Below are 72089 nucleotides of genomic sequence, written 5' to 3'. Positions count from 1 at the left end.
ATAACAAGCGGGCATGCTATACGGCGCGAAGCCTACGAGTCGTAAGTTGTTTATCTCATAATCTGTGAACTCTCAACGCGCCTGTGCTAAATCCTTTTTTAATGTAGTAACGGTGAGCTGAGGGAATAGCGGGAACTTAAAAGTGTTAGAATCTTGTTCACAGTTTGAAGGAAATAATGTCACATACAAATAATATAAATAATAATATTAATATTAATATTAATATTAATATTAATATAAATAATAGTAAAATAAGTAACAATAAATATTAGCATAATATTACTATGTTTGTTATAACGCGTTGCGTAACACGTTGCTGCACATGTCGAAAAGCGCGTTGAGGCGTTAAACTAAATCTTTGATTTTAGATCAAGGAAATGTAATGAGGACAATATGAAGGACTTATCCGATGGAAAAAATGACGGAGGTAGAGAGGAAGATAAAAAAAATGCGGAGTTTTTGAGACATTCCACGTTCATATGTCGGCTTAGATTCATTTTCGTGAAAAATTAGATTACAAGATTCAATACTATTTATTAAATTGCTCATCATTGTAATTTGTGCTGTATTTCAAGATCGACAAAAGTGCGAGAGGAAAGCAGATATAAATAAGGACAACACGTTTGGCGTTGTTATAAATACATTTATTTATAACAAATGCTCAAAATAACCACCGTTATTCTCCAGACAAATAGCCACTCGGCGCATAAAATTTTCGCGTACTTTTGATAACATTGCAGGTGTTATCGTAGCGCTTGTTCGTCGGATACTATCGATAAGTTCTTCTCTAGTACGCGGTAATGTTAAATATATTTGATCTTTGAGGTAACCCCACAAAAAATAATCCATCGGAGTCATATCCGGAGAACGCGGAGGCCATTCAAACAAAGGACTTCGAATGCCTATCCATCGATTGGGGAAAATGCGATTCAAATGAGTCCGCGTCAAATATGATGTATGAGCCGGGTGACCATCCTGTTGAAATATTATATGTCGACGGATATCTAGCGGGACATCTTCTAGCAACCCGGGTAGATGATCTTGTAAAAATGCGGAATAACTTTCCGCATTAATAGTCTCGCAAAAATGTGGGCCGATGACATACTCATCAACGATGCCCATCCATACATTAACGGCGAACCGTCCCTGCACATGCACCTCTTTGCGGCAGTGTGGATTTTCTACGGCGTAATGATGCTCGTTGTGACGATTCACTTTACCGTCGCTATGGAAGGTGCATTCGTCCGTCCATAAAATTTGTTTTAAGAAAGCATCATTGTCGATATTATCTATATCAATCTGCAAATAAATCATTATTACATTGCATTACATTACATTAGCTAAATTCTTTCCTTTCATTCTGACATAATTTCGATGCACTTTGCTCACCTGCTCAGATATCCAGTTACAGAAGGCCTCTCTACGAAGGAAATCTTCACGACGTAACAATTGAGTTGTGTGACGTTTGTAAGATTGCATTCTCACATTTTTCTTTATAATACGATGTACCGTCGTGTGATTCATTTGCAGTTCTCTTGCAATAGCCCTTGTGCTTGTATGCGGATTATCAAGCACTGCCATCCTGACTGCATTAATTGTTTCGTCATTTCTACGACGCACATTGATTTTTAGATTTGGTGCATGATATTCAGTGATCCATATCTGCGCATCCGTTGCTCTAATTGTCTGAAAATGCTATTGTGTGGATGGCGCCTTTCCGGAAAACGCGCTGCATAGAGTGCTGCAGCTTGCCTTTCATTGCGTTCACATTGCGCGTAAATGAACACCATGTCAGTAAGTTCGATGTTCCCGTATCGAGCCATAACACTTCTTTTTCTGCTTTCCTCTTTAACGTGATTATCGGACACAGGAGAAATTGTCTGTATCACTATGACAACGTAGCTATATCACAACACGTAAAATAATTGAAAATCTGTACGCGCTTTCCTTGAATTATTTAAGGAGCATACTTGTAGGTTAAACATATTAAATGTTAAATTAATAATATTTTAAATATTTGCTCCGGCGATTATTGCTCCTGTGTCCGATAATCACGTTAAAGAGGAAAGCAGAAAAAGAAGTGTTATGGCTCGATACGGGAACGTCGAACTTACTGACATGGTATTCATTTACGCGCAATGTGAACGCAATGAAAGGCAAGCTGCAGCACTCTATGCAGCGCGTTTTCCGGAAAGGCGCCATCCACACAATAGCATTTTCAGACAATTAGAGCAACGGATGCGCAGATATGGATCACTGAATATCATGCACCAAATCTAAAAATCAATGTGCGTCGTAGAAATGACGAAACAATTAATGCAGTCAGGATGGCAGTGCTTGATAATCCGCATACAAGCACAAGGGCTATTGCAAGAGAACTGCAAATGAATCACACGACGGTACATCGTATTATAAAGAAAAATGTGAGAATGCAATCTTACAAACGTCACACAACTCAATTGTTACGTCGTGAAGATTTCCTTCGTAGAGAGGCCTTCTGTAACTGGATATCTGAGCAGGTGAGCAAAGTGCATCGAAATTATGTCAGAATGAAAGGAAAGAATTTAGCTAATGTAATGTAATGCAATGTAATAATGATTTATTTGCAGATTGATATAGATAATATCGACAATGATGCTTTCTTAAAACAAATTTTATGGACGGACGAATGCACCTTCCATAGCGACGGTAAAGTGAATCGTCACAACGAGCATCATTACGCCGTAGAAAATCCACACTGCCGCAAAGAGGTGCATGTGCAGGGACGGTTCGCCGTTAATGTATGGATGGGCATCGTTGATGAGTATGTCATCGGCCCACATTTTTGCGAGACTATTAATGCGGAAAGTTATTCCGCATTTTTACAAGATCATCTACCCGGGTTGCTAGAAGATGTCCCGCTAGATATCCGTCGACATATAATATTTCAACAGGATGGTCACCCGGCTCATACATCATATTTGACGCGGACTCATTTGAATCGCATTTTCCCCAATCGATGGATAGGCATTCGAAGTCCTTTGTTTGAATGGCCTCCGCGTTCTCCGGATATGACTCCGATGGATTATTTTTTGTGGGGTTACCTCAAAGATCAAATATATTTAACATTACCGCGTACTAGAGAAGAACTTATCGATCGTATCCGACGAACAAGCGCTACGATAACACCTGCAATGTTATCAAAAGTACGCGAAAATTTTATGCGCCGAGTGGCTATTTGTCTGGAGAATAACGGTGGTTATTTTGAGCATTTGTTATAAATAAATGTATTTATAACAACGCCAAACGTGTTGTCCTTATTTATATCTGCTTTCCTCTCGCACTTTTGTCGATCTTGAAATACAGCACAAATTACAATGATGAGCAATTTAATAAATAGTATTGAATCTTGTAATCTAATTTTTCACGAAAATGAATCTAAGCCGACATATGAACGTGGAATGTCTCAAAAACTCCGCATTTTTTTTATCTTCCTCTCTACCTCCGTCATTTTTTCCATCGGATAAGTCCTTCATATTGTCCTCATTACATTTCCTTGATCTAAAATCAAAGATTTAGTTTAACGCCTCAACGCGCTTTTCGACATGTGCAGCAACGTGTTACGCAACGCGTTATAACAAACATAGTAATATTATGCTAATATTTATTGTTACTTATTTTACTATTATTTATATTAATATTAATATTAATATTTATATTTATATTAATACTTATATTAATATAAATAATAATATTAATATTAATATTAATATTATTATTTATATTATTTGTATGTGACATTATTTCCTTCAAACTGTGAACAAGATTCTAACACTTTTAAGTTCCCGCTATTCCCTCAGCTCACCGTTACTACATTAAAAAAGGATTTAGCACAGGCGCGTTGAGAGTTCACAGATTATGAGATAAACAACTTACGACTCGTAGGCTTCGCGCCGTATAGCACGCCCGCTTGTTATGTTTTATCCGCGCACGCATTCATCGATAATATCGGCACGCGTATTTCTCGACCGATCGACCGACTCCGACGGGATAGGCAATCCGTCATACTGCCGTGTATTCAAGCGCAACACCCTGTACAAGCTGTTTATGTATTATTCTTTAAAAGAGAGGAAATTATAATTTTCAATTTGTCACGGACGACTTCCGCGCGATTTGCCGTCGGATAGTCGGAGTCGGGATCAGAGTTCGGTGGGCGGTCGAAATAAACGAGAGCGTGTGTAAATGAGAAAAGAAAAAGAATGAGAGTTTATTGAGTGTTACACTGTGTGTTTGTGTCGCGTGGATATAATAGGCGAGTGCGAACTACTCGTCAATTCGTTCGCCAGCAATCGGATTCGGTTCGCGAGATGTGCAGCTTTAAGTCTCGTTTCGATATATCTCGCCACGCGTTCGCACGCTATGATACTTGTATACCGCGCGTGTTTACAATTCACCGCGGTCAATGACCGTTTGACGTAGCGCGTGTCTAGTTTTTGCGGCGCGTCTGGGCGATCGGTCTAGCCCGGGGTTTTTGCACGGATCGTATCGTCTTGTTCGCGGAAATGTATTTACAATTCCCGGTTTTAGATGGAATGTTCCCGGGAACGCGGTGCCGACGAGAACACTCGTCCGAGGTAGTTCTCCTCTCTACCTCGAGTTAGATGCACCGGCGTTAGGCGGTCGGATGTTAGACCGATATCGAGATCTCTCGATCGAACCGGAGTGCACTCTGATTCGGTTTCTTTCGGTCGGAAGAATGCTCGGATGGAAAGAGCCTGTAACAAGAATCGAGAGTGCTCGATGGAGGAAGAGTTCGCTCTACCTCCGTATCTTGAAAGTTGGCTAATTCTTTTAGGAGCGGTCTAGGTTTTCGGATCTTTTCACTTGCGTGATCGGATTGGAAAAAGGTACTTAACTCGCCGAATGCGGCCTTTTTATACCGGCTAAATACCCGCGTCGGCGCGCGGCGGTATTACCCCTTCCGGACGGGTTTCGGAAAAACGGTACGGTCGGGCCCGTTCGGAGGGGTTCGGGAAGTGCGCCGAACGCGGGTTTTCCCCGGTCGGCGGTTCGGGCCGCATCGGCGACGCTCGGTCGTTTTCGGCTAATTTAGCCTAACGGCTTAAAGCCGTTTATGCGGTACGTTTTAAACATTTAAAAAAATGTGGGCGCACCACGCCCCTGCCTCTGCTCGGCGGGTGTTCTGCCGGGCGGCATCTTCCGGCGGATCGCATGCCGGGAACAAAGTAACGTGCAGGGGGTGCATCGTTACAAATTCAATGTAAATAATTAATCCTTTCACTAAATAGGTAAAGAATAATTGTTTATATTGAATCGAAAATTATTTGTAATTTCCTCTTTTTTAAAAAAAAATACATAAATAGCTTTTACGAATTCTACATCCATTTAAAACAACAATAACGATTGTATGTTTTAAATACTGTCGTACTGTCATGTTATTTGATAATTACATTAGTAGACATTAATAATTACGCAAATTACACATGTAATTTAAATAATAGAATATGATAGGAGTTTTAACATTACATTACTTTAACATAGCAATATGGACAGTTGCACTAGGAATTATGTTACAATAAAACAATTACCTAAAATAACAGAAAAAATGGTATTTCAAGCACTTTATGATTAATATTGACAAATATCTTTACGTAATTGTGAAAGGTGAGAAAGTTCAAAAAATTATAAATGTTTTTCTATTACAAAGAAATTTATTATATCATATTAGAATAATCACAAAACAAAACACTTATGTACGTGTTTATATAATAATACAGCATAACAAACTATGAACACTTAAAAGTACAAAGGAAAATAACTTTTATCCTCAATAAAATGCTTAATACAAGCTTTATACGTAACAAAAAATTTCGTAAAATATCATAAAAAAAATACTTATATATACATACTTATATAATAAGGGTTTTGAAAATCGTTAAACTATAAACAGTTTTAACTCACTGGAATATATCTTTTCCCCTCAATAAAATGTTTATTACAAGTTTTATACGTTTCAAGTTTTGACTGAGGCATAAATACCCAAGACTGTGTGTCTTCTATCTCATATGCGTAAAAATGAAAATTAAACTCAACTGTTTTTAGTTCCTTACATATAAAGAAAGTTTCATGTAAATCATTTTTTATAATATATTGAATATTGCCAAATTTGCTATTAGTTTTATCTATTACAATAACCATGTTCGGTTTATAAAGAGTTCCATTAACTTTTATCCAAGATACACATTTATAACTATCAAAAGAAACAAACGGTAGTATACACTTAAAATTATTGAAAAAGTCGATATCCATCAAATTGTCATGTAAAATAACACCCCACTTTAAACGATTTTCAAAACCCTTATTTGAGATAAATCTACAATTAAATTGTAGTTGATGTTTCATAGCTAATGAATATGCAGGATTTTTCTAGATGTAATAGCATTTGCAGTCTGTTTAAGTTCTTTATGTTTTGCTTCAAATCGTATGGACGACATATATTTGAGAGGATCTATCTGTTGCATAACTCGTGGGTAATGAAGCAAAAGATGATGCTTCGGTTTTAATACATCATCAAATAAATTTATATGTAATTTATGCTGTTCACTTGTGCTTTAGCTTTTTCAATAAGCTACAATTTTCATCGGTTACTTCTTCTGCCATTATAATAGACATCATTTTTCTAAGAAGTATGTATAATTTCCAAGTTTTATTTTTTTTGGTATAAGATCGCCAATTATCAAACCTAAATATTGCCAAAGACATGCCATTTCAGCTGCAGAATAAATAATATATTTATTTTTCAAAGCATTTGTGTTAATTGAAGGCGGTATGTTTGTAGAATGATATCCCCGTAATCAAAAGAGTAAATTCTATTATTTAATCTTTCAAGAGAAAATAATTTGTCCTTATTTATTAACCTATTTAACAATTGACCTAAATCGTAGCGACAAATTCCCTCATATAAATCATGCATGACATCGACACAGAGATTTTTTGTGATGTGAAAATTGGTTATCGAATGGAAAGTACATTCCTCGGTAATACCATGATTTCTATCATTGACATCTATTGCATAATTTTTAACATTTCGAAGTAACTCAACATCTTCAAGAATCTGTTTTTGACGAGTTAATGTATCTACAAAGCATATTCTACAGGAATAATTAGAATTGAAACTTGTATTTAATCCGAAAATAGCATGAAGCCCTAAATTATCTCCAAGAATATTCATCAGTGCAAAATTTACCTTTTTTTCCGAGTTTCCGATATTTATTGTTATACCGTTAATCTGAAGTTTATTAATCTCGTTAATGAGAGGTGCAAAAATCTGCTTATTACCAACTTGTACGTAATCAGTAACGTTATGTAGTTATATCAAAAAAATATTTTCAAGCATACTCGCGTATTGATCTTCGATATCACCGATAGTGCAATATACTACTCCAAGCTTATGTAAACCTCGATGAGTACCTAAAGGATTATTTATTTCCAATTCATCGTAATAAAGAATCAAAGGTAATAAATCGTTGTTATGCTGTTGTTTAATAGAATGTCATATTTCATTTTGCAATATACTTGTTGTTATTTTGTTCTGTTCACTTTTTATAATGTTTGACATTATTTTGTTATATACATCTGGCAACTCTAAAAAGGTCTTTAACATTTTTTCAAGAGGTACAAGGCATATTTTTCGATTTTTTACGAGCATTTGTTTAGCAGCATTCATAGGTTTAGAATCAATAAATGCGCCGATGCATATTTCTTGCGGTACTATTAAAGAATTTAATGATTTAAAATAAAGCATTGTTTGATATTCTGAGGAATGATCTGCAAATGCATTACTTAAAATATCAAACATAGTACTTAAATCTTCATTAGGATTCTGCTAAATTGACTTGTATTTTTCCTCTATAATTTTTATGCAATTAAGAAAATTTTTTATTGATTCTATTATTTCCTGACAAAGTTTACGCGGTAATGATGGTCGAGAGTATAAATTTGCAATAAATAAAGATGAAATTTGTGCGATCTTTTCTGTAAATTCTACAACAGTTATGTCTTTAAAATTGTTATCGCTATTACTAATAGCACAAGAAGTAGAAGGCATTGATTGTGAGGGTAAATTACTAAATGTGATCTCTTCCATAAAACTTTTATCAACATCTAAAACATTATTGTCATTGCAAAATGTCTTATTATTGGTTTTAATATTGTCTTTAATATTAGTTTCTAAATGAGTTTTGGATAAATGTTTAAGAAAACTATAAATATCACTAAAAGTGCGACAACACAACATTTTTGTTGACAATTCTGTTGACACTTTTGTTGACAATTCTTGTCGACATCGAAAAAATGAATGCAGTTTTGTAGAATGTTTCAATTTACAGTGTGCTTTCAAATATCTAATAGAGCCATACGATTCAAAGCATAATGGGCAAGAATACATTATAAAAAATTTTTGTGTTATTAATTATTAATAGAATTTTAATTTTAATATAATTCTATTTAAATTAATATTATTAATTTAAATAGAATGTAAAAGAATTAAATTTTAGAATAAACTATATTTTTATAAACTTAAAATGTTTTCTTTATACTTAATATCGCAGAAATGAAATAAATTTTATAAATTATTAAATGTCAAATAAAAGGAACTATGTGTTTCTAAATATCAAATAAAAGGAACTATATATGAGATCACGGTTATATCAATAATAATATTTGTAACTTTTGTAATATTTTAAACTGTATCATAAATTTTAAGAAATATTTTTTAACGTACTTATTATTTCTAAAATATGTGACGGTGTTTTATCGTATTTTGTTGTAAAGTTATATAACTCACGTTGGATCAATACCCATATATGATGAGCTGCTGAGCGGATATTCGATATTCAGCACATGAAACAAGTGTCAGCACATTTTGAAGCAAGTGTCGATTGCTCTAAACGCAGATGTTACGTTGTATAAGACCTTGTCCACAGATATAAAAAACGATGATATTTCAGCCAAAGTAGGTCCTACGACAATAATATATGGTTGAAGTGTCAAATTCATTTGGTACATCGCATCAATTCGTTTTTGTCGAATATCACTTACATCTCCAACAGTCTGAAAAAAATCATGATTATAAAGTACATGCATTATTTTTTGAAAAAATTAAATAAAACTTTAAATCATACCTTGACGTGTATAACAAGACTTTCTTCAGATTTAATCATTGAAGGTTTCCAATGACCATTCTTTGTTGTCCTCTTGGAGGAATCATGTATGACAGTGCACACAATTGCGCAATAGCTTTAGATTCTGTTTCCGAAAACGTTATACAAATGATACTTTCAAGTTTATAACTGCATAAAACTTATTATACAATAATATACAAATAACATACCATCGCTTTGATCACTTCCTATTATTTCTAATAGTTCATTTACTCGAGGAATTCTCTTCTTCTCAAGAGGACAAATTTTTAAAACGTTTTGGAAAAATTGAGGCCACTGACTAATAGCGTCTTCTGTCGAACTTAATTCGAAATGTTCAAAATCCTGGATTATTAATAACCAGCCCATTGGATGAGTTAAAATCGGCCATTTTTCTAATATTTCGGATAGCGAAGTATTCCGATTGTTTAGATTGTCTTGCAAACGAATAATAGCAGTAGCCTTCCAGTGGCTTTCAACCATTTCCTACGGTTCTCGATTAATTTCCAACCATTTGACGCTTGTCGACAACACTTCACTTGTAACTAAAAATAGAATTATAGATCATATTATATAATTAAGAAAATATTTAAAATCTATTGAAATACTTACCATCATTAGATGCTTCACTTTCTTGATCAGTAGAACTTGTAATATCAGAAATATTTGCCAGTATACGTTTATTTTGTCGCAATTTATTTCGATATTTGTCTACAAGTTTACCGCGTACAGAAATCGATTTTTTATTTCGAGAGTCCTTTTTAGATATTGGTGCAACATAATATAAATTTATGTCCTCCGATGGGAATACTTCTATTATTCCTCGAGCAAGATGCATAAAATGTTTATTGACCGGGCTATTATAAAAAAAAATTATTTAACTAAAGTATATTTTATACTTATACTAAAAAGTAAAACATTTAACTTACCCTTTAACAGTATTTAATAAATGTGAGATTAATAATTCTATAAGAATATGTCTGGAATGCTTCGACAGTGTCTTGGTTTGTAAATAACTTCGTAATATCAAGCAACCTTGTTCATTTTCTTTTAATATTTCACGGACAGTAGGCCGTTGAAGTCTTCTATACATCTGTGTTCCAACAAAACATTTTTGTTTTTTCAAAGGTGACTCAATGTTTTCTTTTGATTCGCAAGAACTATCGCTCGTTGTATCGGTATCGTGGTCTTGTTCCTGTGCAATGTATTATTTATAAAATTATTTACAAAATTAAAAAATCTTGTAATAATAAGAAAAAAATATAATTACATCATTTGAATTTCGAAAATGTTCCTTCCATTTCGTTATAAAGCGCATCCTTAAACCAATCGTTGGAATCAATTCTTTTATTAAATCGTGTGTTAGATTTTGCAATAAAGTGAAATCAATTGCTTGTGTTGTTTATACCAAAAAATAATTAATTGTCAAAAACATTTGTTTAATTAAAATAAAAATGTAATATATAAAAATAGTTCATATATAATACATAGGGTGTTGGAAAAAAGGCTTCAAGAAAAAAGGCTTATTAGGTAAATAATATTTATAATACTAACAATCAGTATTATACATAAATAATGTACAAGAATTACATCAGAGAATTCAAGATGCAGTTGAAGTGATTCGAAGAAAAAGAATTTTTGAAAGTTTGCAATTCAGTAATACGAAGAAATTAAGCGTGTGTATAGAAATGAATGTAGAACATAAAACACGTTTTACAAATATCAAATTAATAACAAAATAATAATATAATAAATTATTCATTTATTCACCGTGCGTGATCAAATATCTATCCAGTTAGTTTTGAATAACCTTTTTTTAACACTGCATATAATCAGGGTTGGGTAGTATACAGTTAAAAAGTTATAAGTTAAATAATCAAGTTAAAAAGTTAATAACTTTTCACTTAACTCAGTTAATTTTAAATGAGATAATTTTTAATTTTAATTAATTATTTTTAAAACATAAACTTTAACTTAACTTTTTCCTAAGTGAAAAATTTATATATGTAAAAAAGTTTTTAAAGAAATACATTTTTATATAAAAACAATGTTTTCTTGTTATTTTATATAAATTTAACCCTCGCTTGACACTCTGGGGTCCCACGGACCCCAAAGAAACATAGTAAAACAGAGTTTTTTCTATCGTTTACTTTTTTTAACGCGTATTTTTCGCTAATTATTTTATTGATCAATTAATGTAAATATTATCGATGAATAAACATATATTTTGCAATAAATAGTACATACTGTGAAAGAAATATAAGAATAATAAATATACGTAAATTTGCAAGAAGAAACGCGAAAAATAAATGTTACTATTATTGCATGCGCGCTGAAAACAGAAAACTTGACGTCACCTTGTGGCGCGAATTCTCTCGTCCAGTTGATCCACCGTAAGTTTCAAGAGACTCATAAGACCTTCCGTTAATGCATCCCGCGTCGGATTTTCGCAAAAGTCATCTATCTTGTCGTCGATAGATGTATTGTCACTCGCTGTGTCCACGTCCATGTTATAGCTGTAGTGAAGTAGACACTACCGTGTCTCTTGATATATATATATATATATATATATATATATATATATATATAATCTGAAATAATAATATAGATACAATCTAATCTAAATATATAAATGTTATATGTATATTATTAATTATTTTATATAATTACCTGAAGTGACACACTTAACCTTTTACAACATATTTATAAGCACCGTTAACGCCACAGAGCGCTACTAATGCTGCGTCGCGTGAATCACTGCTAGCGCATTCTTGTGGCAGACGTTGGAAACGTATTTCTGTATTTTCTTTGTTACGTTAAGAGGAGTTGATGACGACCATGACGACGTTTCTTAATCGAAATTTTCACATTTCAGACTTTGCATCATGATATCTCCGTTTACAGAGCACGTAGCGCAAAAATAAAACACTTTTATTATTTAATTTAAACCCAAGCTATCGATTAATTCTACTAAGAACTCGATCCGTTGAGCGGTTATATGAGAAATAAAAATATCGAGTTATACTCTCAATCCGACTCGCGTAATAATACACGGAGTGCATTTTTTGCTTACGCTGGGACTTAGCAAAGACACTACCGTGTCTCTTGATTATCATAATGTTCAGAAAACGTACGATGAATTTAAAATAAAATAAAGTAAAATCCATTGATTTTTTTAATAGTTATAAGCAAGAAACTAATTGGGGTCCCTTGTACCCCAGTGTGGCAAGTACGTATACAAAAAATAAGTGTGGCAAGCGAGGGTTAATTTACAAATAAAATATTAAATTTATTTGATAATTTATATTATAATTGTTTTGAGTAATCCAACTTCAAAAAATTACGACATTTTAATTCAATAAATAATGCTTTCCAATATTAACTTTTAACTTAACTTTAGTTAATTTAATATCAACGTAACTTTTAACTAAGTTAGTTTTTGTTTATGTTACTTTTAACGTAACTAAAATAACTATAAGCCATTAACTTTAATTTAATTTAGTTTAAAAATATATTACCCAACCCTGTATATAACACATAATATTTCATAAAATATAAACGATTATATATATATATATATATATATATATATATATAAAAGTGTTAGGGCATGTTCGGCCCCCGGCTCGCGCACATTACTGGGCCTGGATAGCGGGCGCTGGCGTCGCGCCGGGAGGGAGCTAGTAAATGGCGGGCGACTATCGCGGACACACGCGTTTACAGAGTGTAGTAGAATAAAACATTTTCAGAGAACTCGGGTCGATTACGTTTCACCTCATCACCCCGACCTCCCGGAACCCGTTCCTAACAATTGGCGCTGCGTTTCCGAATCTCTTTCCGAAATTAGTGCGTCGCGTACAAATCGTGAGACACCGCCCCGCAATTATGTCGGCAGAAATACAAGCTTTCACAGAAGCAATTAACAGCCTCCTAAAGCTACAACTGCATAAAGAGCAATCAAAGGAGGCTAACGTAAGCACGACACCCAGCATTTCTACATCAAACCATTCGGATTTGTATAACCAACTAAGTTCCCGCCTAGAAAAATACTGCTTCGGCACCGGCGACGAAACGCGACCATTCGCGAAATGGCTACAACGACACGAATATACAGTAGTAATAGAAGCAGCGAACCTTCCCACGGAAATGCAAACTCGCCTGATCCTCGACAAGCTTGGACAACTTGAATTCGACAGGCTCGTAGATCACGTCGCACCGGACGACCCTACGAAGAAATCGCAGAAGGAGATTATCGAGATCTTGAAAAACCTCTTTCAAGACAAAATTTCTATTACTCGCCGCCGGATCGAAATCCTAAACCACAGGTACGACAATTCTATTCCGATTAGAGAACACATCGATCGAATTAACCACCTCGCGTCGGATTTCGACCGGACAAATCTCTCCGACGATAATCTCAAAGTTCTCTTGCTCCTACAATCTTTCTATTTTTCCCAAGAAAACGATGATCTGAAGAAGATAGTCCTACGCGCAGTGGAAAAAAACCAAAGCGCCACACTGAAAAAGATTACGGCAGAACTCGAGGCCTATCAAAATATATCCGCTAACCTAAAAACGTTAGAAAATCCGTCCGATTCCTCAACTTCAACAATTATGGCGGTACATACGAAATAAAGAAAAACACGAAACACCCTCCTAATAAATGCAATGGGTGTGGCGGCATACATTACGCTCAAATTGTACTTTCAGAGACGCAGTCTGCTACAAATGTTCAAAGAAGGGCCATATTGCAAAAGTTTACCGCTCTGTCGATAAGGAAGTCAGTTTTTCGGCTGGTAAGGCCGATAATGTAAAATGTGACAATCTAAAAGCGCAATCGATAAACTCGATTAATAAACATCGTCGCATTTACATCCCCACATCAATACTAGATAAAACAGTACATTTACAATACGACAGCGGTTAAGATGTAACTACCATTGGAGAAGACACTTGGATACGTTTAGGTTCTCCAAACCTCAACTCAAAAATGACAGTGGAACATGCAGGCGGCAGCACTCTTAAAACCATAGGAAGGTTTAAGTTCTCAATCGTGGCGGCCGGTCGTAGAGGAGAAATCTACATCGACGTCGTCTCGCGCAACAACCTTAACCTTTTCGGCCTTAACGCCATTGACAGTCCTAACCTCTGGAATATGTCATTGAACGATTGTCGAAAATTAGATTCCTCGCCTGACCTACAGTGCGCCGCACTAAAGAATGTTAACTCCTTACCAACCAAGATGCAATTGTCGGACCATCACAAAAATATCAACAAATTCCCGAAATTATTCACGCCCGGCTTGGGTTCGCACAAACATTTCCAAGCGAAATTCAAACTGGTCAAAAACGCCTATCCAGTACAGAATTTATGTCGTCCAATCCCGTGTGCCATGGAAAAACTACTGAAAGACGAACTCTCACGCCTAGAAGCTCAGGATATCATCGAACGAGTATCTTCGTCAGACTGGAGCTCCCCTATCGTCAAGTCAAAAAGCGCGACGGGAAAATTCGTTTGTGTGCGGACTATTCAACCGGTGTAAACCAGTCTTTAAGAAGCGATACATATCCTTTACCTAATGTAAACGACACTATATCAAAATTCAATAATAATAGTTTCTTTAGTATCCTCGACCTTAGCGAAGTTTTCATGCAAATCGAGATCGCAGAGGATCATCGAGACATCACTACAATTACCACCCCCAAGGGTCTTTTCAGGGTTAAACGTCTCCCATTCGGCATCAAAACGGCACCAGCCACCTTTCAACAAGCCATGGACCGTACGCTTTCCGTCCTAAAAGGAGTCCACTACATCGATGATGTAATCGTCATGGGCGCAACTCGCTCTGAACACGACACTCGTCTCTTTCTAACTCTACAATGATTGGAAGACGAAGGCTGGAAACTAAAGTCCGAGAAATGCCAATTCGCGTTCCAAGAAATCAAGTATCTAGGCCTCATTGTGAACAAAAACGGCATCGCCGCAGACCCAGAATCTACACGGGCAATCGCTTCTACGCCAAGACCGTCATGCGTTTCAGAGGTACAATCACTGCTCGGGAAGGTAAACCACTACGGAAAATTTATTCCACACCTGCATCAAATCAAACAACCTCTCGAAGATCTCACAAGGAAAAACAGACCTTGGAGTTGGGAACCTCAACACGATGCAGCTATACATCAGATTAAAGAGATCATGCTCAGTCCTCTCTTGCTAGAACACTTTGACCCCAAGAAGACACTAGTTGTAACAGTCGACGCTTGCTCCACTGGTATTGGGGGGTGTCCTCTTGCAACGAGATACAAACGGCAATGAGCGTGCTGTTTATCATATGTCGCAGAGCCTCACGGACGCGCAACGTAACTATTCTCAACTAGAAAAGGAAGCATTAGCCCTGGTGACGGCAGTCGAGCGCCTACATAAATTTCTTTGGGGAAGAAAATTCATCCTACAAACAGACCATAAACCCCTAGTATCGTTATTACAAACCGAGAATACAAAAGATCTTAAACCTTCGGCAGCAGCTCGCCTAAAAGATGGGCCATCCGATTCATAGGATATGATTTCCAAATAGAGTATATACGCACTCAAGACTTCGGCCAAGCAGATGCTTTATCACGACTAATCGAAAAGTTGCGCCAAGACAATCTCGAAGAAATTCAGGTAGCATGCGTCCGGACCGTAGAATCAGAACTACAACAAATCAAGAATTACTTTATTGACCAATTTGGGAAAGATCTTCGTTCAAAGCTAAAATCAGCAACCTTCGCTGACTCGGATCTGCCGGAAGTTACGGAAGCCATTAAAAACAACTGGACCTCTTCCCCCACTTCAGCTACCGTGGAGCATTTCAAGAAACGCCGAGACAATCTCTCCATCGTAGACCACATCCTACTCTTAGGCGACCGAGTAGTAATTCCGCGCGAATTGCAACCTAAGGTACTGTCATCACTCCATCTAGGCCACCCAGGTATCCGAAGAATGAAGCAACTAGCACGTGAGTTTATTTACTGGCCAAAAATCTCAGAAGATATTGAGAACCTAGTCTGACACTGTGATGCTTGCGCATTATCACGCAAACTACCTGTTAAAGTGCCGATCAGTCCGTGGCCAATCGCCACTAGGCCACTGGAACGTCTACATTTAGACTTCGCTGGACCAATTGATGGTCAATACCTACTTATATTTGTCGACGCATACTCAAAATTTATTGACGTAGCTATCACTCCCTCTATCTCGGCTAACCGTACGATAGAATTATGCCGTGAAACATTCTCAAGATACGGCCCGCCAGAAATACTGGTCAGCGATCATGGCACACAATTCACAGCAAGCTCTTTTTCCAGATTCTGTAAAGATTTACACATCACTTACCTTCTTTCTACCGTAAACCACCCTCAATCTAACGGCCAAGCGGAGAGAATGGTAGTGTCTACCTTGAAATGGCTCTCTTGATTGTGTCAATCAAGAGAGCCATTTCCAAAAATCCTCTCAACTGGAAGAAAAAATTACAAGATTTCCTCTACAGTTACCGGTATACTCCTTGCTCTTCGGCCCCAGAGGGTAGATCGCCAACAGAACTATTTTTCGGTAGACGCATCATTACCCCATTCTCCAAGCTATCGCCGAAATCGGAAACTATACATACGGCCTCGCCAACCAAAATCAAAGAAAGCTCACAGAAGATGCAAACATATTTCGACCAACACCATGGTACTCGCCAACGAAGCCTCAGACTAGGAGATAGAGTCGTCGTTGCCCTTAATAACGACAAACGCGAGCAAGGTGACATCACGGGCATTCTATCAAAATCCCGTTATCTAATCTGTCTCGACGACGATAGAACCTTCGAACGCCATATTAACCACATTTGGAAGGGAGGTAGTACTAATACAGTCCAGAGCACATCCTCAGAGAACGACTGGATGCTTTACGATTCGGCAAATCCGGACCCGAACCCCACAATCGACAACCAGCCAGAGGAGCAACCGCCTCAACCAAGTGAGGACATCACGAACCAAGATGGAGATAGCCCTCCAACCATCGAAGAAACTCCGGCTAGACCTTCCCGCGCGAGGATTCAGCCCCGAAGACTTGTATTGAACCCGAAGACTAAGTCATACACCGAAGAGAGACTAGTCTCATGGAGAGGGAGATGTTAGGGAACCCCCGGCTCGCGCACATTACTGGGCCTGGATAGCGGGCGCTGGCGTCGCGCCGGGAGGGAGCCAGTAAATGGCCGGCGACTATCGCGGCCACACGCGTTTACAGAGTGTAGTAAAATAAAACATTTTCAGAGAACTCGGGTCGATTACGTCTCACCTCATCGCCCCGACCTCCCGGAACTCGTTCCTAACAAAAAGATATAAAACACACTAACTGAAGAAAGTTATTGTAAATTCCGTTTAATTTTATTATATTGCATATTGTTATATGAATCAATTATTTTGTACGTATTTATATAACAGCAAGAAACTATAGATATATAAATCGAAAAAAATTTACATAATAGTAAAAATAATATGTGAATCAATCAATAGCTCTTGTAATTATTATTATACAGGAAAAAATGCTATTGTTTCTATTAAAGTCGACATATGCTGCCACATAAATAGTTTCTTTAATTGTATTTACAGTTAATTAAAAAAAAAAGATTATTAGAATCAATTACAATGAAATACAGTCAATAGCAAATACAGTTGAATGAACTATTTATGTGTGTGACAGCTCGTAACGTCGATAATTAATCGAAGTAATAGCGTTTTTTCCCATGTATGTTCAATTAAAGATAGACGGAAAACGTTAACTCAATTTAGCAATTACACTATTAACTGAATATGCTCACCTAATAATAATTAAAAATAAGATATTTAAATAATAATATTTACCTACGAAATGTTGAATAAGGTTATCTTCGAAGCCCCTATCTTTCAGAAGATTGACTGTCTCTTTATCAGCCATTATAATGTTCTTACATATACAGGGTGTCCCAAAAGTCCCGGAACGGTCGAATATTTCATAAACTATGCACTTTAGAAAGAAATGTTTCAGACAAAAGTTGTATGGCTTGAAGGGGGCCATAAGATGGTGTCATCGGTTTGACCTTGAAAAGTCGTTTGAAGGTCACGTGAAGGTCACTTTCAATTTCTTAAATGGAAACCTCTATTTTTTATTACTTATTCTTATAGCTTATCTCGAGAGCTTTCCAAACCACTATAATAAAGTATTTCTTCATTGAGTACTTATCTTACCTTAACACTTTTATGTACAAAATAATGAGAGGAATCAATTGGTGGAAAGAAACATAGTTGTTTCAAAGAAAAAATATGTAATTTGCAATTCACATTTTTTCTTAAGAATAACTATGTATTTTCTTTACACCAATTGATTCCTCTCATTATTTTGTACATAAAAGTATTAAGGTAAGATAATCAAAAAATGAATATTTTACTAGATATTTTATGGTTTAGTAAAATTAAGAAATTATTTCAAGCCTCATAACTCGAAAAGTACTCAATGAAGAAATACTTTATTATAGTGGTTTGGAAAGCTCTCGAGATAAGCTACAAGAATAAGTAACAAAAAATAGGGGTTTCAGTAGATACTAGGAGAGTTCTAACTCAGGTCCTCTCAGGGGGGGTGAGGAGCGAGGGGAACCGCGGCGCGGGGGAGTGACGTCACGTGCGGGGAAGGAGGAACTGCAGCGCTCGGTGAATGACGTCACGCGCGGGAAAGGGGGATCTGCGGCGCGAGCGATGGACGAAGGGTCCGCGCGGGGAAGGGGGATCCGCGGCGCGACCGATAGACGAGGGGGTCCGCGAGGAGAAGGGGGATCCGCAGAAGGAGAACGGTGTGAAAGTGCGAGAAGGATTGCGCTACGTGTGGGAAAAGGATAGCGCTACGTGTGGGAAAGGGATAGCGCTAAGTGTGTGAAGAGGACAGTGCGACAAGGATGGCATCAACGTGCGACAAGGATGACATCAACGTGCGACAAGGATAGCGTCAACGTACAAGGATGACGTCAACATGGGATAAGGACGACGCATTGTAAGATGGCGCATAGGTGGGAGAAGGACGACGCAAAGGTAAGTGAGTGAGTGATAGCAACGTGCATATGAAAGAGAGAGAACGATAATATCGTAAGACAACGCGTGCGAGAGAGAACGATATTGCAAGAACAACGCGTGCAAGAGAGAACGATAGCGCGAAGAGAACGCATACGAAAAAGAGACTTATGATTAACGCGTGCGAGAGAGAGAACTATAATATCGCGAGACTTAGAACGATAATAGCGCAAGACAACGCGTGCGAAAGAGAACGATATTGCAAGAACAACGCGTGCGAAAGGGAGAGAATGATAGCGCGAGAACAACGCATGCGAAAGAGAGAGAATGATAGCGCGAGAACAACGCGTATGAAAGAGAGAACGATAGCGCGAGAATAACGCGTGCGAGAGAGACAACAATAATATCACGAGAATAACGCGTGCGAGAGAGAACGATAGCGCGTACGAAAGAGAGAACGATAATATCGCGAGAATAATGACGAGTGTGATAGAGACAACGATAAATTCTTATAACTAGTGCGAGAGAGATAGCGCAAGGGATGGGAGCGCAAGGGAAAGGCGCGTAAATAACTGCAATTTTTTATAAATTACAAATATAAAATTTATTTTAAAATGTGTGCGTGTACTATACAATTTGTGTGTGTGTACTTAATTTATAATATATAAGAAAAAATATATAATAAAAAATAAAAAAAAATATATATATATATATGGGGAGGGGGCGATGCGCCGGGTTAAGGGGGAGGCCGCTCCTGGAACAGAAAAAGGATATTGGATTAATACAAGCGTAGTTACAATAAGATTTATGAAAAGAAAAAAACACTTACATCTATCAATCCATTCCTGTTCCTCCACTCCTCTTTCCTCCTCCTGCTCCTGCTCCTGCTCCTCTTCCTGGATTCACTCTTCCTCTTCTATAATAACATAGGGCTCTTCCCCGAAGAGCCGCCGCAGGTCGAAAATATCTTCGACCTGGTGATGGCGACTCTCCAGGGTGTCGCCCCACATATAGGAGAAGTCCTGCCGCGCCTGCCGGCGCACCGCCCGCACCCACTGGCGGTGCTCTATATTCATAAATCCCGGTATCCGGACTTCATCCTGGAACTATATCAAAAATATTTATTTAAAAAACACATTTTTCACAATTTTTCACAAAATATTCACAAAAACGATACATTCCACAGGAACGTCATGTTTAATACGACGATGCAAAATAGATCCAATAATTTCGTTTTCCAATCCTTGTATACGCAATCCATTTCTTAACTCACTTTACTCGCGCACTGTTCAGAACTTTATGACGAAGCAACGAGGTCTCGGCACGAGATTTTATAGTAGAGATGTGGCATTATCACCATGTCAAAAACGCGTCGTAAGACGAAAGTATGCACGTTCCCATGCAACTCAGCGTGGTATATAATATAATATAATATTAATATCATCATATCGCGACTTTGTGAGGAGATAACGAGGTCTCGGCATGAAACTTTAGAATAGGGACGTATCATTATCGCTTTACCAAAAACGCGTCGTAAGACAAAAGTATGCATGTTCCCATGCAAATTAGCATGATATAATATAACGCTATAATATAATGCGTCAATCCTGATCGAATGGTAATTAAACGGTCATCGAACGCCCATCGAACGGAAATGAACGACTGTTGAACGCCCGTCGAACGGCTGTCGAACGGAAACGAACGATCGTCGAACGGAAACGAACGACCGTCAAACGGCTATCGAACGGTAATTGAACGGTCATCGAACGAAAATGAACGACCGTCGAACGGTCACCGAACGGAAATGAACGACTGTCGAACGGCTATCGAACGACTGTTGAACGGCTGTCGAACGGAAACGAACGACCGACGAACGGCTATCGAACGGCTATCAAACGTCCGTCGAACGGAAACGAACGCTCGTCGAACAGAAATGAACAACTGTTGAATGGAAATCAACGGCTATCAAACGCAAAACTATATTCAATTATAAAATATTTAAATGTATTACAATGTATCACCATGTATCGAAATACAATATCTGTGGCAGCTGTGTCACGTACGGAAACAATACTGCACACGTACATAGATAAGGAAAAGGAAAGAAAGGAGAGAATAAGAAAGACGATAAAAATATATCGCATCATCAATTTATTATAAATATGGATTCGATGAATCATTATCATGATGTTTCAACCACCAATTATAAATCTTAAATACATTTTGTAAAGCGCAATTTTTTACATGATTTTCACAACGCACAGTATTCTTAACATCTAACTTATTTAAAGAAGCTACATCCTCATAGTCTGCATCCAAAGTTTCGATAATCACATCGTTTCTCGCATCATTGTCCAGTATATCGGCCAGCCATTGTCGTTTTTCGTGCCCTTTAACGTATACGAGAGGTGACGCATCATCATCCTCCTCCGTTGCACCCATCACCGCCGTCGTAATTAAACGTTTCGATTTCCAATATGAAACGTGTCCATCATCCCACGATAATAATCCATGGTGATTTTTCATCAGCCATAAAACCTGGCATCTCTCAGATTTTGTGAGCATGTGCCATGGTTCGGGACATGTAAAATTGTAATGAGAAAGTACGGATCCCTTTCTCAGAACCGCAGCTTCCTTCACGACAAAATTTTTCCCAACGATAAATCCTTGTAGATCCACAAACGTTGGCACAGCCATGATGACAAGATCTGATCGCAGACTGATGTCGATCGTCAAACATCTCAATCTTTTATATTTTTCCTCATGCGCATTGGAGGGGATATTTGCTGACTTATGTAATTTTGCGGACTACATTGTTCAATGGATTATATTCGACAACCCGATCGTGCAAGATGAGACAGTAGGCGGTAGTATTCGGCGGTATATTTTCCTTGCATTCAAACTCTATTCTCTCGTCCACGGTAGCAGTTTTGACAGACTCGTTTTGTCGCGAGCTATCAATGACCGCGAGAGGACCGCAATGTAGAAACTTTGAAATGGTTAATAGCGTGATGCTGTTATCGCATCCGTAATAAGATTTGCGAAAACGAGAGTACATGTCGAATAGGACGGCGAATCTATTTTTTTCAAAATCTAAATTTAAATCATCGTAGGGATAAAATTCCGAGTTTAAATAGAGTTTAACGTTGGTCAATTTGCAGTCGTCGAATAATGTAACATCATGTGACACTGAATTCTTTTTACCAGTTTGCAGTGCAAAGATCACGTATCGTGGTTTCTCTAACTAGGAGGCAGCTTTCACGGTCCATGAATGCTTAGTCGGGCTATGCAGCAGAGGAAATTCGTATAGATCCCAAGATCGGAAACTCATGTTCAAGTATCGTCTGCTTTCCAACATTCGCAACATCGACAATTTATTAATCTCGTTCAATAGTACATGAGGCATACGCCACTGTATCTTGAGTAATTCAATCTCAGCTTCCGACGATGGATGTCCGAATAGACAATTATTATCGTTGCGCGAACGTATCAAAATCAATTCGTGACGAGCGTTAATCACAACGCGTTTATAATCTTCGCAAAATCCCAGCAACATGTTGAGCGGTACGCAATAGTTGAAATAATTTTTCACCGTTGTACGTCAAATCCCATGCAGCGTTCTTCAAGTTTATACTTTTCTGGTACATTAGAGAGACATAATTTTTGAGCGTCGAAGTTATTCCAACATTTCTGTTGCGATCAATCTCTACTCGTTCGTATCGAAGCTCAACAAACATGAATGCGGCGCAATTGTTTCCCAATACAACCTTCATTTCGTCATTCGCTTTACGCACATTAAACCTTCCCCCGATGTAAAGAAAGCTTTCGCACGGTAACGTGTACAAATCTTGATGTTGTATAGGTATTCGTATCTCGTCACTGTATCCAAGCGTCGTATTGGCTTACGGATTATACGTATGAGTCTCAATCTTGACGATGCGACCGTCAAAGACTGGCTCACCTCCGATATTCAAAATATCAATCATTCTTTTCGTACGATGAATCCCAATGATTTTAAAATTCACGATTCAACGCGTTCAGCTTCTTCTTAACGGCTATCTTATTATTGTCACCCGATACCGCAATAGTATTGTCCCTCGTAAAAGTATTGTCTCTCGCGTGCTCCGTTTCGTTCAGCACGAGCATACTATGTTTGTCGCCGCCGTATATGCAATCTTACGGTAATTTCCTCTCCTCGAAAATCGAGCAATCGACCTCTTTGATCCACAATACGTATCGTTAAATCCGTAATGCTCCGTACGATGATCGGCAGATAAATGATCTGCCGGCGTTTCCGATATCATATATCCTGGCGGTACGCTCGGTGAAAATTCATGTATCGTGTGTACGCGCACGCCATTGCTGTACGCACCAGTAGTCACGTTACATTCTATACGAATAATATTTACGTTTATAATATTAACCGGTTCGTCCGATTCGTACCACTTGTGAGGTTGCAATATACGATTCGACGAGAATCCAAGCAAGGATCCTACATTGTCGGGTTTGGTAAAGTTTATTCTGTAGACGCATTTGATTTCGCTCTTTAGTGTGATATGATTGGCGCGGAGCACTATTGGATATTCCTCATCATAATTGTTTTCAACATCTCTGGAAAGGTGTTCATCTCGCAAAATTGCGCGTTTGAGATAGTCATTTATAGCGTGCAATTCGTACGATCCTTCGGGAATCGTAATTTCCTTGTCGTCGTTGCCAAAGTAAAATTTATTATTCGAAAAATTTACGTTCGGAATTGTATGATAAGTTTCAAAATCCGTTAATCCGAGCTCGTAATCGGCATCGGTCAAATCTATAGCGGGAAATAACTTACAGCGAGAACGCTGCTTTTGCCAGTCAACGTAAGTGTCAGTGACATGTCGAACGAATACTGAGTCGTGACGATGGATTGTGAGGCTTTAAATTGATCGTCGACTGTTTGAAGAAATTTTAAACACAACTGTCCACAGATGCTCTGATTGTAACTTTGATAAGATGCGTAATTGTATTCAATTTTCAGTCGTCCGAAATATCGCACAAGTTCCTTGGGTGGTCGAAGATTTCCAAAACTGTCGAAATATACAACACGATCTCCCCTCTTTGCGTACGCTACCCAATGAGGACTGGGACCATCAACGTCATCCAAATTGACGATACCGCTCTCGTTTCGTCGTACACCGCTTATCGGTAAATTATTGCGCATGAAAACACCTCTAAAGAAAGATATGTGCATACGTTTCGCCAATTGTTCCAATTGCACGTTAGTTGTCGCACGCGTAGGCATTTTTAATGTTTTTTCAACGTTTTTTTTTCTCTCTTAGACTTTGTTGAGAATCCCTGTCCACGCTTGTACGGAGCGAGATAAAGTCCGCGACCTTCCATAGCGCGATTGTGACGCTGCAACTCTTCCAGCTGACGTTGCGCCGCCTTGCTATCGTTTACCGCCTTTGCGATTCCTGCCGCACCGCCGGCCAAAGAACCGACAACTCCCAACAACGGTAAAAGTGGTAAAATACCACCGCGTTTCGCTACTGGAAGTATTCGTTTCTTCCTCCTCTTTGTCGTCGACGGCTTTTTCATCCCCATGCCGAGTTTTGTCTTTGCCTTCATTGCCGCCCAAACAGTCGTAGCTGCTGCTCTTTCGCCAAGAGTCGAATCCCTCGCGATAATGCGTTCTCGCGCTCTTGTAACTAGTATGCGGTCAGCGACGTGTCGTTGACCGAGGTCGTTGCTTCGCGAGTAAGCAATGTCGTGCTCGCGACAAGCGGCGTCCAATGGATTGATGCCTCGATCGCCTCTAGCCAATCGTTTCTCTAATCGAGTTCCCGGGCCGCAAAACTGATAACCGGGAATATGTAATTCGATGGGAAGCGCGTTTATCGCACGATTTAAGAGACCGCTACCTCTTACGATTCTCGCTGACATTCGTAGCAATCTTTTATTAACGATGGCGGACCGTCGATGTGTGTTCGCTGTCACGGCTGATTGTAATGTCGCATGCACGAACGATATTGTCGAAACTCCGAATCAGCCTTTATACAGGGTGAGCCATTTTAATTAACGCACGCAATTATTTCGGAAACAAAGCATTTTAGAGAAAAATGTTTCAGACAAAAGTTGTTTGGTTTCGAGGGGGCCATAAGATGGTATCATTGGTTTGACCTTGAAGAGTTATTTGAAGGTCACATGAAGGTCACCTTCAATTTCTTAAATGGAACCTACTATTTGTCATTGCATATTCTTGTAGTTTATCTCGATAGCTTTCCAAAACACTATAATTAAGTACCTTTTCGTTAAGTACTTTTTGAGTTATGAGGCTTGAAATAATTTCTTAATTTTACATAAACCGTAAAATATCTTGTAAAATATTCATTTTTCGATTATCTTACCTTAATACTTTTACGTACAAAATAATGAGAGGAATCAACTGGTGTAAAAAAAACACATAGTTGTTTTGAAGAAAAAATATGTAATTTGCAATTAACAATTCCATATTTTTTCTTAAAAACAACTATGTGTTTTCTTTACACCAATTGATTCCTCTCATTATTTTGTACATAAAAGTATTAAGGTAAGATAATCGAAAAATGAATATTTTACAAGATATTTTACGGTTTATGTAAAATTAAGGAATTATTTCAAGCCTCATAACTCAAAAAGTACTTAACAAAAAAGTACTTGATTATAGTGTTTTGGAAAGCTCTCGAGATAAGCTATAAGAATATGCAATGACAAATAGTAGGTTCCATTTAAGAAATTGAAGGTGACCTTCATGTGACCTTCAAATAACTCTTCAAGGTCAAACCAATGATACCATCTTATGGCCCCCTCGAAACCATAAAACTTTTGTCTGAAACATTTTTCTCTAAAATGCTTTGTTTCCGAAATAATTGCGTGCGTTAATTAAAATGGCTCACCCTGTATATTATGAAACATCCTTTTATTAATTGATCCGAGTACAATTATTATATTATAAATGATTAAATATTAATCAAATTTGATGTTATAAAAAATGTATTTTAATTCTTTTGCTGAAGAATTTTTGTAAGTTTTGTTTTATAGAAAACTTTTTTAACTATTTTTGTTTGTCACATCATCGAATTACATATTATTTATTTAGCTATTTTCTGTAAAAGAAATTAATAAACATCGTTAGCACCTCTAGGCCACTGCTTCTTTTTAACTTGAGCATCATTAGCCTCAATTCAAATATTAGATGTTCCTTCTCTGTACTTGTATAATGACCTTCATCAATACTTGAGTCATGATAAAATACAGCATTCATCACTTTATACAATTGCTTATCTATTGATACTTTACTCGTTGGAATAGCGCATAAATTTAAATTGTGTATTACTTTCATTAATTTATCATTCTGTAATGAAAACAGTAAATGAATAACAACTATCTCTTTTGTTAATATGATTTCCCTTTTTAATAATATATTATTTTTTTCAGTACAATAATCACAACATTCGTTATGCAATTGATACCAACGTGAAAATGTAATATTTAATAAATCATTCAAATTATACTTATTCTTTTTCAAATTATTAATAGGAATAGAAATAATAATATTATTATCAACAATAGTTTTTGTATCACCACAAGTTTTGCATCGTCTTATTTGATGTTTCACTAGAGTTTTTATACATGTATCACCACAAGTTTTGCATCGTCTTATAAAAGTTATTTGATGTTTCACTAGAGTTTTTATACAATCATATTTTTCGCAAAGAGCTATAAAAAAATCTGATGCATTTCGTTTTAGAGAACTTGAAAAATATTCTCCTAAACATTGTCGTATTGCATACGTATTTAGATCATGCATTCCATTTTCATATCGATGCATTAACATACGTAAAACATCTGATTTTTCACAATAAAGCAATTGTTGCCTAATAGCATTTAAGTTCAATATACATTGCACTACTGCGTTTGCATAACATGAAACCTTATCTATATTTTGGAAATCATGTATAATCCAACCAGTATTTCGCTGTACTTCATCTGATTTTTGAATAGAAGTAATTATTTTTGGTAACGCCCACAAAATATCTTTCACTTTGTGATTAGCGTCTTTTGAATATTTAATTATTTCTTTTGTTTCTGATTTATGTATTCGTCTTAGTCTATTATATTCGATAATAGCTTTTTCGCTAGCTGTTATCGATGACGGATCATAATTAATTAAATACAAACCATCTAAAGATGTTACTAGCGACAATGCAACATAAACTTGACCACAATTAAATATAGAGTTACCGATGTCCATAATAGCATTTTGCAAGCTTAATCCTTGGCTTTTATGAATAGTAATACCATAACTCAAAGATAATGGAAATTGTTTTCTGGTAACATATGCTCTATCCATCACTTCAAATTTAACACTTACTTTTTCAATTAAATATTCTGAACCTGATGATAAAAGAAGTTTGATCTTTTCTACGTTATTAGTAAATGTATCTTGTACAACTGAAATTACTTTAGCAATTGTACCATTTACAAGACCCAAACTAGCATCAATATTACGCCGTATCATAATTTTTGCTCCAATTTTAATTGTGATTTGTCTTGAAAGCCCAGCTGTTCTCGAATTATCATCATCATTATTTGATAAAACTTTTAATACTTTCTTTTTTACATATGGAATACAGTCAATTATATCTTCAGCAATTAATAATATTTCTTTAGAAACAATGCGGCTTAACATTGCATCATTGAGGACATCACACATACGACAAGTAGGCAGCAAACAAACGGTGTCCGATGGCAAATTATTAATAAAATTACATAATTCGTCTAATTTGGATTCAAAGGAATCACATTTGAAAGAAATTTTTCTATTTTCAAGAATCTTATGATCAGATTTTGTTAATAAGCCGATACGAATTCTCGACAATAACTGACGATAAGAGTCATCTCCTTGCTGGCGCATATTGATTGTTAATTCATCGTAGTCAAATAATGTCCATAAATTAACAGCATTTAAGGAATTAAGATATTTAGCAATTTTCTCATTTGATAAGTGTATAAAGATAGGATCTTCATGTACAGGAGGTAGTTGAAGCAAATCTCCGAATAAAAGAATGTGCTTTCGACCAAACCATCCATCATCACAATCACTAGTGTCAAATATTTCAGACAACCGAAAATGTATATACATTAACATCAAATTAGATATCATTGATACTTCATCAATTACAAAAAGAATAACATTTTTAAGATCTGCTCGTAAAAGTTTTAATACATGATCAGATAGTTGTTTATACTTAGGAGTATGACCATGTTCAACAGGTAATTGAAGCAATCTATGAACTGTCAAACCATCTATATTAAATGCTACTATACCAGTAGGTGCTGCTACAGCAATATCTTTGTTGAGATTTTGTTTTATCCAACATTTAATAGTTTTGATTAAAAAACTTTTTCCAGTACCACCTTCTCCGCTAACATATAATCGTAATATTGATTCATCTGACTCTACAGTATTGATAATTCTATCAAATACTCGTTTTTGATCCGCATTTAATTTTGCTACCATTTCAGATACATCAATTTCTCGAATTCCTTTATCACCAAAATCTTTAAAATCTTGCATTGCTTCATCAGCTTCTATATTTTGTATACCTATTGGATTTTCAGGATTATCTTGAGATTGTTGTTTTTGTAAGTCGTCATCCAGATATTCCTGAACTAATTGTTTTGCAGTTTCAAATGCTTTTTGCAATTCTTCTAATCTTTCATGATATTGTAATGCTTCAACATGATGCAATTTTATTTTGCGAAACGATTCGGCATAAGTGTCGCATCCGTTTCTAAGATCCTCTAATTTTCTCCACGGTTGAAACATAAGTAATAACGAAAAGAAATACTTTTCCGGTTGTGCATTAACATTATATTTATAATGATTAATAAGATGTCCACGCTGTCGCCGTTTAAGATAATAATCACCATCTATTTCATAATATTCAGTATTCTTACTTTTTGGTTTCATCTTCGAAATATCATACCACTGTGCAAATTCATAAAGAGATATTTTTTCTAATTCGCTTGGTCTACGTGGATAACACAGGCCCACAAAAAAAAAAAGTGTCTGACCTCGGCATGCAAAGCATGTTTTCTTACGTATTTTTTTGCGCTGAATCCAAATCTGAAGTCAAAATGGGGGGTTCTCCGGGCCGATTTTGAGTAAATAGCTGTTTAAAGTAAAAAAATTCTGAAAATTAGTTTTAAACACCTAATCTATCATTTTTAAATAAACAATGTACCAAGACCATTTGAGTCTTATTACCCAGAAGACAAAAGGCCCACAGAGCGAGCATTTTGACCCAATAACTCAAAAAACCATAAACCCCAGCCAGGTCAGAGGCCTCAGTTCAAATCTAAACAGGCTATATAACACAATCATCATCAGATCTTACATAGAATGAGAGCCTCAGTTTAAATTTGAGCTGACTATAATTACATAACTCCTAAGCCCCAGGCACACCGGAAGCCTGAGCTAAGTGTCAAGCACGGATCTAGGGGGAAAGGGGGGCAATGAGAGTGATCGCCCCCCCCCCCCCCCAAGGCTCCTGGATGTATCATGAAAATGAAACTTTTTGTGTTAGTTGAGACTTTTTGTGTTAGTTGAGACACTTTTTGTGTTTATGAAGACCCTTTTCATACCAATGGAAAAATTGAATATAATATTTTTAAGAGCATAGACTTTCCACCTGTCAGAGGTTTGGAGGTTATGTGATTATAGCACACTTAGCAAGGATGGATCCAGACACCTGCCTTGGGTGGGAGGGGGCGTATCATATGTTATTGGTATGAAATGGGTCTTCAAGCTAAAAAAAAAGGTCTCAACTAACACAAAAAGTTTCATTTTCATGATACATCCAGGAGCCTTGGGGGGGGGCGATCACCCTCATTGCCCCCCTTTCCCCCTAGATCCGTGCTTGACACTTAGCTCAGGCTTCCGGTGTGCCTGGGGCTTAGGAGTTATGTAATTATAGTCAGCTCAAATTTAAACTGAGGCTCTCATTCTATGTAAGATCTGATGATGATTGTGTTATATAGCCTGTTTAGATTTGAACTGAGGCCTCTGACCTGGCTGGGGTTTATGGTTTTTTGAGTTATTGGGTCAAAATGCTCGCTCTGTGGGCCTTTTGTCTTCTGGGTAATAAGACTCAAATGGTCTTGGTACATTGTTTATTTAAAAATGATAGATTAGGTGTTTAAAACTAATTTTCAGAATTTTTTTACTTTAAACAGCTATTTACTCAAAATCGGCCCGGAGAACCCCCCATTTTGACTTCAGATTTGGATTCAGCGCAAAAAATACGTAAGAAAACATGCTTTGCATGCCGAGGTCAGACACTTTTTTTTTTTTTGTGGGCCTGTGTTATCTATCAAAGATGGATAAAATATATCTGTGGATTCAGCATCAAGAGCTTCAATTTCCTTGCGATTTTTTAATTTTCTATGTCGTATCTGATTAACATCTAACCATTTAATAGTCGTATTTCGATCAGTTCCGTATAAAGAAATACCTAGCAATGTGTCAGCAGCTTCAAGAGCACCACATTCTCTATTATTTGTAAATCGTAAAGCAATATTCCAAAGATGATTTGCTAATGACTTATTTTTACTACTTTTACTATTAAGAATAGAATCAGACAATTCACTTTTTCCCGCCTTATTTATATATTTAGTAACGTACCAAGTAAGTAATGATGATTTTTCACCAATAAATTGTATATCCATATTACGTTCCCATGCAGTAAGAAGAACAGGGTTATAATCATTTATATTAACTTCATTGTCCTTTCGAGGAAGATCATAAAGTCTACTTTTATGTTTTAATTGTTTTCTACTTGCTATTGAAGTTGCTACATCCCTCACATTCAAAGTTTCAGTAACAGGACGAGGAAATTCAAAACGACACACACGAGTAACTTTACGTCCTACTTTTTTAGAACGAAGACAATAATCGTTATGTATATGTCGTTGATGCGTATTAATACGTCTGTATAATAATGGTGAAATATTTTGATTCGGCATTTTGCAGCTTATGTGTTGTAAAATAAATGTAGAGACTTCTTCAATAGTAGATTCACCAAAAATCGGTGCATTTTTTATCCAAATTAACAAGTGGAAATGTTGTATACCTCTACCTTGATATTCTCGTCGCCAGAAATAATGGCTTACTTCTCCAATAGGAAAATCTTTGGAATTAATAAAATCAAGTATTGCCCGGAATTTATTATCGAGAAACCTTGATGTTGATACAGGATCTTTAGCGACTAGTGCACTAACACATAATGAAGTATCATACCATCCATTTACATTACGAATATATTCACCTAAATCTTCCCATAACCATTCATTTGGACTTAATGTTAGAAACCATGTCGCAGGTCCATAATTCTGCGTCATACAATTTAAATCACTTCTCGGTTTACGCCAATATTGCTCCGTATTTCGAAGTGTGGAAAATATTGTATTCAAATTAGATTCCAACAATTCTTTCGACATTGCATCTAAATATTCTGCAGCTGTATAACGAACTCGCGAATCAGTTACGTTCAATTTATGATCAATTCCGCGACTTAACTGACGAATGTTTGCATCATTCAATAAATAAAATAAGTATTGTTGATTTAATCTATATTGTGGATGTTTGGATGTCAAACGACATTTAATAAATTCATGATCATAAAGTTTGACTTGCCTAGTTTCACGTTGTCCAATGCCAAATGGATATATATCTGGAAAACACATCAAATCCAAATTTTTTTCACGATTATGCAAAGGCAAATCTTGAATTTTTAACATTTGATATAAAGCTGTTGAAGTTTTATTTGCTTTCTTTTCATATAAAGTATATATATAGTATATTATATAGTATATATATAGTATAATACATAGTATATTGCTCATAATAATTATCTTTATCGGTAATCTGAGTTAACATTGGCTTCTGTTTACCCTCTAATATAACTTCTACATCATTTTTTAGCTCTTCCACTGAATTATTCAATAATTCATAGTCAGATTCAATATCTGATGTCTCTTCCACTTGGAATTCTGAATTTTTTAACTTTGGCAAACGCAATTTATTATGATCATTTGGCAATATAATATGGAAATATAAAGCATTATTACTTTTTAACCATGTTAAAGCGTCAAATATTTTTTTAACATTAATTATCTCTTCCCAAATAATTTTTGATTTTGTTGGGACACTTCTAACTAGAATAAACAGTTTAGGACTCATGTTTATTGGATCAGTCTCAGCACATAATTTGTTAAATGTTTCTTGTAATGGAAGTGGTAAATGAAATGATCTACCTTTAACTTTTTGTATCATTTGCCTTTGAGGTAACTTTTTATTCATAACAGTTCCCATTTTAAGGACAGTTTGAAATGCTTTAGCTCTCTGTATAAGAATTTTTTCAAATGTGTTAAGAGATGATATTACTTCAGGCACATCATATGTGAAGAGATTATTCAAGATACAATATGCGGGCATTATACTTTTACGAAACTTGCCTACACAATAAGTACATATATGTTGCACGTTAATTTTTCGTTCTTGTACATATGCCATTAAATCTCTCCAAATTTGGGTGTTAATTTGTGCTCGAAAACTATTGATTTTAGAAACATCTTTTTTATAACACAATCTCTCGCATGATATGCAAACATATTGTGGTGTATCTGCTGAACGTTTAGTCAAAGCTTTAAACGCTTCACGATATTTAGAAATAATATCATCATCGCTCAGAATTGTATCTGTCTATCGATGTTTGTACATATCTGCTTTTTCTTGTGCAGAAGTTGCAATTTCATTCAATGTATTCAAATCAGCATGAGTTAATGCTTTATCTAAATTTTCCAACTTTCGATAAAAAACTGTAAGTTTATAAATTAAACGTTTAATATCTTACTGTTGGAAAATGAGGCGACAATAATAAAACTGGAAGAAATATTCCTTTGCAAAGCGTTAAATTAATATGACAGCTACGTGTATGGCCCAATTTTTTATTTGAAATTTTCATGGTACATTCATGAATACTTTGTATCAATTTTGGTACATTCTTTAAAGTACATGTATTTACGATTTCGAGAAACTTCTGATAACGGTTAATTAAAAGTGGATCGTCAATTTTACATGAAATATTGCACGATCATGATATTTTTCCTCGCATTTTTTGTTCTAACGGTAATACACTTACTACTTTTCCTTCTGCATTCATTACTAAAGGTTTCAATGAACTTTTTATTAATGGTAATTTTACTACTTTTCCTTCTGTATTCAAAGGTTCCAGTGGAGTTACATGATAATATGTAGAATCAATAAAGTAATTTTCCGATGAAGTTGTATGTCTCGATTTGCCACATAATGCCTGTAATTTGTCATCATTTGTAGACTCTTCAACAAGATTAAGACTCACTTCTGCTTTCTGTCTAATCAAAGCTAACATTTTATATATATTACGAATATAATTCTTTCTAATATGCATACACCAACGTGCGATTTTTTCAGCTTTTAATCGTTTCTCGATATGGTCTTTAATACTGAGTTTTTTTGCAATATTTTTTATAAATATTTCTAAAGAACGACGAAGTTTTATGGTGTTTTTAGACCAAAATTTTTTATATTTTTTAATAATTTTTTTTCGAATATCATGATTTTTTATTGCAGGTTGAAGTACAGGTTTTTTACTTTTCTGATAATATTTTTTGTTATAAAGCCATTTACGAGAAGGATCTAATCTTTTTTGTCTATCAATCGCTCACGTTGAGGATTTTTAGAATAACGCATACGCTTTTGTGCGCGTTTTTTTTCTAAGTTTTGTTTATGTCGATATCGCATTTGAGCGCGTTCATTTTCAAGATTCTGTTTGTATTGATATCGCTTGTGAGCACGGTTTCTTTCTAAATTTTGTTTATATCACATTTGAGCGCGTTTATTTTCTAAGTTTTTTTTATATCGATCGTGCCGTTTAGCGCGATGATATCACTTTTGAGCACGATTTCTTTCTAAATTTTGTTTATATCGCATTTGAGCGCGTTTATTTTCTAAGTTTTTTTTATATCGATCGTGCCGTTTAGCGCGATTATTTTCTAATTTTTGCATATAGGAATCTTGTTTAATCAAATTATTATCTAAATCTAGTATATAGCGCGCTCGTTTGTTATTTTTCAAATTATACTGATATTCCTTTTTATTAATACTAGAACGCCACAGGGCGCGCGCGTAGCGCGCGCCTTTAGTCTTTTACTATGTAATATAACTCGAAACTTATATATATATGTGTGTGTGTGTGTGTGTGTGTGTGTATAGACACACACACACACAAGTTTCGAGTTTAAAATCATTCCATATAATAACACACACACACACACACACACACATATGTGTGTATGTGTTATTATACGAAATGATATTTTGAAGCATCCAAGTGGTATTCTAACTACGGTTCAATGATATATACACATATATATCATTAAGATTACGATGTAACTCTGAATATTTTAAAACATATTTATTTTATTTTTATTCTTATAAAATAATATAGAATAAAAGTAATATAATTAATCTATATCGATTGTATCGTAAGTCGTAAAAATTTAATTAATTATATATGATTATTCTCTTGATATTCAACTATAAAGCGGGAAGCACACACTCTTGCATAACGCATATCACATATAAATAAGAAAACTGATTGGTCTATAAGTATTTGCATAAGGAATTCAACCAATCGAAATCCTTATGCATATGTATCATATGTTATGCAAGAGTGTGTGCTTCCCGCTTAATTGGTTAATTTTTTACGGCTTGTCTTATGTCTTACGACTATAACAATATAGATACAGTTTTATATATTAATTATGTTCTAAAATTCTTATTTATCGATTTTATATTTAAAATTACCTTAAGATTTTATTCAACCACTAAAATGATATTGATGATGACGATCTCAAATATAATATCAGACTATGAATACTGTATTAAAGTAAAAAATACCATATCAGATTATACATTGAAGATTAAAATTTGACCAATCAGGGCAAAGAAGTTATAGTTTTTTTCGTCCTGATTTGTCAAATTTCAATTTTTAATTTTCAATCTTCAATTTTTAATATATATGTAGTCTGATACAAGCCTATGAAGGGCAATGAAAAAACTTAAATTGTAAAATTTAACAGTAAATAAATTAACCAATTACAATTGAGAGAATTACAATTTAAATAACCAATTTGAATAACCTATATTACAATGGCAGTAAGCAATATAGAGTATTAACAATATAGATTGTGAACAATATAGAGAAGTTAAATATTTACTAAAAATTAAACGAGCCTTAATTTTAACAGAGACGTTAGAGATTCACGGTAATTATATTTCTCTTAAATATTTAGATTTAAATAATAATGAACTACATGTGAACGTTGGAATTACTATTGCTAAACTCATACATGATATTCAGGGATTAGCAAATCTATTAACATAAAGCTCATGTTATATTCTTCAGGAACTGAGGTTGAACAATAATAGTCTTGGCATACAGGTGGAAAAATGTTGGCATACAGGTGGAAAAATGTTGGCTGAAATATTCGAAAAGTGTCTTGAGAATAGTTGTAAAGAAAATGAGATATTACAAAATATAAATGTATAATTATATATATTTATAATATTTCAAGTATTAATGAAACATATGTTGTTATATATAGGTGCACCACTTGCCTTTCTAATGTTGGTAAAAGTCGTTTGGGAAATGAGAGTACAAGCATTAATATTTGTATTTGAAAAACTAAAGACATTAGAGGAAGTAGTAATGCGGCAAAATAGCAAATACTACAGTATTGTAAAAATTACACAGCGATTATCTACCAATCTTAATTCGCGAGTATTAAATTTGAACGATAATACGATTGAGTTAAAAGGAGTTGAAGCGCTTGTTGAAATTTTGTCAATTTTCCGAGATTTAGAGAACCTAAATATTTATTAAAAATTAAACGCCTTAATTTTAGCAGAGACGTTAGAGATTCACGGTAATTATATTTCTTTTAAATATATTTAGATTTAAATAATAATGAACTACGTGTGAACACTGGAATTACTATTGCCAAAGTCACACTTGATAAAACTCTTTTGACGAACTTACAATTACATGATGATTATTTTGGAATAGACAAATTCTTACAAAGTTGAGAAGAATCGATTTTTCTTTTTATTTTTAAGTATACACATTATATAATCTTAAAATATTCTTCATTAAATTTTTCTATGTGTTAATGTATCAATTTTTCATGTGTTAATGTATCAATTTTTCATGTGTTAATGTATCAATTTTTCATGTGTTAATGTATCAATTTTTCATGTGTTAATGTATCAATAACGTTCATAAATAATAAATTTATAATTATAAATTCATAAACATAAATTATAATGTAAACGTAAAGAAAGAAATTATATAGATGGACAAAAATATTGAGAAAAAATTATAAGATAAACATTTTTTATATATAATTATTATTTTTTGGTAGTTATCTTCTTATTTGAATCCTTCTTATTTGAATCCTGAACAAAAAAGATATATATGTATATATATTATAAGTCATTATATAAGAAATATATACATATTACAAATTATCACAAATATTATGAATATTTAAATCTATATATGTAATCTATATTATAAGTTATTACGACTATATTTCTAATGAAGATTCTAATAATATTATTTATTTGATAAAATATTTTTGAATAATTTTCTTTAAGTTTTTTAAATATTTTTTAAAAATGTTTTTATAATAATAATACCTGATTTAAGTTTATATTATCGTGCAATTTCCTTCTTTGTAAAACTCTTGTTCCATTTAATAATGATAATAAAGGTAAATGTCCACCAATTTTTTTAATGTCTTTTAAATTATTTACCATTAAATAGGCATTATTTACCATAAAATAATAATAATAAGGTATTATAATTTAAAAAATGTGTTATATGAAAAATTATATCAAAGTTTTATAACTTTAAGTATAGATATATATATATATCTACACTACATATTACAGAATTATAATATAATACTTTTTTTGTAAATAAAGATTTCTTAGACTTTAAATTTAAAAATTTTGTTTGTAAAATAAATTTTAATTATTTTATTACTTTAAATCGATAGTAATATGATAAATTTAGAAATAAAGTAAAAATAATTTTAAATCATTTAATGTATAAATATTGTGTTTATTTACATATATACAGGGTGATTCAAAATAACCCCTGTGTCCCTGAAATGACATATTCTTGAATCAATTCTAAGACGATTTTTCCTTCGGCAAAATTTCGTCCGAAGCTTAGTTTTCGAATTATTAAAGGAAGTAGTTAACGGATGACGGGTCGAATACAAGAGGCAGGCAAGGGTGGCGCGATTCACCGTCAGACGCGGGAGCTTACGCGGGGCGCCTGCTGCGAGCAGCTGATCGCTATACACATACAGACACACATGCGAACACATACATTCTCTCTCTGTCTGTCTGTCTGTCTGTCTGTCTGTCTGTCTGTCTGTCTCTCTCTCTCTCTCTCTCTCTCTCTCTCTCTCTCTCTCTCTCTCTCATTCGCTCAATCACCTGTAAATTTTTTTTTTTTTTTTTTTTTTAACGAGAGAGGGGAAAATGCATTTTATGCATACCCACCGGTCGATCCAGTGAGTTATGTGGGACTCGAGTACCAAGTCGAATTACCAACTCGGTACTCACTACCCACTAAAAACCCCTCTCTTTTCACGAATTTCCTTTAACACACTGTCCCTCTGACTTCCCGAGATCTGTTTTCACATAACGTCAAAAAATAGTTATTATTACCTTGTTCGATGACTTTTGATGTATTGCTGTAATTGCTTGAAGGAGAAATGAATTTTCCGATAGATCGTACGTTCTCAAATTTAACGTAGATATCACGTTGCAAAAGACAAGAAATCCACACTAAATTATTAACTGAAAGTTTTTCTCCTTTCATGAACTGTATTCTTTTATAAACTTTAACGTAATCACATTTATTTACTCACTCGATGAGACGAGAAATTTACTAATGACTCTCACTAATCACTATTAATCACTCTCGAATAATAACTGTTGGCGATTAAAAATCACTCGATGAAAGAAACACGCGCGGACACGTTACTACACGACGCGACGACGCGACAATGCGACGATAATTACTCGGCGACTGCAAGCAGTTTTTTGTCATGGTAGGTTGCGGTAGGTTAAGGTACTACTGGCGCAATCGAACGCGATCATGTGTTCGATTGAAGAATGCGGTAAACATAATAAACATTTAACATATTAATATTATTATTATCATGAATGTGTGTGATATCCATACATCGTATATCTATTTAAAAATTAATTAGATTAAATAAGTGTTTTTAAAATATTTATTACTTTTACTATTATCTTAAATAAATATTTAATATTAATATTTTATGATAATAGTAAAAGTAATAAATATTTTAAAAACACTTATTTAATCTAATTAATTTTTAAATAACGATAATATAATTCTAATAGCGATAAATCGCGTTCGATTGCGCCAGTAGTACCTTAACCTACCGCAACCTACCATGACAAAAAACTGCTTGCAGTCGCCGAGTAATTATCGTCGCATTGTCGCGTCGTCGCGTCGTGTAGTAACGTGTCCGCGCGTGTTTCTTTCATCGAGTGATTTTTAATCGCCAACAGTTATTATTCGAGAGTGATTAATAGTGATTAGTGAGAGTCATTAGTAAATTTCTCGTCTCATCGAGTGAGTAAATAAATGTGATTACGTTAAAGTTTATAAAAGAATACAGTTCATGAAAGGAGAAAAACTTTCAGTTAATAATTTAGTGTGGATTTCTTGTCTTTTGCAACGTGATATCTACGTTAAATTTGAGAACGTACGATCTATCGGAAAATTCATTTCTCCTTCAAGCAATTACAGCAATACATCAAAAGTCATCGAACAAGGTAATAATAACTATTTTTTGACGTTATGTGAAAACAGATCTCGGGAAGTCAGAGGGACAGTGTGTTAAAGGAAATTCGTGAAAAGAGAGGGGTTTTTAGTGGGCAGTGAGTACCGAGTTGGTAATTCGACTTGGTACTCGAGTCCCACATAACTCACTGGATCGACCGGTGGGTATGCATAAAATGCATTTTCCCCTCTCTCGTTAAAAAAAAAAAAAAAAAAAAAAATTTACAGGTGATTGAGCGAATGAGAGAGAGAGAGAGAGAGAGAGAGACAGACAGACAGACAGACAGACAGACAGACAGACAGACAGACAGACAGACAGACAGAGAGAGAATGTATGTGTTCGCATGTGTGTCTGTATGTGTATAGCGATCAGCTGCTCGCAGCAGGCGCCCCGCGTAAGCTCCCGCGTCTGACGGTGAATCGCGCCACCCTTGCCTGCCTCTTGTATTCGACCCGTCATACGTTAACTACTTCCTTTAATAATTCGAAAACTAAGCTTCGGACGAAATTTTGCCGAAGGAAAAATCGTCTTAGAATTGATTCAAGAATACGTCATTTCAGGGACACAGGGGTTATTTTGAATCACCCTGTATACAGTGTGAGCCATTTTAATTAACGCACGCAATTATTTCGGAAACAAAGCATTTTAGAGAAAAATGTTTCAGACAAAAGTTTTATGGTTTCAAGGGGGCCATAAGATGATATCATTGGTTTGACCTTGAAGAGTTATTTGAAGGTCACATGAAGGTCATCTTCAATTTCTTAAATGTAACCTACTATTTGTCATTGCATATTCTTGTAGCTTATCTCGAGAGCTTTCCAAAACACTATAATTAAGTACTTTTTTGTTAAGTACTTTTTGAGTTATGAGGCTTAAAATAATTTCTTAATTTTACATAAACCGTAAAATATCTTGTAAAATATTCATTTTTCGATTATCTTACCTTAATACTTTAATGTACAAAATAATGAGAGGAATCAATTGGTGTAAAGAAAACACATAGTTGTTTTTAAGAAAAAATATGGAATTGTTAATTGCAAATTACATATTTTTTCTTCAAAACAACTATGTGTTTTTTTTACACCAGTTGATTCCTCTCATTATTTTGTACGTAAAAGTATTAAGGTAAGATAATCGAAAAATGAATATTTTACAAGATATTTTACGGTTTATGTAAAATTAAGAAATTATTTCAAGCCTCATAACTCAAAAAGTACTTAACGAAAAGGTACTTAATTATAGTGTTTTGGAAAGCTATCGAGATAAGCTACAAGAATATGCAATGATAAATAGTAGGTTCCATTTAAGAAATTGAAGGTGACCTTCATGTGACCTTCAAATAACTCTTCAAGGTCAAACCAATGATACCATCTTATGACCCCCTCGAAACCAAACAACTTTTGTCTGAAACATTTTTCTCTAAAATGCTTTGTTTCCGAAATAATTGCGTGCGTTTATTAAAATGGCTCACCCTGTATATACAGGGTGTCCTAGACCACCCGTACACCCCTTTTCTTTCAAAAACTAAGCATTTTAGAGAAAAACGTTTTCGACAAAAATTGTATGGTTTTAAGGGGAACATAAGATGGTGTCATTGGTTTGACCTTGGATGGCATCGTTAAGGTGAGGTCTAGGGCACCTTTAATTTCTTAAATGGAACCACCTATTTTTTATTGCATATTCTTATAGCTTATGTCGAGAGCTTTCCAAAACACTATAATAAAGTATTTTTTCATCAAGTACTTTTCGAGTTATAAGACTTGAAGTAATTTCTTAATTTTACATAAACCATAAAATATCTAGTAAAATATTCATTTTTCGATTATCTTACCTTAATACTTTTATGTACAAAATAATGAGAGGAATCGATTGGTGTAAAGAAAACACATAATTGTTTCGAAAAAAAAAATGTAATTGTTAATTGCAAATTTTTAACATATACATTTCGTTTAACAGATTATTCATCTCGACGGGGTACAGGCGCGGCCTCCAAAAATGGCGCAATATAACAACGGTAATATGCCATACGAACTTTTAATTAGATCAACTACATGTGTGTCGAATTTGGGCAAATTTGAGCCCCAAAATATGACAAATATAAATCCTGAACCAATTGAGTTATGCGAAGTACTAAATAGTACAAAATGCATTAGTAAGTATTATACTCTTTATATCTTTTTAAATTTACATACATATATATTATTAAAATTTTAAATAAATAAAATATAACAATAATATTATATAATTTCTATTTTTTCAGTCGTAAGAGGATATGTAAAAACCAATTTTGTAGAAACATTAAATAATAAAATTAATAAACTCATTGGATGCGGAGCAATCACAGATGGGACTTATAAGTTAGAAATACATATTTGGTCCTTTGATACCGATGAATATGATGAATATGATATTACTAAGGGTGATCATGTCGAGATCATTGGTGTTATGCAAACTTCAAGTAAGAATTTATAATATATAAATATATATTTTTTTAAATTTTATTCGTAATACATTATATATATTTTAGTATATTTTAAATATACTGTATTTTTATTATTTAATATTATATTATATTGGTTTGGTATATTAATGTAGTGGATTATATATATATATATATATATATATATATATATATATATATATGTAAATAAACACAATATTTATACATTAAATGATTTAAAATTATTTTTACTTTATTTCTAAATTTATCATATTACTATCGATTTAAAGTAATAAAATAATTAAAATTTATTTTACAAACAAAATTTTTAAATTTAAAGTCTCTAAGAAATCTTTATTTACAAAAAAAGTATTATATTATAATTCTGTAATATGTAGTGTAGATATATATATATATCTATACTTAAAGTTATAAAACTTTGATATAATTTTTCATATAACACATTTTTTTAATTATAATACCTTATTATTATTATTTTTACATTTTTTAGTTACGCCAGCCTATTTAATAGTAAATAATTTAAAAGACATTAAAAAAATTGATGGACATTTACCTTTATTATCATTATTAAATGGAACAAGAGTTTTACAAAGAAGGAAATTGCACGATAATATAAACTTAAATCAGGTATTATTATTATAAAAACATTTTTAAAAAATATTTAAAAAACTTAAAGAAAATTATTCAAAAATGTTTTATCAAATAAATAATATTATTAGAATCTTCATTAGAAATATAGTCGTAATAACTTATAATATAGATTACATATATAGATTTAAATATTCATAATATTAGTGATAATTTGTAATATGTATATATTTCTTATATAATGACTTATAATATATATACATATATATCTTTTTTGTAGGATTCAAATAAGAAGATAACTACCAAAAAATAATAATTATATATAAAAAATGTTTATCTTATAATTTTTTCTCAATATTTTTGTCCATCTATATAATTTCTTTCTTTACGTTTACATTATAATTTATGTTTATGAATTTATAATTATAAATTTATTATTTATGAACGTTATTGATACATTAACACATGTAGAAAAATTTAATGAAGAATATTTTAAGATTATATAATGTGTATACTTAAAAATAAAAAGAAAAATCGATTCTTCTCAATTTTGTAACAATTTGTCTATTCCAAAATAATCGTCATGTAATTGTAAGTTCGTCAAAAGAGTTTTATCAAGTGTGACTTTAGCAATAGTAATTCCAGCGTTCACACATAGTTCATTATTATTTAAATCTAAATATTTAAAAGAAATATAATTACCGTGAATCTCTAACGTCTCTGCTAAAATTAAGGCTCGTTTAATTTTTAATAAATATTTAGGTTCTCTAAATCTCGGAAAATTGATAAAACTTCAACAAGCGCATCAACTCCTTTTAACTCAATCGTATTATCGTTCAAATTTAATACTCGCGAATTAAGATTTGTGGATAATCGCTGTGCAATTTTTACAGTACTGCAGTATTTGCTATTTTGCCGCATTACTACTTCCTCTAATGTCTTTAGTTTTTCAAATACAAATATTAATGCTTGTACTCTCATTTTCCAAACGACTTTTACCAACTTTAAAAAGGCAAGTGGTGCACCTATATATAACAAAATATGTTTCATTAATACTTGAAATATTATAAATATATATAATTATACATTTATATTTTGTAATATCTCACCTTCCTTGCAACTATTCTCAAGACACTTTTCGAATATTTCAGCTAACAATTTTCGACCAGGTATGCTAAGACTATTATTGTTCAATCTCAATTCCTGAAGAATATAACATGAGTTTTATGTTAATAAATTTGCTAATCCCTGAATACCAATTAGATCAAAAGCATTACCACTTAAAGTTAAGTTTAGTAAGCTGGCTATTGATCATGTATAATACTACTAAATATTCCAATATTTTTAGAATATCCATTTTCAAACGACCAGTGAACGTATCCTTCCATAAAAATTTCTTCAATGGAATATCCTTTTCTTTTAATACTTCACCTATAGCTTCTGCAGTTGATATACCTAATGTATTTCCTTCTAAATCCAAGTACTTCAAGTAAGGACATGTCTTTATCGCTTCTATCACTTCAAGAGCTATATTATAAGAAACATAATAACAAAATAACAAACATTAATAAAAACATAATAAATAATAAATATACCCGCTGATAAATTGCGTTAAAATTAATATTTGTGGGCAAGTTAGAATTATAAAAATAATGATTGTACCTTGTAAGCTAAAAGAAGTTATGCTAAAAAAGAAAATTAAATTTTTTTCATAATTTGTATATAACCTCATACAGTTTGTGCATGTGTAAAGAAAAAACACCGGAAAATCTATATATAAAAAAATTCTATTTCCATACTATTTTCCGCGGTTCAACACGAATAATTAACCGACAAAGAAGACTAACCAAGTTTTTGCTGACATTTTTTAGTTTTTCGCTAATTTCGGTATATAAAATGTTTAAAAATAATAAAGCACTCCGTGCTCCGCAGTGCTCCGCGTGGCAATTTAAAAGTCCGTTTCAAAGGCATACCAATAAATAATAAAAAGAAATAAGTTAGTAAGTAAGTCGTAAGTCGATAGAGTTTTCCCGCGCATATAAATGCCGTGTTCGTTATGTTTGCTTTCGTGCTGAAAGCATAATTCTATCTTTCTTTAATATATAATAAACAACAAAGATAGAATAATGCTTTCAACACGAAAGCAAGCATAACGGACGCAAGAAAAATTTTTGTACATAAAAAAATTTTAGTTGTAATCGTAAAGCTATAAGCAAATCGACCAATCACAATACGTAGTAACGATTTTGCTCGTCTTACTACGCACTATGTGATTGATCGATTTGCTTACAGTTTTACGATTACGACAAAAATTTTTTTACGTGCAAAGACTCTAATCACGAATAATTTACTCTATTTATTATTTGCGGATACAAAGACGTACATGCTGTATGGTTTGGTGATTTGAAAGTGATATCATTAAAAAAAATTTATCAGTATCATTGATAAATAAATTTTTTATTTTGCTTATTATTTTGCATATTTATATTAAGAGAATTTTATTCTTAAAATAAATTAAATTATTATTATTACTGCAGTTGTTACTTTAATTAAATCACTTTTACTATATTTAAAAAACAAAATTATATATATATTTCTTTACATACGTAATTTTTAACATATCTATTATTCCTTTGATTACCAAGATAAACTCTTAATGCTTGCCAAGAACGAACTCGCGAAAAAGCAACAAAAAGTTGTCCATGATTGAAAACATCTTTACGAAGATCTAATCCAATTCTATCAAATGTCTGTCCTTGTGATTTGTTAATTGTCATAGCAAAAGCTAATTTTATTGGAAATTGTCTTCTAGAAAAAGTAAAAGGATATACATTTTCACAATATAACGTTATACGATTCAAAAAAACAATATCTCCTGTTTTATCACCTGTTAAAATTTTACATTTTAACAGATGATCTGCAAGCTCTATAATCATTAATCTAGTACCATTACAAAGACCTTCATTGATACTTAAATTTCTAATTAACATAATGATACAATTTGGTCTTAAACGCAATTCATGAGGAGGAAGAGATGGTGGAGATAAACTATTTAAATATTCCGGTAATAAAGTTTCACTTATATCACCATTATCGTTATTAATAGCACTATCTACACTTGTATAAATTCGTTCATGAGTTATCTAATAATTCCACAACTTTTTTATTTATCTCATCTACATCAACATTTCTTGCAGAAAGTATCGCACATTTAGACATTTTAATAAACTCTTTTTTTCGTATTAAATCTCCATATCAAGAGACACGGTAGTGTCTTGCGTCGAGTTCATCTCTCTAGCAAGTCGCGCGCCGTGTCTCTTTACGCGAGATGGGAAATTGAAACCAGTTCAGATTATTTCATATTATTATATTACGATAACCGCTGAACGGATCGAGTTATTATTAGGCTTAATCGATAGCTTATATTCGAATTATATAGTAAAAGTGTCTTTATTTTTACTCTACGAGCTGTAGAAGTGGAAATATCGCGATATATAATTCTAAAATCGTGAAAATACGATTAAGAAACGTCCACGTCGTCATCAAACAATATACAGGGTGGGCCATTTTAATCTATGCACCCAAATTTCTTTGTACCTAAGACAGATACGGAAAAATGATTCAGACAAAAGTTTTATGGTTTCGATGGGGCCATAAGATGGTATCATTGGTTTGACCTTGAAGAGTTATTTGAAGGTCACATGAAGGTCACCTTCAATTTCTTAAATGGAACCTATTTGTCATTGCATATTCTTGTAGCTTATCTCGAGAGCTTTCCAAAACACTATAATTAAGTACCTTTTCGTTAAGTACTTTTTGAGTTATGAGGCTTGAAATAATTTCTTAATTTTACATAAACCGTAAAATATCTTGTAAAATATTCATTTTTCGATTATCTTACCTTAATACTTTTATGTACAAAATAATGAGAGGAATCAATTGGTGTAAAGAAAACACATAGTTGTTTTTAAGAAAAAATATGGAATTGTTAATTGCAAATTACATATTTTTTCTTCAAAACAACTGTGTTTTCTTTATACCAGTTGATTCCTCTCATTATTTTGTACGTAAAAGTATTAAGGTAAGATAATCGAAAAATGAATATTTTACAAGATATTTTACGGTTTATGTAAAATTAAGAAATTATTTCAAGCCTCATAACTCAAAAAGTACTTAACGAAAAGGTACTTAGTTATAGTGTCTTGGAAAGCTCTCGAGATAAGCTACAAGAATATGCAATGACAAATGGTAGGTTCCATTTAAGAAATTTAAGGTGACCTTCATGTGACCTTCAAATAACTCTTCAAGGTCAAACCAATGATACCATCTTATGGCCCCCTCGAAACCAAACAACTTTTGTCTGAAACATTTTTCTCTCCCGGGCTTGGTTTTCGAGTTATTCTCCATTAAAGGATAAAATGGTCCACCCTGTATATATATATATATATATATATATATATATATATATATTGTATATATATGTATATATATATATATATATATATATATGTATATATTGTATATATATATGTATATATATATATATATACACAAACAATTATCTTAATAATACTTATTATTAAACGCTATAATATTTGCAAAAATAATTTTTCTAAGCAGACGCCTCAGGCTACTCAGAATTCTACTATAGCTAATGTTTTAATTAAGCACTAATGGCAGCCTTTATATAGCGCCAAAGTAGCAGATTAACTTTTATTTATAATTTTTAAACTGTAAAAAGATTATATAAGTGTTTGGGTACGTAATAAAACCCAAAATTAATTGTTATAATTAGGCGCCTAGAGCAAGCCAAAATTCAGCGCTATTGCAGCCGATATTTTAATTCAGCGCTTACGGCAGCCTTTAAATAGCACCAGAGCAGCCGATTTGTTTTTATAATTTCCCGTACCTGAAAATAAAAAGATTACATAAATACTTCATATATATAATTCTTTATAAATTATTTAATATAATTATTAATAATTATTTAAATATAATTATTAATAATTATTTAAATATAATTATTTCTAATTATTTACAGTATGTTATAGAGTAAAATAGCATAGAGTAAAATAATTAAATTTTATTATAATTAAAAAATAATTAAGAAAACATTATGTTAAATGTTAAAATGTTATAAATAATAAATAGTTAATGAATACACACCAAATAATAATAAACATTATATTGTTATAATAAATAGTATTAATAAGTATATAATAATAAGTATAGACTTTTTGCAAACTTCGTAAAGTTAAAATATTAACAAAGCTACATTCTTCAATTAATTCCAGGGGAAGTACATTTTAAAAAATTTTAATTTTAGTTTTAGTTACAAACTTTCAACATTTTCAATAAAGAAAAATTATCTCTAAATAACTTTAGAAATCTGTTATTAGTAAATAGTGTTATTACTAAGTAGTGTAATAGTGCAGGGGACTGCATATAGGATGAGTTTTATTTCGTGATCTAATTTTTTTGTCATGCGAGAGATTACCGATTGCAATTGCAATAAATTAATCGGTACATAGATTAGATAGGCAATTATTTGGATCGACCATACATATCAAAGGCACGAGTATAGCGTGTACAATTTAAATTTAAACAAGTAAAAAGCTATGAACCAAATTATGTATGTATTATTAAAGCTATGTATACATATTCAATATACTAAAGCGATAGAGATACATATTCTTAGGGACAATAATTTTATTTTAAATAATAAAAAATTATCATAAAAATAAATGCGGATTGAAACAAAGTTAATAGTGAATTTCGAAATCCACTATTAATTTTATTAAAATCCGCATTTATTTTTATGATAATTTTTAGTTATTGTTTTATAGTGTAATATATTGTTAGTGTTTTACGCTAAAAGTAACAGCAAAAAAATTTCCTTCTTAAAATTACGCAATTGTTCCATAAGAATATGTATTTCTACCGCTTTATATCGAATAAGTATACGTCAAGGCTACCAGATTGCACACGCTGCGTCCAGCGGCGGCACGATTTGTATCCCCACCACTTTCGCACACTAAGGCATAAGCTCTCATCCGTGTACGCTCGACATTCGGTCATCTTCGGTTTACAGAGGAAGACGGATAGATTAGCTTCTATCCCCTTCTCTCCTGAGAGGTCTAGTGTATCTTACCTATCTCTCTAAATACAATAGCTATGTGATCCTCGAAATCTCGAGCTGGCGAGTTGACGATGCAAGTTGCATCGTTGTAAGTATCGCAGCGATACTTATTATCACACATAATATTTCCCTATTGATTTCTTTTTTATAAAAGTTTATATGTTGTTTAAAAAAGAGAATATAACATATACAAAAACAAATTTTACATATTTTTATCTAAATTTTTATCTAACATATTTTTATCTCAATTTTTATCTAAATTTTTCCACTCGGCCAATATGTACGCTTTTTTATTAAAAAAAATTTCTTTAAAAAAATAATTGTAATAAAATATTTAAATTTATTTTAATAGAATTGTATTTTTTATTATTATTTTGTATTGATGTATGACGTACATCTTGTTGCTCAACGGAAACCGCGAGAAGGTGATGGTCTCTTCCGTTAAAAAGGAAATGTAAAAAATTTAATAAATGAATAATAATAAAAATAAAATTAAAATAAAATAATAAAATAATCATAAATAATAAATAAAAATAAAAAATAAAATTATAATAAAATAATAAAATATAATCAATTTTCTAATTGATAAAAGGTCAAAATATTATTTCACATTTCCTTACATACATACATATATATATATATATATATATATATATATATATATATATATATATATATACAGGGTGACCCATTTTAACTTAGGCAGCCAAATAACTCGAAAAATAAGCAAGATAGAGAAAAATGTTTTAGACAAAAGTTGTATGGTTTCGAGGGGGCCATAAGATGGTATCATTGGTTTGACCTTGAAGAGTCATTTGAAGGTCACGTGAAGGTCACTTCAATTTTTTTAAATGGAACATCCTATATATTTTTGTACATTCTTGTAGCTCATCTCGAGAGCTTTCCAAAACACTATAATTAAGTACATTTTCGTTAAGTACTTTTTGAGTTATGAGGCTTGAAATAATTTCTTAATTTTACATAAACCGTAAAATATCTTGTAAAATATTCATTTTTCGATTACCTTACCTTAATAGTTTTATGTACAAAATAATGAGAGGAATCAATTGGTGTAAAGAAAACACATAGTTGTTTCGAAGAAAAAATATGTAATTTGCAATTAACAATTCCATATTTTTTCTTAAAAACAACTATGTGTTTTCTTTACACCAATTGATTCCTCTCATTATTTTGTACATAAAAGTATTAAGGTAAGATAATCGAAAAATGAATATTTTACAAGATATTTTACGGTTTATGTAAAATTAAGAAATTATTTCAAGCATCATAACTCAAAAAGTACTTAACGGAAAGGTACTTAATTATAGTGTTTTGGAAAGCTCTCGAAATAAGCTACAAGAATGTACAAAAATTTATAGGGTATTCCATTTAAAAAAATTGAAGTGACCTTCACGTGACCTTCAAATGACTCTTCAAGGTCAAACCAATGATACCATCTTATGGCTCCCTCGAAACCATACAACTTTTGTCTAAAACATTTTTCTCTATCTTGCTTATTTTTCGAGTTATTTGGCTGCCTAAGTTAAAATGGGTCACCCTGTATATATATATCTTTACACACTTATTTTTTAAGTGATATATATAAAAATTTATTTTAAAATTATTTATCGCAGGAAGGGCCTGCTACGTCAGCATCCGCATGGACTTTTAAATTGTTTTTGTTAGCGGCATATAATTTATCCGCCGACATAAGAGATAAATGCTCTTCATTAATGAGCATATTTAAAGCTGTTTCTCCTCTAGTTTTTAATGCGGACTTAAACACACAAATAGCATTAACGGAAACCGTTGTAAAGCTATTACGTGTTTTCGTTTTTAAATTGTTCAAAAGAGAAAACATTCTGTCAGGATCGGCATTAGAATTCGGAAGCGTCCGAATAGTATTTATAATATTCGTTAAATTGGAATATTTAGAAACATTATTCGTGTGCCGACGTTGTAAAATTGCTTTCCACATATTGTCAAAATTTAATTTAGAAAAATTTTGTTTTTCTTCCACTGTCTGATGCTAATGCAATCCATTCTTTTTTTAAAGCATCTTCATCAAAACCGCCGAGAGTTTTAGCTACGAAAGAAACATCATCAAATGATGTTTGTCTATTATTATCGAATAAACTTACAGATGGTTGAAAAACTTGTAACTTTAATAAAAATTCATTATTTATAGGTAACCTTTTACAAATTTCTTCTGCAGCAGTCACATAAAATGTTAAACAGTTCTCTCGAACAATTTTAACTATGTTTATGTGATCTTTCAACGTTAATTCGTTCAGATATTCCTCACATTCTGATCCCAAAATAATTTCATTAATAGGTTTTTGATTTTCTTTTAATGAGAATATAATATTTGAAGAAAATGGTTTTAAATATTCTTCTTTTATACAATTTCCACAGATTTGGAAAAGAAAGTTTTTAGATTTTGGCTGCAATAAATGGATTCTCGTTTCTGACGCTTGAAAGAATGCATTAAATGCGTTAAAGAAATTTAAAACATATTTAAAAAAAAAAATACGTTTCAGAAAAAACGTTTGATACAAAAGTTTCTTATTTTTTCATGTACAATTCGAATCTGTAATAAAAAGTACCATTTACCTCTAAAAAAATTCGACTTCCGATGCGGATGGCGTATTTCCAGTCGGAATCAGAAGTTGAAAATATCACCATTTGATAGAGCGTACCCGATTTACTTAAAAATTGTTCGCGATTTTTGATAAAAGCCATTTATTTTCATTTTAAAAGGGATGTACGGGTGATCTGGGACACTCTGTATATCCAAATATATATTTAAAATATTATGTGTTTGACATTGTTTTTTTCTCGACTCATGTCGACTGTTATCGACTAATTGTTGATTGTTGACTGTTGACTGTGCTTGTCTTGCGAATATGTTCGTGACCCAGTCAAAAGATAGTTCAAAGCAATCGACAAAAGATTGGTGATATTGTGCCGACGAGAAAATAAATTAAGTTAAGAATAGATAATCAAAATGTGTGATCAATTAACCAAAAAACGTAAGCGAAATTTTTTAGAAGCTTGGCTTAGTGATGATCGATATAAATCTTGGATACGCAAAGTACCATCCGACGATAGTCTTTATTATTGTAGTATATGCAATAATAATTATTCGTGCAATTCAACACTATCAAGACATGCGGATTCTGCGTGTCTAACAAAAATAATATTAAGGTAAATACGCTAACTGATAATAATAATAATGTTGATTCGCCAATAAAAAAATTGCGTAAATCAAAATTTCAACAAAAATGGTTAGAAATTCAGCAATTTAATGTTGGTTACGTGAAGTGCCACATGATGCAAGCTTATTTTTTTGTTCGATTTGTGATAAATCTATCGCTGGCGGTTTATGGCAAATCTATCGTCACGCAGAATCTAATGTTCATATAAATAAAGAAAAAAATTATATTGAAACAAGAGTTTCGAATGAGGATTCAAATATACAAATTAATGAATCACTTTTATCTTTTGATGAGCGTAAGAAATCAGCGGAAATCAGATATGCCGCATTAATTGCCAAGAAAAATATTCCTTATCAAACGGCAAAAGAAATTCTTAATTTTTTCCAACATATAGGAAAAGATCCTAATGTGTTGAATAGTATGAGTATGGGCCGAACAAAATGTACAAATATTATTACAAACGTTGTATGCCCGGTTGAGACTAATCGTGTTGTCAATATTATTCAAAACACAAAATTTTCGATATTTATCGATGAAACATCTGATCTCACTAATAATAAATGGATGACTTTTTTTGTCCGATACGTTGATCCGGAGACATTAGATGTTCGCTCGCAATTAGTTAAATTAATAAATATTGATGCCAAAGATTCAAGCGCAGAAAAGTTGTTCAATGCATTTAAAAGTGAAATGTGGAAATTACAGATACCATTTTTAAATATTGTTGCCCTATCATGCGACAATGCTTCCGTCATGACAGGGAAACATTTATCGTTTAAAAAAAAATTGGAAGAAATATGCCCACATGTTTTAACATTTTCATGCGCGTGCCATTCCTCCGCATTAGCAGCGCATGCTGCTTGTTCCAAAATGCCTGCATATTGCGATGAATTTAAAAAAAAAATTGCAAAATATTTAAATAGCAGTCCAAAACGAACAGCTATTTTTCGCGAATTTTGTGAATGTTTCCAAGAAACAAATCACAAAATATTAAAATTATGTGACACACGCTGGCTTTCTCATTATTTATGCATCGAACGACTTCTTGAATCTTGGGATACAATTAAATATTTTCTTACTGAAATGGTTGCGAGTGAAAAAACAAATTCTGGAAAATATTTATTATCTATGATGAACAACATAGAGATAAAAGCTTATTTTCTTTTTTTAAAATATGTTTTAAATTTTTTTAACGCATTTAATGCATTCTTTCAAGCGTCAGAAACGAGAATCCATTTATTGCAGCCAAAATCTAAAAACTTTCTTTTCCAAATCTGTCGAAATTTTATAAAAGAAGAATATTTAAAACCATTTTCTTCAAATATTATATTCTCATTAAAAGAAAATCAAAAACCTATTAATGAAATTATTTTGGGATCAGATTGTGAGGAATATCTGAACGAATTAACGTTGAAAGATCACATAAACATAGTTAAAATTGTTCGAGAGAACTGTTTAACATTTTATGTGAGTGCTGCAGAAGAAATTTGTAAAAGGTTACCTATAAATAATGAATTTTTATTAAAGTTACAAGTTTTTCAACCATCTGTAAGTTTATTCGATAATAATAGACAAACATCATTTGATGATGTTTCTCTCGTAGCTAAAACTCTCGGCGGTTTTGATGAAGATGCTTTAAAAAAAGAATGGATTGCATTAGCATCAGACCTTACAGTGGAAGAAAAACAAAATTTTTCTAAATTAAATTTTGACAATATGTGGAAAGCAATTTTACAACGTCGGCACACGAATAATGTTCCTAAATATTCCAATTTAACGAATATTATAAATACTATTCGAACGCTTCCGAATTCTAATGCCGATCCTGACAGAATGTTTTCTCTTTTGAACAATTTAAAAACGAAAACACGTAATAGCTTTTCAACGGTTTCCGTTAATGCTATTTGTGTGTTTAAGTCTGCATTAAAAACTAGAGGAGAAACAGCTTTAAATATGTTCATTAATGAAGAGCATTTATCTCTTATATCGGCGGATAAATTATATGCCGCTAATAAAAACAATTTAAATGTCCATGCGGATGCTGACGTAGCAGGCCCTTCCTGCGATAAATAATTTTAAAATAAATTTTTATATACACTTAAAAAATAAGTGTGTAAAGATTTTTATATACACTTAAGAAATAAGTGTGTAAAGATATATACACACACACACATACACACACACACACACACACACACACACACACACACACACACACACACACACACATATATATATATATATATATATATATATGTATGTATGTATGTATGTATGTAAGGAAATGTGAAATAATCTTTTGACCTTTTATCAATTAGAAAATTGATTATATTTTATTATTTTATTATAATTTTATTTTTTATTTTTATTTATTATTTATCATTATTTTATTATTTAATTTTAATTTTATTTTTATTATTGTTCATTTGTTAAATTTTTTACATTTCCTTTTTAACGGAAGAGACCACCACCTTCTCGCGATTTCCGTTGAGCAACAAGATGTACGTCATACATTAATACAAAATAATAATAACAAAATACTATTCTATTAAAATAAATTTAAATATTATTTTATTACAATTATTTTTTTAAAGAAATTTTTTTTTAATAAAAAAGCGTACATATTGGCCAAGAGTGGAGAAATTTAGATAAAAATTGAGATAAAAATATGTTAAATAAAAATTTAGATAAAAATATGTAAAATTTGTTTTTGTATATGTTATATTCTCTTTTTTAAACAACATATAAACTTTTATAAAAAAAAATCAATAGGAAAATATTATGTGTGATAAGTATCGCTGCGATACTTGCAACGATGCAACTTGCATCGTCAACTCGCCAGCTCGAGATTTCGAGGATCACATAGCTATTGTATTCAGAGAGATAGATAAGATACAATAGACCTCTCAGGAGAGAAGGGGACAAAAGCTAATCTATCCGTCTTCCTCTGTAAACCGAAGATGACCGAACGTCGAGCGTACACGGATGAGAGCTTATGCCTTAGTGCGCGAAAGTGGTGGGGATACAAATCGTGCCGCCGCTGGACGCAGCGTGTGCAATCTGGTAGCCTTGGTATACATAGCTTTTAATAATAATATATATCACATAATTTGATTCACAGCTTTTAACTTGCTATTGTACATATTTGATACACCGATATAGAGCATGGACTGCGCCATCCATGTACAAAAGTGGTCGTCAAAAGATTGAAAGATAGGACGTGAAGACTAGAGATTCTTAACCAGAGATCGGACAATGTGATGCCATGGAGTAAAACCGGATATGATGTTTTCTTTTTCTTCGTGATTTTGATAGACAGTTATGGTTAGATAAGATTTGGTTAGGTATATCTTCCTCTCTCACACTTATATATCTTTCTCTCTCACACATATATCTTTCTCTCTCACACTTATATCTTTCTCTTTCACACTTCCGATTGTACCCCACACAACGCGAGCCAATCAGGAATTGTTCACTCATTGTCCGATCTCTGGTTAAGGATTTCTAGTGAAGACGGCCAATTCCGTCATTTTCTATTCAACGCTGTAATATTGGTTAGAAAGAGAGAGAGATAGCCGTCTTCACGCCCTCTCTCTCTCTCTCTCTCTCTCTCTCTATTTTGCTGACCACATTTGATACCACAGACTTCTATATATACTAGACTGCTAACTCCTTATATATAAGACGGCTTCGATTTTATGTACAAATCACAGATAGGTATATAAAGGTATTCTATTCTGCGCATGCGCTCTGCGATAACGCATGTTTATATGTATATACATACGCAAGCTAGGTTAAGTATATGATATATATCTATATCGATGGTATCTGCGCATGTGCAGAATAAGTCACGTTAGTACATAAAATGTGAGGACATTTTATATAAGCAAAATATGGGGAGTTAGCAGTCTAGTTATATTAGAAGTCTGTGTTTGATACACTGTTTAGATACGGATGACGCAGTCCATGCTCTATGTCTATTGATATGCATGGTCGATCCAAATAACTGACATCTATGTACCGATCAATTTATTCCAATTACAGTCGGTAATTTCTCATATGATAAAAAATTGATACATGAAATAAAACTCACTCTATATATGTGTCCTTTACCGCACTTATTTATCAATTGATTAATATGTATATAAATCTCATTCACTTCAGTCTCAGTTACTCACTCTTCTTCTAAATATCTTGCTTCAAATTTTGATAATATGCAATCAATAGTTCTGGTAAATTTTTTTATTGATATGCAATTAATAACTGAAATAACAAATAAAAGAATAATATTATTCTGTGACACACAATCAATTATAATACAAATTTATATTTTCATATTAATTATAATTATTAATTAAAATTATTAACCAAATTTAATATTACTTTAATTTAATTTAATATCTATTTATATAATACCTTTATTATGCAATATCAAAACAATTTAGATTCGAACACCTACTGCTATCCAAAGCCAAAGACAATTTGTCTTCTTATGAATTGAGAAAACACGTTAAGTAAACACGTAACAAGTCACGATTACAGCTAACCTGTGAAGTATAATCATAAACTAACAATCATGAAAAATAAACTTTACTATTATAGTAATGCAACATATTACATACTATAATATAATAGCAATCTCATAAAGAAAAATTACGAAGGCGCCATGTTTAAAGTAATAAGCCAATGAGAAACAGTGCTTTTTCACTGTGCATAAAGTTACGAATCTATAAAAATTATCGATCAATGGTTTCGATCAAAGATGGCGACTATAACAAATATGAAAGAGAAAGCAGAAAATACAAGTGATGTAAGTATCGATGATTTTATTATATATCTTTTTACATTAAGATAAAAATAATACTTTTATTTAAGACTATTAAATACTTTTATTATAGATGCTAATGGACGAAGAATTTTTAAACGAATTCTCTTTCGAGAATCGTCATTCAGCGAAAAATGTTCCTCAGGAACATCGTCTCTTCGCCTCTCTTACTCCCGGCGAGGCTGCCTCCATTGCCGCTACCTCTGTCGCCGCTGCCCCCATCGCCGTTGCCTCCATCGCCGCTGCCCCCGTCGCCGCTGCCCCCGTCGCCGCTGCCCCCGTCGCCGCTCCCCCCGTCGCCGCTGCCCCCGTCGCCGCTGCCCCCGTCGCCACTGCCCCCATCGTTGCTGCTCCTGTCGCTGCTGCTCCCACCGCAGAACATATATATCGCAGAGATATTAGACGAGGTAATTTTAATTACATAATTTAATGAAACATACTTACTATATATTTTAATACTTATATATTGTTCTTGCATTCAATTTGTATATATTTTTCTTTGTATTAAATTTCTTTACACTAAAGCACATATAGTAAGTAATTTGTTAATTTCTTTACACTAAAGCACATATAGTAAGTAATTTGTTAATTTTAATAATTACAGCACCAAGACCAAGAGGTAGAGCTGCGGGAGTAAGAAAACAAGAGCGATTCATGAATTTTTTGTATAAATTATCTTCTGCCCATTATTATTGGGGCAGAGATAGAGGAAGGGGCAAAAGGTAAGAAAACAGTTATTATATTTATTACTATTTATTAGTATTTATTAATAGTTATATTACTGGTTTAATTTATTTTTTTTATTTTTTTATTTCGAAAGTAGAACTTGATTATTAGGTGGTAAACTTAATTTCTGCCGCTAAATATTGTACTGTATTGTACAATATTTAGCGGCAGGAATTAAGTTTACCACCTAATCATATATATTTATTGAAAAGCGGATGGACTTACTTCATATTAAGATATTTTGATATGTATTCAATTGATATGTATTCAATTGATATGTATTTAATTATATAATTTATTATTGCAGATTCTATCTTCGCATAAATGAAGAAAAAAAAGAAAAACAAGACTGATGTAATAATTCCAATAAGATTACGATACTATTTATTTATACTATTTACGATTTAACTGTAATTTATAGTTTATTTTTATTTTATTTTATTTTTATTTTCCTTATTATAGTTTATCTTTTTTTTTACTTATTTTTAAGTAATTTTTGTTGATGTCTAAAATATGTCAAAATCAGTACAGAACGTATTTCCTGGATGAAAATAGTATTTTTGTTTAAATAACTTTTTAGTTTAATTATTTTTTAAACGATACTACGCATTATCACATTAAATATAAGTTTAATGATATTCATTTTCTTGTTTCTCCATTCTGTACTGATTTTGACATATTTTTTGGGCACTTCTTGACTGATAGCAATAGTATATTCTTTAAAATGTTTTAATTTGATTTATACTGTGCATTATCACATTGAATATAAGTTTGAATGTAAGTTTAATTATTTTATTTTATTTTTTATTCTTATAGTTTATAGTTTATCTTTTTTTTTACTTACTTTTGTTTAAGTAATTTTTGTTGTCTAAAATATGTCAAAATCAGTACAGACCATGTATCTCCTGGATGGAAATAGTATTTTTGTTTAAATAACTTTATAGTTTAATTAATTTTTTAAACGATACTACGCATTATCACATTAAATATAAATTTAATGATATTTATTTTCTTGTTTCTCCATTCTGTACTGATTTTGACATATTTTTTGGGCACCTTGACTGATAGCAATAGTACTCTTTAAAATGATTTTGACACATGTAATATTAAAATATTGACACATGTAATAAAATATGACTGATAGCAATAGTATTCTTTAAAATGATTTTAATTTTAACACATGTAATATGACACATATGTAATAAAATATTTTGACACATATAATAAAATATTTTCATTCACGTTTTGTAAAAAATTGTAAAAAATCCCAAACAAAAATAAAATTTAAGATATATATAATTATATTATTGACTTAATAAATTAAAACTTAAATTTAAACAGGCCATCAGAGCGGATGGTAGTGCGTAAGTTCAACGAGAATTAAGTTTTCGTTGAAATTTATTTGTGTGCACATTTTCTCGCCTACAACACTACAGGGGGGAAATAGAGGGATAATAATTAAATAATTTCTCGAATTGAGAATTATTTAAAATTTGCTTGGTATCGTACCAAGAAAATTTTGTGCCCTGTGCACACAAATAAATTTCAACGGAAACTTAATTCTCGTTGAACTTACGCACTACCATCCGCGTTTAGCTCTGATGGCCTGTTTAAATTTAAGTTTATATTTTAATATACAGAGCCTAATTTCTTATAGTTATTTAATTCACGCCGGCGGAAGATGGCGTTATACTTTAATTTAATATATATTTGTAGGCGACCGAGAAGTATCGAGTTGAAGGGTCTGAATAGCTCAGTGGTAAGAGCAGTCGTCCGGCAAGCGAAAGACTCGGGTTCGATTCCCGATTCAGCGACTTTCAGCCCGATATTTTTCTCGCCTACAACACTACAGGGGGGAAATAGAGGGATAATAATTAAATAATTTCTCGAATTGAGAATTATTTAAAATTTGCTTGGTATCGTACCAAGAAAATTTTGTGCCCTGTGCACACAAATAAATTTCAAAGAAAACTTAATTCTCGTTGAACTTACGCACTACCATCCGCGTTTAGCTCTGATGGCCTGTTTAAATTTAAGTTTATATTTTAATATACAGAGCCTAATTTCTTATAGTTATTTAATAAATTAATGTTTAATAAATTTCTGTAATATTATATAATAATTAATTAAAAGTCACTCTATCTTTGACTGCGATCGGGGAGATGCTGGAAATGTTCTGAAGCGTTTGATTAACTAATCAGACCAAAAGGAAATAAAAATTTTTTTACCCTGATTAGTCGATCAAATGCTTCAAAACATTTTTCAGCGATTTCCTGACTGTACTTTCTTACTTATGAAAAGTTGTTGATTAAATAAGGACACAACTAAATAATATAGTAGTACAGTATGCTTCAATGATTAGTTCTGTTTCTCTAGCGAGAATTGGTAATATCTATCTTTTGCTAATGTATAAAAATCCTATGCATTAGCACAGGATAGTAGATATTATCAACCCTCGCTAAGAAAACGGAACGAATTATTGACGCGTACTGTACATCTCCCATCGTCACAAGAACACAGCGCCTCTTTCGTCAAACGTGCGAACCGTACAAGAAAAATATGTAAAATCAAGTATATGTAGCTACGACGGTGACGTATCTTAAAGAGAAAATTTCACATTGAGACTTTGATTCGTTATATTTCTGCTTATAGAACACGTAGAGCAAAAATAAAGACACTTTTCTTATATAAATCGAATCCAAGCAATTGACTAAACTTAATAAGAACTTGATCTGTTTAGCTATTATTGAGAATCGATAATACGAATTAGTTATCGCAACTTGGCCATTCGCGTAAAGATACACGGTGTGTCTTGCGTTTGAGTGATGACTCGACTTCAAGACACTACCGTGTCTCTCGATATTTCTCTTGAAGATTGAACTTTGACACCACAAAAATTGGAAAATATCTATATATATTATATATAATATATAGGCAACGGAGGGATTTGATATATTGTCAGTACTATTAGCATCGCATGCATTGAGTTTAACGAGTGCACTTCTTGAAGATGTATGATATCTATTGAAGCTCATTCAAATGTAGTCGTAGCAATTCCTAAACCTGCGCCATTAAATATCTAGTCTGCTGCTACAGCATTGCGAAGAACAGTAACATTTCTACAAGCAGTGTCATTAAATCATCTGTTGTTTTATTTGACTACTACCAGTTATAGAAAAGTAATGGATTGTTTTATAAACATCTATATTAAAGAAATATTAGCTTATTACTTATGTACGTTTTTTTCTCGTTGCAGGTTTGTACATTGAAAAGAGTACAAAAGCATCTTTTAATAGGAGATGCATCAAATCAATTCGATTCTACTACGTATTATAAAGATCCTTTGAGTTGCTCAAAGAACTTATGTAAAATATGTATGTAAATATAGAAATATGTAAAAAAAATGTCTATATATATTAAATGAAAGTAATTTAATCGACCACACCGGCAATATTTATTGATGAAAAAATTCACAACGTTTCGACCATGGGTTTTGGTCCTTATCAAGTGAACTGAAATTATTACATATAATATAAACAAATGAATTACAATAAGATGTGACCAAAAAATGGAGAAAGAAGAAAAAATCATATACATACATTGTCTTAGGTAACTAATACGTGGTGAGAAATAAAGAAATCACTGTGTCAAGTCATGTCGACCTCTCGATCCAACACAAAGAGAAAGACTAAACCGCCTTTATTAGTCTATCATAAATATCGTTTAAACTTTCAGTGTCCTTTTGTAAGTTAACAGTGTTGTCAGACTTTTTGATGAAAAACATTTCAGCAATTTCTCTCTTTCTCACATGTCTCTCATTATGCAGAATAATCGGTGTTGACCAATCGAAGTCATGATTAAGTTCCAGTTTATGTTTGCTAACCACAGAAAGATTGCTTTCGTGCAATTTAATGTTGTTGCAATGTTCTTTGATACGAGTGCCTAAATGTCTTTTTGTTTGGCCAATATATGACATATTACAATTTTTACAGTTTAACTTGTAAACGACCTCAGTCCTGTTATTAATAGGCAATCTATCTTTTCCACGTTTGATTAATGAATTCAGTTTATTAGGTACATTATAGACAACCTTCAGACCAACATTTTTAAATATAAATATATATATTATATAAAATATATAGGCAACAGACACATTTGGTGTATTGTCAGTAGTATTAGTATCTCGTGCATTGAGTTTAATGAGTGCATTTCTGGAAGATGTATGATATCTATTGAAGCTAATTCAGATGTAGTTGCAGCAATTCTTGAATCTGCGCCATTAAATATCTTGTTTACTCCTACAGCATTGCAAAGAGCAGTAACATTCCTACAAGTAGTGCCATTAAATCATCTGTTGTTTTATTTGACTACTACCAGTTATAGAAAGGTAATGGATTATTTTATAAACATCTATTATTAATTAAAAAAAATAATAGCTTATTACTTACGTACATTTTTTTCCCGTTGCAGGCTTATACATTGAGAAGAGTACAAAGCATCATTTAAAAGGAGATGCATCAAGTCAATCTGATTCTACTACGTACTATAAAGATCTTTTGAGTTGCTCGGAGAACCCTACTGATGGTAACATATATTCATTTAATACATATTGTATATATATTTATATGCATTTAATTTTAATATTTAATAAGTATAGTAATTTTATGAAAAATGTATATTTGTTCAGGATATGTTTGCATGCTACAAAAATTTAGATAATCTTTATTTTATTTTACAATTTTGTTGTTATTATATAATTATCAAGATGGGAACACATCAATGCTATTTTTAAGAAATGTGTTTTAATTTTTGTAGAATATTTAAAAAATTATCTTTTGCTGTAATATATATAATTAATGCATGTAATTTTGAAGTAAATAACATTATATACAGTGATATGTAATATAAACTATTGAATGCAGTTTCAAAGTGTTCGCGCTGACATTTATATAATTATATCAATATAACGGTATGTGTTCACTGTATATATATAGAACAAACAGTTATGTCAGTAAAGGAGGACAGCGAGCATCTTAGGACCATGGTTTGAAGAAATCTTCAGCTCCATCAAACGAAATTTCAACAAATACTAATAAAGAAAACAAATGAAGCCAATACTGGACATATTGGACATACACCGTTCCAGATAATCGGGAGCCTCATGTAAGTTTTCAAATATATTTATTTTTTCATATACATTATAATTATACATACATATGTATATTTATATACAGGGTGGGCCATTTTAATCTATGCACCCAAATTTCTTTGTACCTAAGACAGATACGGAAAAATGATTCAGACAAAAGTTTTATGGTTTCGAGGGGGCCATAAGATGGTATCATTGGTTTGACCTTGAAGAGTTATTTGAAGGTCACATGAAGGTCACCTTTAATTTCTTAAATGGAACCTACTATTTGTCATTGCATATTCTTGTAGCTTATCTCGAGAGCTTTCCAAAACACTATAATTAAGTACTTTTTTGTTAAGTACTTTTTGAGTTATGAGGCTTGAAATAATTTCTTAATTTTACATAAACCGTAAAATATCTTGTAAAATATTCATTTTTCGATTATCTTACCTTAATACTTTTATGTACAAAATAATGAGAGGAATCAATTGGTGTAAAGAAAACACATAGTTGTTTTTAAGAAAAAATATGGAATTGTTAATTGCAAATTACATATTTTTTCTTAAAAACAACTATGTGTTTTCTTTACACCAATTGATTCCTCTCATTATTTTGTACATAAAAGTATTAAGGTAAGATAATTATAAGGTAAGATAATTATAAGGTAAGATATTTTTCGAAATATTAAGGGGTTTCCACACTTTTGCTAAACCCTGTATACTCGGCCGGGGGATTCCCCTACCTGGCGGATCGCTCAGGTGGGATACGACTGCGAGAGAGATACGGATAGTCGGGCGAGCGAGTGAGCGAGGTAGCATGCGCAAAGCGGTGAGAGCAAGCGAGAGAGCGAGCGTGCGAGCGAAATAGCAAGCGAGCGTATACGGTTGCAAGCGAGATAGATAGTGCGTGTCAGGAATATAGCGGGTGAGAAAGATAAGCAGAGCAAATTAGGTGGAAAATAAATAAATTTATTAAGACTAGTGACAATGCGTAAACGCATTGTTACATCACCCTCTCTCTTTAGATAGTGGTGGTGGGTAATGAGGCGCTGGTAGCGTTAGGGCCTGTAGCGGCGGGGCCGGTAGCGATAAGGCTGGTGCTGGCCCGGGGTCGTAAGTAGCTGGACCGGAGTCGCCCACCTGGACCGAAGCGGAGGATCCACTTGCCCTCTGGTGTCCAGGTGCGGAAACGGCGAACGATGTGGGCCGCGTGGTGTGGCACGGTCAATGTGACGTTTGGGGCCACTTGTACTTGGAGCGGCCGTGGCTGTGTTGGCCCATGACTTGCGGGTATGACGCCTGGAGTTCCCAACGACTTAGCAAGGGCGCATAGCGGCGTGGGGTCCGGTGTCCGGGTGTCGGTTTGCCTGGTCTGCTGGCCGATGGATACCGAAGAGCAACATCGGGTAAGAGCCTCACTCGGCGGTGCCGAGACTGGTCTGGCTGCCCTGGGTCGGAGGCAAGTAGGCTTGGCGGGCGTGGAATGCCGGCGCCGAACTTCCGGTTTCATAGGCGGTGGAGTGGCTAATATCTTGATTTTGCGCCTATTCACCGCGTCGGATCTCTGTATGGTAGTACCAATTCGCGGTGCCGTTTGCTTCCCTGGGGTTGTTTTCGGCGGTTGTTTCTCCGGGATCGACCTCGGTGGCTGCCTGGCCGGCGGTATTTTCCGGGCGACGTCGTCATTACTGCTTGATGATAGAGAGCTCTCCAAAGAGCTCGTTCATCTTAGCTTTCTCCATTATGCTGCTCTCGCGGCTGGTTGGAGACTGACTAATTTTCCGCGACGGCGTGTCGGCTTTATACGGGTGCGTTGCTCTTTTTTATAATCTGGAATGCGGTACATATTTCGCGGTGCTTTCGCGTCTATTTTGAGTAAACATGAGCTTTTGTCGAAAGACGGTCACGGCTGCTCTCGCTCTGTCGAACCCTCGGAATTTCGTAAACAAAGATTTTCTAACGGGGGTCAGGAATGAATGCACAAGCTGGAATCCCTACTGGACAGGTCCCTGTTCGGGCGCCATAAAACGGGGCACCATTCTCGATGCCGCGGATCGGCTCGCCGGAGTCAGGATTCGGGAGAAGGGGAGAAACCAACTTGTGCGAACATTACGGTTAAATATGTATTTATTGATTCATGAGAATATTTACAGTGTATGTGTGTGTTTATGTGAATGTCAGTGTATGAGAACTAATACTACGGAGAACTAATAAGGAAATAATAAGCGAAAATAATAACCACGGCGCGTGCAAGCGGCGTCTAACGGGTGCGCTGAAAACGCATACAGGCGGCATATCACCGGTACTGGATGGCACGGAACACCTACTTAGGTCTACGGGGACACGAAAATACGGAACCTAGAGGTCATGTACTGCCGACGGGGTTCGGTGTCAGGACGGCTCAGTTACGCCGGAGACACCCCGTGGAGTCAGGTAGTACCATGACTCAGACAGGTACGGGAAACCGGAGATACCCGGTGAATCGAGAGACATACTGTCTCGGACTGGTACAGGAAAACCAGAGACACCCGGTGGATCGAGAGACATACTGTCTCGGACTGGTACAGGAAAACCGGAGACATCCGGTGGATCGAGAAACACCTCCAACGAAACTGGTACTGGAAAACCGGAGACACCCGGTGGATCGAGAGACACCTCGACCAGGACTGGTATCAGGATGCCGGAGACACCCGGCAGGAGTCGAGAAACACCTCGACCAGGACTGAATGACCGTAACCGGAGACACCCGGTCGAGCCGAGAAACACCTCGGCCCGGGCGAGATCTGGTCGGGATCTGGCCCCGATGCGCTGGTCGTGCCGGCTTATATACTCGGCCGGGGGATTCCCCTACCTGGCGGATCGCTCAAGTGGGATACGACTGCGAGAGAGATGCGGATAGTCGGGCGAGCGAGTGAGCGAGGCAGCATGCGCAAAGCGGTGAGAGCAAGCGAGAGAGCGAGCGTGCGAGCGAAATAGCAAGCGAGCGTATACGGTTGCAAGCGAGATAGATAGTGCGTGTCAGGAAGATAGCGGGTGAGAAAGATAAGCAGAGCGAATTAGGTGGAAAATAAATAAATTTATTAAGACTAGTGACAATGCGTAAACGCATTGTTACAAACAAATAATTCTATCGGCTTTTACCTTGGCTTGTTTTAAAGAAGAAGGTTCAAGCTATATGTAAAAAAATAGCGCACTTTGAAATGTAATGTTTACAGTAAAGTATAATTATCTAAACTTTGCAAAAAATCAAATTTTTAGAGAATGAAGATTAATCGTATATTAATCAAAAAATCATCAGAATTTATGCGCTAATTATAAACTTAAAATTTTATTTAAATGTGATTACAACTCTATTGTGATAAATATTATAATATAGTTTATACAGGGTGATTCAAAATAACCTAATTGTCCTTAAAATGACACATTCTTGAGTCAATTCTAAGACGATTTTTCCTTTGGCAAAATTTCGTCCGACGCTTAGTTTTTGAATTATTAAAAGAAGTAATTAACTATGACGGGTCGGATACAAGAGGCAGGCAAGGGTGACGCGATTCACTGTCAGACGCGGGTGCTTACGCGGGGCGCCTGCTGCGATCACCTGATCGCTACAGACATACACATGCGAATACATACATTCCCATTCTCTTTCTCTCTCTCTCTGCCTCTCTCTCTCCCTCTCTCTCTCCCTCCCTCACTCTCTCTCATTTGCTTACTCACTTTAAGTCATTATTATTCTTACTTAAATTATTATTTACTTTTTATTATTATACATTTTCGCTTTAATTATTATTATTATTTTAAATTGTACTGGTTTTTTTTTTCTTTTTTTACGAGAGAGGGGAAAATGCATTTTATGCATACTCACCGGACGGTCCGGTGAGTTATGTGGGACTCGAGTACCAAGTCGAATTACCAACTCGGTACTCCCTACCCACTAAAAACCCCTCTTTCGCGAATTTTCTCTAATACTGTTTACTTGATATCCCGAAATCTGTTTTCACACAACACTAAAGAATAGTTATTATTACCTTGTTCGATGTATTGCTGTAATTCCTTGAGAAATGAATTTTCCGATAGATCGTACTTTCACTCAAATTGAACGTAGATATCACGTTCTAAAGGACAGAGATCCACACTAAATAATTAATCGAAAGTTCTTTTTTCTTTTATAAACTGTATTCTTTTATAAACTTCAACATAATCACATTCATTCACTCACTCGATAAGACGAGAAATTTACCAATGACTCTATCACTAATCACTATCAATCACTGTCGAATAATCACTGTTGGCAATTAAAAACCACTCGATTAAAGAAAGACACGCTCACATACGTTATTACACGACGCGACGACGCGACAACGCGATGATATTTACCCGGCGACAGCAAGCAGTTTTTGGTTATGGTAGGTTACGGTAGGTTAAGGTACTAACAGCGCTGTCGAACGTGAACATGTGTTTGATTGAAGACGCGACAATTTAGCGTATAATATTATTATCATATGATATTTATACATCGTATATTTGTTTTAAAATTAATTAGAATAAATAAATGTTTAATACTTTCACTATTAATGTTAAATATTATTTATTATTAATACTAAATATTATTATTAAATATTTTTAAATATTATTATTAATATTAAATATTTATTTATTATTATTAAATAGTATTATTAATATTAAATATTTATTTATTATCATTAAATATTATTATTAATATTAAATATTTATTTATTATTATTAAATATTATTATTAATAATAAATATATTTATTTATTATTATTAAATATTTATTAAACTATTATCTGATTGAAAATCGATAATCATATGAAAATAATATGAAAAAATATCATTAAATTCTGGCATTTCAATCTCTCTTGGTTTTTTCTTATGGTTTTAAAAACGAAATCAGAGCGACCAATATTTTTGAACATTTGGAACATCTTCTTTCGTTTTTAAAACTATAAGAAAAAACCAAGAGAGATCGAAACGCCAGAATTTAATGATATTTTTTCATATTATTTCCATATGATTATCGATTTTCAATCAGATAATAGTTTAATAAATATTTAATAATAATAAATAAATATATTTAATATTAATAATAATATTTAATAATAATAAATAAATATTTAATATTAATAATAATATTTAATGATAATAAATAAATATTTAATATTAATAATATTATTTAATAATAATAAATAAATATTTAATATTAATAATACTATTTAATAATAATAAATAAATATTTCATATTAATAATAATATTTAAGAATATTTAATAATAATATTTAGTATTAATAATAAATAATATTTAACATTAATAGTGAAAGTATTAAACATTTATTTATTCTAATTAATTTTAAAACAAATATACGATGTATAAATGTCATATGATAATAATATTATACGCTAAATTGTCGCGTCTTCAGTCAAACACATGTTCACGTTCGAGCGCTGTTAGTACCTTAACCTACCGTAACCTGCCATAACCAAAAACTGCTTGCTGTCGCCGGGTAAATATCGTCGCGTTGTCGCGTCGTCGCGTCGTGTAACGTATGTGAGCGTGTCTTTCTTTAATCGAGTGGTTTTTAATTGCCAACAGTAATTATTCGACAGTGATTGATAGTGATTAGTGATAGAGTCATTGGTAAATTTCTCGTCTTATCGAGTGAGTGAATAAATGTGATTATGTTGAAGTTTATAAAAGAATACAGTTTATAAAAGAAAAAAGAACTTTCGATTAATTATTTAGTGTGGATCTCTGTCCTTTAGAACGTAATATCTACGTTCAATTTGAGTGAAAGTACGATCTATCGGAAAATTCATTTCTCAAGGAATTACAGCAATACATCGAACAAGGTAATAATTACTATTCTTTAGTGTTGTGTGAAAACAGATTTCGGGATGTCAAATAAACAGTATTAGAGAAAATTCGCGAAAGAGAGAGGTTTTTAGTGGGTAGGGAGTACTGAGTTGGTAATTCGACTTGGTACTCGAGTCCCACATAACTCACCGGACCGTTCGGTGAGTATGCATAAAATGCATTTTCCCCTCTCTCGTAAAAAAAGAAAAAAAAACCAGTACAATTTAAAATAATAATAATAATTAAAGCGAAAATGTATAATAATAAAAAGTAAATAATAATTTAAGTAAGAATAATAATGACTTAAAGTGAGTAAGCAAATGAGAGAGAGAGAGAGAGAGGGAGGGAGAGAGAGAGGCAGAGAGAGAGAGAGAGAGAGAGAGAGAGAGAGAATGGGAATGTATGTATTCGCATGTGTATGCTGTAGCGATCAGGTGATCGCAGCAGACGCCCCGCGTAAGCACCCGCGTCTGATGGTGAATCGCGCCACCCTTGCCTGTCTCTTGTATCCGACCCGTCATAAGTTAATTACTTCTTTTAATAATTCAAAAACTAAGCGTCGGACGAAATTTCGCCAAAGGAAAAATCGTCTTAGAATTGACTCAAGAATGTGTCATTTTAAGGACAATTAGGTTATTTTGAATCACCCTGTATATGTAGTCAAAGAAAGACAATGCGTGCGACGAGCATCCAAGTCTCGCGGTAGATGCGCGGCTTGCAGAAAAAAGTGTATAACAACGCTACGAGTCGAACGTGTGTGTGTATATTCAGAAGAAAACATAATATATATTTCAAAAAATTAAATCTAAGCTTATATTTTAAATATATTGATATTTAAGCTTTTCATAATCGCCATTTTGAATCTGCCATTTTGAATTTAAATTTTGATGATAAATTTGAAATCAGCACCCCCATAAACCTGTAAAACTGTTTTCAAATGAAACGCATCTCTTTTGGGAAAGCCGGAGATACGAAAGGGTTAAACGGTTCTTTTCAGAGCCACAAATTATTTGACGCGGGAACAATCGATCAAGCGATTGATTTTAATAATAAGAAACAATTTTTATTAAACGTTATTTTTAAAGAACTTTTTGATTTTAAAATATAACCCATGAAATAATTTCAAATGTAAGGATATGAACATTATATAATATGAACAAAAGCATTATATAATATGTAAACAATTATATATTTATGTATGAAATATTCATATGTGAATAATTATACAAGCATTAACTTAGCATAGTATTTTTAGTAAATTACTAGATTTTCTATATACACTCACCCGCAAAAAAAGCGGTACACCTAAAATTTGAGAAAATTTCATCAAATTTTAAATGATCATAACTTGGTAAATAATGATGATAAAAATATGTTTAAAAAAACAAAATGAAGGCTGTAATGTCCACTTTAAGAATATTTAAGTGGCAATTATGCTCAGCCATTGTTTTCAAAATGGCGGATAAGGAAGTGAAAGGATGTAAAATTGATTATTAAAGGATCGAGTTTGGGACGGTGCACGGCGTAAATCAGGTAACGCAGCCCAATGAGACCAAATGCTCGTGAAAGTGTGGAGTGTTATCTTTAAAATGTTTTTTTACCGAGCTCGATACGATGATTTTTCGCTGAGTTATTCCGAATTTAATTAAAAACGCTCTTTTTTCTTCTTCAATTTGCAGCTCAGCGAATAATTATCGTATCGAGCTCGGTAAAAAAGCATTGTAAAGGTGATACTCCACACTTTCACATGCATTTCGTCCCATTGGGCTGCGATACCTGATTCACGCCACGCACTGGAGCAAAGCGGGAACCTTTATTTATCGGTTTTGTATGCTTTCATTTATCCGCTATTTTGAAAAAAAATGGTTGCACATAATTTCAATTTAATTTAGGTGTGTGTGTGTGTGTGCTCGTTTGTATACCACAAGGATAAGGACCCCGTGGTTCGTCAGCTCCACAGTATTTAAAGACTCCAAACCCTCCTTGTGGCGTGTGTGTGTGTGTGTGTGTGTGTGTGTGTGTGTACGGGCGCACGCATGTGTGTATTAATAGTGGGTATGACCTCCTCGTGCGCGTATTACCTCATTCATACGATCAGGCATACTCTGTATTAGTCTTTTTATTTCATCCTGCGTAATTGCATCCCATGCATTTTGAAGAACTCTTTGAAGTTCTTGCAGTGACTGAGGTGCAAGTACGTGATTTCGTACTTTCTTGCCGAGATTGTCCCACAAATGCTCAATGGGATTTAAATCCGGACTACTTGCTGGCCAAACAAGTCGATTTATGCCAACTTCATCGAGGAAATCAAACACTCTTCTCGCAGTGTGTGGTCGAGCATTGTCTTGCATAAACAAGAAGTTCTCTCCGATAAAGGGTGCATACGGAACAACATACGGAAGGAGTATGTCTTCCACGTATACATCTGCGTTCATGTTCCTGTCAAAAAAGTGCAAATCTGTATGAGCGTCCGCTGAAATACCTGCCCAAACCATCACAGAGCCTCCATTGTAGCTGTACCTTTCACTTACAGTACAATCTGCAAATCGTTCTCCACGACGACGATAAACTCGTTCTCGTCCATCTGGAGAATAGAGACAAAAACGAGATTCATCGCTAAAGAGTACTTTGCCCCAGTCTGCGTAATTCCAGTCTCTATGCGCAACTGCAAAATTGAGTCGAGCTACGCGATGACGACCTGTAAGAAAAGGTACAGCCGCTGGCCTGCGCGAAAACAGATTTTGTTCCGCTAATCTTCTCCGAACGGTGTCAACGGATACATTGCAATTGTGGACATCCCTTAAATTGTTTCGAATTTGAACAGCTGTTCGATGTCTGTCTCTTAATGAATTTAAAACAATAAATCGGTCATCGTTTTCATTGGTACGTCGAGGGCGCCCAGAACCAGGCCTCCTCTTGAAAGAATTGGTGTCTAAGTACCTGGCATAAGCACGTTGCACAGTTGACACTGACAGATCAAGTGCCTCAGCAACGTATCTTCGACTTCTGCCATCTTCAATTAAAGCAACAACTTGAGCAGCTTTTTCTGGAGTTATCGTTGCCATAATCGAGAAGTAATTTCGAGAAGAAGTAATTAATTATGGTTTCAATAGATGAAGTCGCAAGGAGCAACGCGTCTAGAGAGCTAGCAAATCAATCGCATAACTTGTACTATAGTCTTTCAATGTTTTTTCCGTTTGAGACGTGCTTATGCCAGGTACATTGAAAGACTATAGTACAAGTTATGCGATTGATTTGCTAGCTCTCTAGACGCGTTGCTCCTTGCGACTTCATCTATTGAAACCATAATTAATTACTTCTTCTCGAAATTACTTCTCGATTATGGCAACGATAACTCCAGAAAAAGCTGCTCAAGTTGTTGCTTTAATTGAAGATGGCAGAAGTCGAAGATACGTTGCTGAGGCACTTGATCTGTCAGTGTCAACTGTGCAACGTGCTTATGCCAGGTACTTAGACACCAATTCTTTCAAGAGGAGGCCTGGTTCTGGGCGCCCTCGACGTACCAATGAAAACGATGACCGATTTATTGTTTTAAATTCATTAAGAGACAGACATCGAACAGCTGTTCAAATTCGAAACAATTTAAGGGATGTCCACAATTGCAATGTATCCGTTGACACCGTTCGGAGAAGATTAGCGGAACAAAATCTGTTTTCGCGCAGGCCAGCGGCTGTACCTTTTCTTACAGGTCGTCATCGCGTAGCTCGACTCAATTTTGCAGTTGCGCATAGAGACTGGAATTACGCAGACTGGGGCAAAGTACTCTTTAGCGATGAATCTCGTTTTTGTCTCTATTCTCCAGATGGACGAGAACGAGTTTATCGTC

The 72089-nt window shown here is 33.6% G+C and overlaps 1 protein-coding gene and 1 long non-coding RNA gene across 2 annotated transcripts; one reads left to right on the top strand and one right to left on the bottom strand.

Moving 5' to 3' along the window:
- Window positions 1-20166: 20166 nt before the first annotated feature.
- On the bottom strand, window positions 20167-31495 carry LOC145968955 (uncharacterized). Its single transcript, XM_083094840.1, is given in 5 exon segments — window positions 20167-20370; window positions 26410-26492; window positions 26495-26859; window positions 26917-29332; window positions 30652-31495. Coding segments are annotated over 5 exon segments (3729 nt in total). The 5' UTR covers window positions 31313-31495.
- A 25389-nt stretch (window positions 31496-56884) lies between these two features.
- Window positions 56885-57615, top strand: LOC145968461 (uncharacterized). Its single transcript, XR_014437742.1, has 3 exons — window positions 56885-56921; window positions 57119-57236; window positions 57548-57615. It is a non-coding gene; the product is annotated as an uncharacterized LOC145968461 (long non-coding RNA).
- Window positions 57616-72089: the final 14474 nt, after the last annotated feature.

The sequence above is a fragment of the Camponotus vicinus genome, unplaced genomic scaffold (assembly GCF_025532165.1).
Source record: "Camponotus vicinus isolate PSW18456_S1 unplaced genomic scaffold, iyCamVici1.0 SCAF_3, whole genome shotgun sequence".
Classification (NCBI taxonomy): domain Eukaryota; kingdom Metazoa; phylum Arthropoda; class Insecta; order Hymenoptera; family Formicidae; genus Camponotus; species Camponotus vicinus.
The sequence above is the reverse complement of the archived record's forward strand: the minus strand, read 5'-3'. Positions and strand labels throughout refer to the sequence as shown.